This window comes from Prunus avium, chromosome 2 (genome assembly GCF_965620075.1).
Source record: "Prunus avium chromosome 2, drPruAviu1.hap1.1, whole genome shotgun sequence".
NCBI classification, from domain to species: domain Eukaryota; kingdom Viridiplantae; phylum Streptophyta; class Magnoliopsida; order Rosales; family Rosaceae; genus Prunus; species Prunus avium.
The window spans coordinates 7,208,336-7,280,424 of record NC_142285.1 but is presented as its reverse complement, the minus strand read 5'-3'; the positions used below and the strand labels follow the sequence as shown (position 1 = coordinate 7,280,424).

Below are 72,089 nucleotides of genomic sequence, written 5' to 3'. Positions count from 1 at the left end.
AGACGTGATGCGGAGTCCACAGGAATTCAAACCTAATGCTTTTCATTCAATAATTTAACTTCGCTCATCTTAACCTCATCCACAATCAAACCCTCATCTCTAAATTCTTATCCATGAGACAATTTCCCCGTTTCTTCCTACTTCTCTGCCCAGTTCACCTTCTCCAATTCTCGACATTAAATGTCTCACGTTATAATTCCTCTTACTATCATTACCCACGACCAGTTCCACTTGAAGAAGTGGTCAACCCCGAGGTAGTAGTCGTACCAATTCTCAGATACAACTACTTGCCTTGCAACCACGAGTGCAACGGATCGAACCATTATTATTGTTGCATCAGCTTCATGCAACATGACAACCAATCTAAACCAACCTCCACACAACCCGTCTCTCTATCATGATCCCCTCAAGTTCTCGAGTGAAATCCAGATACCCATCATACTCACTACTACTCAGCCGAACCTTATTTAAAGGTTCATCCCAACTTTCCTACGAGAAACATTTTGGGTCACACCAACAAACCCAACAGGCTTTTGTCAAAACCGTTTCGAGATTACAAGAGTTACCTCGTGATCTCATTAGGACAATAAACAGAATTTTGTACCACCAAAGTGTTACTCCTTGAAAGAATTAGTCAACTCTCACTTTCAACTCAACAACCTTACCAATCGGAAGTCAAAATTCACTGAGGAACAACGGGAACAATTTGCAAGACGTACCTGAAACGTCTAATGAAGTCATCTCCGTCGAGAAATATCTCACCTCGCGACGGAACACACTACATTACCCACAACTCAAGGATGCACATACGGTGCGGGGTCCACAAGAAATTGAACCTAAAGCTCTGATACCAAGTTGACAGGACCCGCCCCGAATTTCTCGAAATCCGAGACGAATCCTGTGGAAATTTAGACATCACACCGATGCCGGGCCCACTAACTAAAAATTTAGTCTCTTTTCCAAATTAAGGGAAAAGAGCACGAGACTTTCTACCGAAATTTCGGCAGAGTCTCCCCTATAAATTGGACATTTCCCAAAAATTCCAACCTGCATAAAACACATTTAACAATGCCAACCGGCAGCATGCACAATATAATCTCATGCAAATCAAATAATAGGCCTTCAGCCTTCGGATAGTTCGAAGCAGAACCAACAATGTTCTCAAATCAATTAATACATAAACCATGTAATTAATAACCTCAAACAACCTTACAAACATCACAGAAAACGTTAAACCGGATTCAAATCCAACAATCACATCGCAAAATCGATCAACACTTTTAAACACCATAATATTTCGCGGCTGCGCCTGATGAGACCCCAGGCTGCCTACGTACCCTTGGACAAGGGATCAAGCCACACGTAGTTCTCATCTCAACGGTCACAGTTCCGAAAATAAACAATCATTCACAACATAACCAACTACACATTTCGGATCCATCACAATTTCAAATTCGACAAAAACACAATGAACACATTCTCAAACTCTTCCTTTGTATCAGTTCAAATTCGTAACCATACCCTATTCAAGGCGTATGTACATTAAACACATTATCCAATTATTCCCCTTTTAACAGTTCAATCCCGCAACCATACCCTATCCAAGGCGTATGGCGCCAAACAACACTGCCCAAATCCAGGGCTTATACGTTCATACATGTGCAGGCTCACAAATCTCAAACCAGAATCAAAACCACATATACATATATGTAATATGTATAACAAGAAAAGAATAATTATATATATACATAAACACACCCACCTCTCACCATCATCATGTACCAGGGGAAAACAATCCAACAGGGGATTGTTGACTAGCTCACAATTATCAGCCCTCAAACGGACTATGTGGCTAGGGACGAGCTGTCCAACTGGGGGACTAACTCTCAGCCAGCACGTACGGACGAAGAATCAAGACCCGTACGCCTGTAAACAGTCCTACGCGCGCAGACTACCCAATTAAGGGTTCCATCATATCCAGACCACATTCACAATTTCCATGTATCAGTATCCAAGGGGAGGTACATGTGATGTTGCACATCATGTACTGGGGAGAACAATCCAATAGGGGATTGTTGACTAGCTCACAATTATCAGCCCTCAAACGGACTATGTGGCTAGGGACGAGCCGTCCAACTGGGGGACTAACTCTCAGCCAGCACGTACGGACGAAGAATCAAGACCCGTACGCCTGTAAACAGTCCTACGCGCGCAGACTACCCAATTAAGGGTTCCATCATATCCAAACCATATCCACAATTTTTCCGGCATCCCAAAATTCCAGGATCTATGACCAATAAAGCCCACACGCCCAAAACCCGGCACGTGTGAATAGTATATCCAAAACATATCCATTTCCATGTATCCCAGTGTCCATATCCACTGTTTCCAAATATCATCATCCAAGGGGGAGGTACGTATGATGGTGGAGTTCGTAATCCTTATATAAATATTATATAAATAATATTCTCATCCTTAGTTCAATTTCCCCAAAACAAAATACATATTCATAGTAGACAAATAACTCTCAAACATAAAACCCATAACCGGGGAAGTACCTAAGATAGTGTTTTCTCAAATATTATACATATAAACTCCAAGACCCTCGAACATATCAAATCCACAAATATATCACAAATACTTTACAAAATAATAATCTCGACTATTAAATATAAAGTGCATTACAATAAACCATTTAATTCATATGCATAACATTTCCATCTTAAAACCATGCCATTTATTTGAAACAATACCCATTCTTTTCCTAATAATCATAACCGAGTCCCAAGACTCACTTTCACAACTCTACGAATCGAGTATCCCATAATTATTCATTTCATAATTTCAATTATCAAATATTATCTAAGAATCCCATAGGATATTATAAACAAGCTCATACTCCCAATATAATCCAAATAACTCAAATAACAATTAACACTCGTTTACAAGGTCATCCTAATACTTTTCGAAGTATGAAACTACCTCGGAAGACTCACGGTCAACCGAGAGTCAAACTTTCTAAATTTGGTCAACCGGGCCCGCGGGCCCCACGACCTCCATATTTCGATCCGAACATCCCTAAGGGTTCCACAAGGTTTAATAAACCTATCCTTCAAGTTTGGTCCGAATCCGACGGTCGGATCACTCACGATCGCACGATCAGACGATTATCGTAAAAAATACAAACTTTAACTTATTGAATCGGAACATCCGGGGCTCCGATTCACGATCCGTGAAATCCTACACAATCCTAGGAATACCTAGATTAACATATATTAATTTGGAAGCGATCCAACGGTTCTAACATATCGAACCCGGAATTCACACAATATGTAAAATCCGTTCGGGGTTCAAACGTTATCCGAATTGAGTTCCGTAAATTCCTACGCGCTCGTGACAACCAGGAGATCATTTTAGGATAAAAATGTCTCTCTGCTACAGTGCCACACCACACGCGCCGACAGCACGTGGGTGTCCAAAGCGATAACCACTCGCCGGAAAAACTTAATATCTTGACTCCAAACTCCTACCTTAGCTAATACACATAATTTGGAGTCACTTTTGTTCTTGAGCTATGGCCAAAAAGTGGCCGGAAGTGGCCGGAAATTCTAACTGAAAACCGGCAGAATTTAAATTCACAAAACGGACTACAAACTCTCAAAATTTCTGGAATCCTATCCCATAGGCAGCTAGAGCACGAAAATTAGTCCAAAAACCATACCTCACTCGTCCAATTTGGTGGAGAATTGAGGGAGAACGAGCGACCCAAAGTTTCTGAAATTTCCGGCCGTTTTTCTGCGTTTTCTGGCGGGATTCATCGGCTCCGAGGGCTGTGCTGGCCGGGGAAGAGAGAGAAGGAGGTGGCGGTTCGATTGGGACCGGTCTCGTGGCCGGTGGTCCGGTGTGGCGGCGGCGGTGGCTCTTGGAAGCCACCGGCTGTTTCAAAAAATAAAAAGGGGGGGGGCTGCTGTCGTGAAAACCAGAGGGAGAGAGAGAGAGGGAGAGAAATTCTGGTTTTAAAACCAGTTTTTCCAAATTACAAATTTGCCCCTCCAAGTATTTAGATCGTACTTTCCTCGTTATAACTCCGATCTGAGCCCACTACGTGTCTACGGACTCGTTTCGACGTGCTCTTCGCACCGGTACAATCGAAATTCCCAAATTCCTTCCCGAACTTAAAATGACCTTTTTGACCCTTTTTAAATTAAATAATATTTTAAATTTTCAAAAACCTTAATTAATTCAAAACATTTTATTTTACTTCTTTTTTAGGACCGGGATGTTACAAAATGACTTTTATTTTCAAAATTTATATCTTTAAATGGGTTGGAGGGCCTTTTTTGATGCCTTTTTTGATGCCCTTGTTTCTATTTGTCAATTACCTATTTCATGTCTACTAATTGGATATTTGTAAATCCAACTACGTTTCAAGTTTGCATAATATGCATCATTTTGTTTTTATGTTCCATTAATCCAGTTGTGTGCTAAGTAAATTCTTGCCCATTTGATTGATTGTTGAGAGTATGTTTAGTTTTCTCAATTTGTTTTTGTGAATTCCACTGATACAATTGGATTTCACATATTCAATTACCTGCTTCCTGTCTGTCAATTTGATTTTTGTAAATACAATTGCTTTTCAATTACCTTGTGTCCAACAATGTTTGTTATTTACTTGTCACTAAGTTATTAACACTTGCAATGAAAGTAAAAGTTAATTGATATGCTAAATTCTATTGTTTTTACTTTTAGGTACTTAAATCATGGAAGAGAAGCTAAATTAAATGACAGTGGTCGTTTGGCAATTACCACTTAGACGACCGGCTTCCGCAAATTAGAATGGCACTTACATATTCATTTTTTTTTAAAGGAAAGAACATAATGGCAATTACATAGTGCATGTTTGTCAATTGCCAACATGATGTGGCTGTGCTGTAGCAAAATAAAGGAATTTTGTATGAGCTTGGTGACGTAAGGCATGGGCTAAATTGAAGATGAGAGTGATGTGGTTAAGTCCCAGTCCTTTTTAATGTGGTGGAATGTAGTTAAATTTTTTTTCTTTCTATTTCTATTGTTATTTAGGTTTCGGTCTACTAAATAATTGATATATGCTACCAAAGTCCTTCCCTTCGTTGGCACTAGAAACAAGCTTTCGGTTTTATTACTTTGATCTTGATTTTCTTTTCCTTGATACGCACTTAGATTTTAGTTTGAAGTTGTCATGGTCCATAGGACTTATATTTTGGCTGTTTAGTTGTTTTCTTTTTCCTGGAATCATAAACTTTCATGTAGTGATGATGTTTTGGGGGCTTGAGTTGTTTCTGTTATTCTCTGCAAGCTTGTGACAACTTCTACTGGGATCCTATTTTAATTTCACTTGTTGGCAAAGATAACAGTTATTGGGCTAGTAACAGAATGCTTATCAGAATCCCATCTCAAATATCCCTAAGCAAATGTTACACCATCCTTCCCATTACCTAACTCTGATTTCACTTTTAAATACAATCTAAGGGAAAAGACAAAAAGAACTAGCAAGAACAAACAAAGCAGAGACAGTAAAATAGCGAAAAAGCCCAAGTCTTTATGTTATTGGCAGCTTTTTCAATTTTGAGAATGGAAATACATTATGTGATTTGTCAATGCAACTGACAAATAGGTAGTGTCATTTGCATTCGTGTCTTGCAAATGACAAACAAAGCAGTCTCATTTACATTCCAATTGCGCAATTACAAGCTATAATGGATAGACATAAATAAAGTTAAGCGCTTTTTCTTCTTAAAACTTTTTTTTTTTTGGTTAAAACTATTCGGATTTATATAAAGATACCCAAGTTTTATTGTTTTGAATATGGATATGTTGTAGCAAAATAAGGAAATTTATACGAGATTGCAAGTTGGTGTGATGGCTTTTCCAAGTGGCTTTAGGCTTTAGGATCCATAACCTTGTAAAATGGTGATTTACAACATTATGGGGATGCATGAGGAATATATATATATATATATATATATATATATATATATATATATATATTCATTTTGGTGTATTGTTCTATCTCAATGGGTTCAATTAGTTAATTCCAAAGGAAGTAACCATAAGATGGAAAGGGCACTGATAGATTGCCTCACCTAAGATGAAAAGGTAATAATGTAATTGACAAACAGTTAGATCGAAAATGCAAAGGAATAATGCAATTGACAAACAGTTAGTTGGAAATTGCAAACGAATAATACAATTGACAAACAATTCGTTGTAAATTGTTCCATAGAATTGTAAAACCCATCCGTAATCTTGTAATATTGTAATTTACAAGGATAAAGACATCTAGTACAATATTAAGGTAACTAGGGACATTAGGACAGTAAATTGAGTCCTTATACGTGTAAACACAAACGTTTACTATATTAAGGTCTTGTTTTACTCGGTTTTGGACAGTTATGTTCCATATGATTGTAAAATGCGTCCTTAATCTTGAAATATCGTAATTTACAAAGATAAAGACATGTAGTACAATATTAGGGTAAATGGGAACATTCGGAAGGTAAATTGGGTCCTTAGTATTGTAAACATGGATGTTTACAATATTAAGGTCTCGTATTACTCTATTTAGGATAGTTATGTTCCAGGAGATTGTAAAACTCATCCTTATTATGGTAATTTCGTAATTTACAAAGAGATGGACATGTATTACAATATTAAGGTAACTAGGGACATTGAGAAAGTAAATTGGGTCCTTATACGTGTAAACACAAACGTTTACTATATTAAGGTCTTGTTTTACTCCGTTTTGGACAGGTATGTTCCATATGATTGTAAAATGCATCATTAATCTTGTAATATCGTACTTTACAAATATAAAGACATGTAGTACAACATTAGGGTCAAGGGGAACATTCGGAAGGTAAATTGGGTCCTTAGTATTATAAACATGAATGTTTACAATATTAAGGTCCCGTATTACTCTATTTAGGATAGTTATGTTCCAAGAGATGGTAAAACCCATCCTTATTATGGTAATTTCGTAATTTACAAAGAGATGGACATGTATTACAATATTAAGGTAACTAGGGACATTGAGAAAGTAAATTGGGTCCTTATACGTGTAAACACAAACGTTTACTATATTAAGGTCTTGTTTTACTCCGTTTTGGACAGGTATGTTCCATATGATTGTAAAATGCATCATTAATCTTGTAATATCGTACTTTACAAATATAAAGACATGTAGTACAACATTAGGGTCAAGGGGAACATTCGGAAGGTAAATTGGGTCCTTAGTATTATAAACATGAATGTTTACAATATTAAGGTCCCGTATTACTCTATTTAGGATAGTTATGTTCCAAGAGATGGTAAAACCCATCCTTATTATGGTAATTTCGTAATTTACAAAGAGATGGACATGTATTACAATATTAAGGTAACTAGGGACATTGAGAAAGTAAATTGGGTCCTTATACGTGTAAACACAAACGTTTACTATATTAAGGTCTTGTTTTACTCCGTTTTGGACAGGTATGTTCCATATGATTGTAAAATGCATCATTAATCTTGTAATATCGTACTTTACAAATATAAAGACATGTAGTACAACATTAGGGTCAAGGGGAACATTCGGAAGGTAAATTGGGTCCTTAGTATTGTAAACATGAATGTTTACAATATTAAGGTCTCGTATTACTCTATTTAGGATAGTTATGTTCTAGGATATTGTAAAACCCATCCTTATTATGGTAATTTCGTAATTTACAAAGAGATGGACATGTATTACAATATTAAGGTAACTAGGGACATTGAGAAAGTAAATTGGGTCCTTATACGTGTAAACACAAACGTTTACTATATTAAGGTCTTGTTTTACTCGGTTTTGGACAGTTATGTTCCATGTGATTGTAAAATGCATCCTTAATCTTGTAATATCGAAATTTACAAAAATAAAGACATGTAGTACAATATTAGGGTAAATGGGAACATTCGGATGGTAAATTGGGTCCTTATACTTGTAAACTCGGATGTTTACAATATTAAGGTCTTGTATTACTCTTTTATGGATAGTTATGTTCCAGAACATTGTAAAACCCATCCTTAATCTTGTAATATCGTAATTTACAAAGAGAATGACGTTTAGTACAATATTAAGGTAACTAGGGACATTAGGAAAGTAAATTAAGTCCTTATATGTGTAAACACAAACTTTTACTATATTAAGGTCTTGTTTTACTCGGTTTTGGATAGTTATGTTCCATTTGATTGTAAAATGCATCCTTAATCTTGTAATATAGTAATTTACAAAGATAAAGACATGTAGTACAATATTAGGGTAAATGGGAACATTCAGATGGTAAATTGGGTCCTTATACTTGTAAACTCGGATGTTTACAATACTAAGGTCTTTTATTACTCTTTTATGGATAGTTATATTCCAGAACATTGTAAAACCCATCCTTAATCTTGTAACATCGTAATTTACAAAGATAAAGACATGTAGTACAATATTAGGGTAAATAGGAACATTCGGATGGTAAATTGGGTCCTTATACTTGTAAACTGGGATGTTTACAATACTATGAATTAGGTGAACCCTAATGTTGTATATATATATCTACCTATTTTATGGTACTCTCATATCCAAACTACTGTAAATCACTATCCAATCATATGCCAATTGCCAAACAGGAAGGGCATAATTGCATGACCCTTATGCAATTACATTTTCAAAAAGTGGAAACTTGATAACTTGTATAACCGGTAACCAATTTTTAAAAAAATCTGGGAGCATCATAAAGGACAAATGGTGCATGGGTGCACCTGGTGCACTGTAGAAGGTGCCTCAGCAAGACACCTCAATATCCCACTCCAATCATATGATGTCAGCTGTGCATTATTTTGACTTCCTTTTTTACTCTCCTCTCTCTCTCTCTCTCTCCTTCTTTCTCTCTTTCCTTCTGTATTTTCTCCCTCTCATGCAAGTGCTGCTACAACCCTCCTTTTTTTTTTTTTCTTTTTTCTGGTCTTAACCTTCAGTCAGTCCTTCCACCTCTCAATCTCAGTGTTAATTAGTTTCTCTTCAAAATCACAGAATTGATAAACTTTTATCTAATTTCAGTGTCTGGTAAATTTTCAAGCAATTGAGATAGGGGAACGAAAATGAAACCAAGCCCAAAAATGAATCATTACCCATCAAAATGCACAAGAAAAAAGAGTTAAGAAATCTGAGAATGAGAACTGTGATTTAGGAGGAAGAGTTGCATGAATTACACGGTTTAACAAACAGGGAGGACAATGTTCATTTATTTATTAAAGCATGGTTTTTTTAGGGGTTACAAAAAAGCTTGAACTTTAAAATCCAAATTTATCTTCCATAACAATTTCACAAATCTTGGATAAACATTTGTGAGAGCATTTGGAAGAGGTGTGGGAAAGAGTTGTTGTTCAGGAGGGAGAAAAGTTTGATTTGAATCGGAGGAGAGAGAGTGACTTAAAAGGGGGAGAATTGGTTCAGCCTTAAAAAAAAGAGGCGAAACGTGTGGATCCCAGGCAAGAGGGAACGGAAAGGAAGAGAAAAGAGAAGTGAAAATTAGAAGAGAAAAAAGGTTGCAGTGCAACAGCGCACTTTCAGGCGATAAAGAAAAAACAGAAGGAAAGAGATAACGAAGGAGAGAGATGAAAGGAAAAAGGGAAGTCAAAATAATGGACAGCTGGCATTATATGATTGGAGTGGGATACTAAGGTGTCTTGCTGACCCTAGCATCCCTGTGCAGGGAAGTTTTTCTCCTGATATGGGTTCATTTCAAGTTGGTAAACGAATAAACTAGGGTTAACTCGTGATTTGCCCCTTGAATTTATACATAACTTTCGATTTACCTCATATATATATATATTAGAAATTTAAGGATATGAATTTGTTTTCGTCAATTTCCCTCCTGCTGTCTAAATCTGCAACATTTCATCTAATTTGTCGTTAAATATGAGGGCAAAATGGTCAATTTGTACATAAAAAATAAATAAAATCTGAAAAATAAAATAAAAAACATTAAATTGAAATAATAGTCTCTCATAAAATAAAAAACTGCAAATTGAAATAATATTCTCTCTCTCTGTCTCTCTGTCTCTCTCTCTGTGCAGCTGGGTTGCGACCTAAGTTTTTTGGGTGGGGGATGGGAGCAGGGATATGTTGCTGCCACCTGGGGGGAGAGGAGAGGGATGAGTCTGGGTCTTGGCAGGGCAAGGGTTGGGGTGGGGTGGTTTGGGGGTGTATCTCCCGTGGGGATGGGGCTGGGGTGGGTCTCGGCTGGGGAGAGAGAGAGAGAGAGATCTGAGAGTGGTGACAAAGAAATCAGAGGGGGAGGTTGGGGGAGATGAAAGGGGAAAAGGAGGAGGAGGAGGGGGGGGGGGGGGGGGGATGGGGGAGGAGGAAAGGGAAAGAGGATTGAGGGGACAAGGGTTTGGCGCTAGGTTTGGTTCAGTGGGTCCTAAGAAATTTATTTACTCTTTTTCTTCAATTTTTTTCAAAATGATTTAACAAAAAATTGGATAAAATGTTGAGGATTTAGACGGTAGGGAGGAAATTGGCGAAAAAAAGAAGTTCATATCCTTAATTTTCTAAAAAAATAAATGGGGGTAAAACAAAAATTAGGTACAACAATTGGGCCCAAACAAGTTTGTCTCTTTAGGGAGAGAAACCCTCATACAACAGGGATAATACTTTTTACTAGCTCAGTGAATAACTAGGGACTATAGCCCAGGCAACTATGTTTTTTTAGTCTAAAATAGCAAACCCAACACACCTGAGTTCACTCCCTCAAGATCTAATCAACCCATGTAAATGGACCCTAGCTAACAGTTTTAGTGCATTTGACTTGCTGGAGTTGCGTATCACCTCCCTTTTTTAGGTCTCGTTTGTGATTGCTTTTTTTCACTAAAAACCCGCTTCACTTTAAAGTTAAGCAATTTAAGGTATTTGGTAAAAATAAAATATCTCAATTATTTTAAAAGTAGTGGCCTTTTGACAGCAACTTTTAAAAGCATGCTCTAGGTTGCTTTTCAAAACCGCTTTCAAAAGAAGTAGAGATAAGCCTTTAGTGAATTTTTTAAATTCCTAAAATACCATCATTCATTTAAAAATGACACCACCACCACCACCACCACCACCTCCACCACTAACACCACCTCCACCTCCACCTCCACAACCGCCATCCCCACACCACCACCACCACAACCATCCACTTCCACCTTCATCACCACCACTACTACCTTCACCACCTCCACCTCCACCTCCACAACCGCGATCCCGACCACCACCACAACCACCACCTCCACCTTCATCACCACCACTACCACCACTACCACCTTCACCACCTCCACCACCTCCACCACCTCCACCACCACCGCCACCACCATCACCACCACATCCTCCTCTACCACCACCACCTCCTCCTCCTCTATCTCCACCACCTCCACCTCCACCTCCACCACCACCTCCACATTCACAACCACCATCCTTATCACCACAACCTCCACCACCTCCACCTTCACAACCGCCATCCTCACCACCACCTCCACCACCACCTCTTTCACGACTATCTTCACCTCCATCTCTTTTACCACCTCCGCTACCACCACATAATTAGAGCATAACACTTTCAACATCATATCTATTTGAGTCATTATTCACAATTACAACAATTTTATATTAAAATTTACCAAACAGTTTTGACATTGCTTTTTCTACTAACAACACTTTAAAAGAATTATTTATCAAACATGTAGTTGTTTTACTTTGCAGCTAATTATTTTCAAAGCACAGCAAAAACAACTTTTTTTTTAAAGTAATAGCAACCCCAAACTAGCTCTTAGTCCACCCCATATTCCACCATACTTCCCCAACTTTATTAACATTTAACTCTTCAAATAAATAAAAAACAAAAACAAAAACAAAATCTTCACATATAGAAAAAATTAATATTAAAAACCACACTTTCCCGTTAATTATTTTTTTTAAATTAAAACCACACCCTGTCCCTCAGCTTTAATATTGTAATAAATTTTTTTAATATTATAAAATGGCTTTTTATCGCTAATGGTCATTCACGTTTATGAAATTATCACGAATGGTCCTTGAGGTTTGTGACACTAATAGTCCTTAACATTTGGGCTTTTTATCACAAATGGTCCCTGCCGTTATAAATTCTGTTAAGTGTGACGTGGAAGATAAGTGGAGCCCACATGTCCAATCACATTGTGACATGTGGATAAGAAATAATTAAATAATTTTTTTAATGAAAATTCCATTTTTTTTTCCTGCAACTTTTCATCCCCTTCCTTACTTCGTCTCTCTCCCCCTCTGCCCTCGCTCTCCACCCTTTGCTCTCCATCTCTTCTACCTGTCCTTTCCTTCTCCCTCTGTTTTTTTCTTTCCCATTGCCACTTCAAGGTCTCTCAATGTAAACCAGTGGCCCCAACCCAAGTGAGAGAATTTAGGCAGGCCAACTAGAGGAGATGGGGCAGTTATTGGATACGATGAAGAAGCCTTGTACACTGTAACAGTGCTGGAACTCCCTTCTTCTCCAGATTGGTACAGGCCACACATAGCAAAATCTCACATTAAGATTGCTTCTGATTCATCATTTATATCACTATCAAAATCTTTTCTTTCAAATCCATTTGCATCAACTAGAGATGATAAAATTACAACCCGGTACTTTTTTACCAATTCCCCACAAAAATAAAAACTTGAAATAAATAAAAAATTATTTAATTATTTTTTATCCACATGTCACAATGTGATTGGACATGTGGGCTCCATTTATCTTCCACGTCACACTTAACAGAATTTATAACGGCAAGGACGATTTGTGATAAAAATCCCAAACGTTAAGGACTATTAGTGTCACAAAAAAACCTGAAGGATCATTCGTGATAATTTCGTAAACGTGAAGGACCATTTGTGATAAAAAGCCTTGTAAAATAACATAAAAAAAGAATTTTGAAAAATTATTTAAGTCTGGGATATACATGAATTATAGATGGACTTGGTAGATCTATACGCAAGGTAAATTTTGCACACCCTATTTTGAAATTCTAGATTTGTCCATGTCAATAACGCAATGACACGTAGAATAACTTTTATACGTGTTACTGTGTTATTGGCCGAGATAGCAAAATAGTTTTATCTGTGTTACAAATAAGATTTTTTCCTCTCGGGACCGAAATAGATACATCCCATTTCGTAACTACACTACACGTGGCGCCACTCAAACAGTTACCGGACACGCATTCTCATTTATATTTCATTTCTATCCCGTTTGACATTTTCAAAGGCTCTCAAACTTTCTGGCTTTTTCTGCAGCTCAAATCCAACGGCCCAAATTCGTCCTCCCAACCCTTTACTTCCTCAAACCCCAAAATTAAAAACAAACCGCCACCTCTATCTTCTGACAAAAAAAAAAAAATCTCCCGCCCCCATCCTCGCCACCGTCCTTCGTCTCCAAACCGCACGACAGCGAGGCTCTCCTCCCTATTGCCGACCTTCCGAGCCCTCTTCTCGTGCGGTTCCTTTTTCTACGCTTCCATCCAGTTCCGTTTCAGGTTGGGTTCTCTTGTCCAGGTACCGTTAAGATTCGCACCCTTTTGCTTTTTGCCTTTGGCTTTTCTGAGAAGAATAGTTTTGATTCTTCGGAATAAACTGCATGCAGAAACTAATCGTTTATTTTCTTGTAATATATTCTTCAGAATATCCAACCAAAAATTATATATTCTTCAGAATAAATTGCATGCAAAATAAAAAAATAAAATAAAGAGAACCGCCTTATTTTCCCTTAATCTAGAGAATTGGTTTTGGATTCACTTTCTCACCGATTCGTGTGATTGTTTTGTGTTTGGAAACCATGAAATGGTGGGAAAGAGACTGAATTGTTCAATTGCGGTCGATGATTGTTCAGAAATGAATTAGGGAGTGGCTTTCGTTCAGCGCTCACATGGTTTGCATCTTGCATGCTGTGAAAATGGAATTATTTAATGTTTGTTTCTTAGAGGAAATGGAATTTGACCCCTTGATTATATCATAATCATTCTGCATGTTGTAGATCATTGGGAGCAGTTCATGTGGTTCATGGTGAGTTCTTAAAATATCTGGGACAGCTTGGAATATCTTCTTTTCTTTAATTGTTTAATTATGGAATTGAAATCTTTGGAATTCATATACTGGGTGCGGTTTGACTCTTTTTTGTACAACTTAGGCTTTCTATTGCTTTGAATGACTTACCAGCGAGAGTCTGTGAGATAGACAAATTGTTGTGTAACATGATGCTCGTTTTCTGATAAATTCTTCACACCATCTTGCTTAGTGAAGATTATGTGAACGTTTAGTTGCTGAGCTTTCTGACTTCAAGATGGTTTAGCCATATTCGGGTGTGCTCTGAATTTAGCATTTGTACAGCAAATTCGCATATGTTTTCAGTTTGTTGGCTTTATGTCATGTTAGACAGTTAGATGATAAAGTTTTAGGAAGTCAAAAAATCATATTAATTCCTGTTATTTTGTTCTTGGATTAGACATTGATATTAGGTTGCTTGGGTAGTTCTCGTCATCGTGGTGTGGAAGTGCAGTCTGATCATTTGTAATGGGTGCCGTGGAAAATGTCATAGAAAACAGAGAAGATCGTTTACCAGCAGAAGCTAGGCAGATTCTTCAATCATTGGCTTCCGAATGGGAAGATGTGGTTGATTCAAAGGCACTCCAGATGATCCCTCTCAAGGGTGCAATGACTAATGAGGTTTTCCAAATAAAGTGGCCAGCAAAGAAAGGGGAGCTCTCACACAAAGTTGTGGTTAGGATTTATGGTGAGGGTGTCGATGTGTTCTTTGACAGGGATAATGAGATCCGAACATTTGAGTACATGTCAAAGAATGGTCAGGGACCTCGCTTGCTTGGGCGTTTTCCAAATGGCCGAATTGAAGAGTTCATCCATGCACGGGTACTTTCATGTTAACTTATCTTACTGTCATTCTTTATCAAACTCATAATAATGTGGCGTGTTTAACAAAAAGAAAAAAGTTGTTTTCTAATTTTCTCTCTATATTGTAAGTGGATGTCACAATCAATTGTTACATTAGTATTGGTTTAAAATTTTGAGGAACTTCAGGGAGTTCAATAATAATATTGACAGAAACATTTTCATGTTTGTGATTAAAATTTATGATGCTTCTCTGGATCCTTACTGTTTCAACTTTAAGACCGCACAAATTTGTTCTGCCATTTCTACTTCAGTTGAGAAGTATATTATATGCCTAGGTTCTTTTTGCTATCAAGCTTAGAATATATTTCTGGTACATGAGATTAAATTTGTGGTCCAAATTGTCAACTCGTAGTGTCAAGTTTTCAATTTGTATGACTACCTTCTATAGCTCTTTGGTATATAATAATTATTTTCTTAGGGAATTCTTAATCCTACTAGAGGTGCTATATTTCTTGTTATTGGAGTTCATATAAGCAAGAAAAATGCATATCTATTTCATTTCTTGAGTTACATGGATAAATTGAATAGAGAAGTCAACTACAGACTTATATAGCTCTTCGTAAAATATGAAAGCACTTTGTTCCTTTACTTTTAAAGTAACATTATATCTCTCTCTTTCACTTGTGAACTTTCAGACACTCTCAGCATCTGATCTACGTGATCCAGATATATCTGCTCTTATAGCTGCTAAATTAAAGGAGTTCCATGAACTTAATATGCCTGGCCCAAAGGATGTCACCCTGTGGGATAGATTGCGGTACATTTCTTTGTTTCGGCCTTTCTTTGCGATAATACTATGTCTCAGAATAAAATGAGATTAAATTGTCACCGACATAATTGTTTCTACTGTTATTATAGCTTCAATGAATTCTTTGTAAATGTTCCAGAAATTGGCTCAGTACGGCTAAGAGATTGTCTACCCCAGAAGAAGCTAATGCCTTTCAGTTAGATTCCATTGAAAAGGAAATCTCTTTATTGGAGAAGGAACTCTCAGGACCTTGTCAAAGTATGGGTTTTTGCCACAATGATTTACAGTACGGTAACATCATGCTCGAGGAAGAGAGTAAATCAATAACCATAATTGTAAGTCTCTCATTATACCTTTCATTTTCGTTCAGATTTATTTATTTTTCATTTACATGTAACAATGGAATACCTAGTTATAAGACAGTCATTTAATTAGCAGATGTCTAATCATAGTATGGTAAATGTCACTGATAGAAAGAATAAAAAGTATTTCAAATAGCTTTAAGCATAAGAAATTTACAATATAATTCCTACTGATGAACAATACCCAGAAGAAAAGAAAACAAATTTAAGACTGAGGTCATCATTAATCATTTGGGGATGGTATTTCAGTTCCTAATATACCTATGTATATAGGCTTTTCCTTCATCCTATCTGAAGTTCCGATGGAAAGATTCCTTTACTAAGATAGTTTGAGTTCAACTGTGCTTCTAGGAAGAAGGTTTTGTTCTTTTCAACCTTTTGATTTTTGATTTATTTGTTTTTTGAATTTATGATAGGTTTATAAAGTAGCCTTTAGGTTTAGGGTTTAAATTTAAGCTTATACTAGTTTTGATGCCTGACTTTGCTTAATTTCTGACTTAAGGCCAATTATTTGGTTCATTATCTGGGAAGTTAATTCAGCACCATGTTTATTGCATGCATAGAATATCAAATTCTGTCTTCTTCAATGTGCACATGATAGGCCATGAACAGCATGGATGAAATTCTTTGGTTTGGCCTTCTGACATTATTATTTTTCCAGAATATTCAAAAGTTTTGATGTTGTGTTAACCTTTCTTGCCAGGACTATGAGTATGCAAGTTATAATGCTGTTGCATTTGACATATCAAATCATTTCTGTGAGATGGCGGCTGACTATCACACCGATACACCTCATATTTTGGACTACAGCAAATATCCTGGTTTGTCATCTGTTGTGACATTCTTTGATGTCTATCTTTTTCTTATTTCCTTCTGTTGCCATGCTATATTCTGACCCCCCTCTCACTACAGGTTTGGAGGAGCGCCAGCGGTTTGTTCGTTTGTACCTGAGTTCTTCAGGTAATATCTTATGCTTGATTATGTTCAAATATGAACTATCTCTTTTAGGAAGTTGGAATGATTTATTGCTTTTCTCTCAATTATGGGATCTGTACGCAGGCAATCAACCTACTGAGAATGAAGTGGAGCAGCTTGTTCAAGACATTGAGAACTATACTCTTGCAAGCCATCTGTTTTGGGGCTTATGGGGAATAATATCGGTACTCATCATTTGAATGTTGTTTTCATGGCTTTTACCTACCTCTTACATGATTAAAATATTGGGTAGCAGTACTTTTCTGTGGCAAGATTTAGGATACGTGGTAAAGAATTGGTAGGAAATAGTAATCATACTTTGTTTTTCTTGGACTCTACTAATTTTGTATCCACTATATTTTCTTTTTCAATTTTTCAGGAACATGTGAATGATATTGACTTTGACTACATGGAATATGCAAGGCAAAGGTTTCAACAGTACTGGAAAACCAAGCCTAAGCTGTTGGGTTCTGTTGGATCGTCACCAGATGTTGCAACTGATGGTAACTGTACTGTTTAGTTCTTGAGTTCAATTCACACTTTTGTAGTCCTTTGATCGCATTATATTACAGGCTAGCAAGTGAATTTTGTTATCTTATAATGACTTTTTAGGAAAAAGCCTCGTGTGTTTTGGAAAAATCCTCCCTACATCCGCAGAGAGTTTTCACCTTAACTATATATGAGAAAACAAAACAAAGTACAAGAATAGCATCTCAAGATTTAATCCCAAACTCAAGCACGTATCCAATAGGATGCCCCTTGTACACCCTCTCTTAAACCCATGAAGATTACTCTCAACCTTTTGGCTCTCACTCTCAACTCCCTTGGGTGTTAAAAAACACCCACCCCGGAGTTGAATTTATACGCACCCTCAAACACTCCTAGTTCCACTGGACAAGTCACCCTAGTCCTATTTGAATAAGCAAAACCAAAACCTCCTATGATTGAGAAACCAATTTTAACAAGGATACCCAAAAGAAAACCACCTGCACTAAGGATAACAAATCCAACACTTTACTGTTTCAATGATTTGATGAGTGGTGATATGAAAGTGAGTTTCGGTTTGCAGGCGAACAAAAGGGCACTAAGAAAACAATATCTACACGGCCAAGTATGTTCAAGAAGCTTCAGAAATATTTCAGCTTGACAAAGACAAAAACTTAGTTTTGGAAATTTTCGCCAACTAAGGGTGACCTCAGTGTAAGAGGGGAAAAAAAATCATCTGAGTGTGCATTGCACAATTGGGATGAAGTGGTGTAACATAAAACTGGTGTGGCGACTACAGAGAAATGGCAAATATGGTTATAAAAAAAAAAATATTAAAAGGCTCGGACAGATTGATCCATCATATCGCATATATAGGCGTTCATCACGGTGTGGATGCATCATTGGAGCCTCTGCAGTTGTTTGGGTGGCCCCTTTAGTAACAAGTGCGTTAAGGTTTAACACATTGGAGTCTTGTCTTCTTGATGGAATGCAATGGTTTGTTTTGCATTTTCTGTTTGTGTTATATAAGTTTTGTGGATGATTTTCTTTTTTGCTACTTTCCCTTCTCTATTGTTAACCAAAATGAAAACGAAAAAACGAAATTTTTATTACCCATCTCTCACTCTCTCTCTCTCTCTCTCTGTCTCTCTCTCTCTCTCTCTCTTCCCCTGTAGCTTCGAACACACGCTAGGTAAGCTTCGAACACACGCGTGGGCTCGAAAGCCATGAATTAAAGACTTAAAGCTGAAGAAAAAAACTTAATTTTTACGAATGGAACATCAAGTCCTAGCTTTGGAGTCTTTCATCAATTTTTATGATTTTTATATTGATCAGTCTACCAATGTTTTGGATACGCCACAATATTCAGGCCTCGTTTAGAGGGTAGGATAAGTAGTAGGATTGGATTAGCTTAATCCAATACCTTGGTGCTAAAAAATGAGTGTGAATAGGATAAAGGATAATTCCACTATAATCTTATTTTGTGTACTTTTATAAGATAATTTATCCTATTAAAAACGGAGGAATATATAATTCCACTATTCCATATGCTTTGACCTTGGACCAAAATCCGGGAGTTGCGACACAAACCTGGGACATTAGTGCCAATAAATGATATTTATCCTTTTCAATGCAATCCAATTTTATCTCGTAATTTAATTCAGTCCTAGTCATCAAACATGGCTTTGTGGGTTTCAGTGGAGTGTCACTGGATATTGAAAATTATTTTAGCAAAAACCAAGCGAATATTAGGGAAAAAAAAAAACCTCACCAAATATGATTTGGGTACTCATTGATATATTCGGTAGCCAATATTAGAAAAAATGAATTTAAGGTAATCTCCAGTAATGGAGGGCTAAACATAGCACCATCCATCAAATTTAGCAATGCAAGACTAAATCATAAACCCCTCATTTTTTGATTAGTTTTTAGTATATTCTTTATATAAATTGGTTAGTTTTTTTATGTAGAAAGATGAATTTTGATTAGTTTTTAGTATATTCTTTATATAAATTGGTTAGTTTTTTTATGTAGAAAGATGAAAAGAGTAAGGATAGTATGTAAAAGGAAGGATGAAACGAATGTGGAAAATGAGATAGAAGGATGAAACTAATGTGGGAAATTATGTAGAAATGAGGTTGGTTTTTTTAAATTTAAAAAAAAAAAAACCAATTTTTAGGATTTGTTGGAAAAATAATAATAATAATAATAACGGCTAGCTAACGTCGGCATGCTTGAAATAGCCCACCTATGAATCGGCCAATTTTGGCCCAGCAGTTGGCCTCTTTGGCCTGTTGACTAGGTTTGGCTCAGTGACATGACAAGTTTAGCCCACTTGCTGAAGATTGCTTTTGGGTTTGAAAGGCTAAATTTGTGGGTTCAATACGGGAGTTTCTTGGTACTCCTAAGTATATTTGGTAGCCTCTAGTTGAATACGGGAGTTTCTTGTTTTCCTTCACTAATAGATTGGGAGGACGCAACAAAATTTCCCTTTTATTTTTCAAAATGTAATAGTGGACAATTATCCCTAATTTTTCAAAATCTAGTATTAACAGTAGCTAAAAAGAGAAATATCGAAGAAAAACACTCAAGGATTTTGTCAACATCAAATGTGATTTGTATATTAATAATATGTATTTATGTATATATATCACAACATATGTTAGTTAGGTCACTTGATCAAAGTAGTGCGCCAATCCTCTTGTACCCAAACTCGACCCCTTCCCCGTAATTAGAATATCATTTGTAAAAAATATATAATAAAAAAGGAGTGCGATACCTCATCACCGTACTCAAAGTTGTATACTTTTTTTTATGTGACCAAGCCCGATGACGTAACTCATCAACTATACAAAGAGCTACAATAGTTAATGTTGTAACTTTCAAAAGAAGAAGATTTCAAAGTTACAATTCTTTTTCTTCTTTTATTTATTTAGAAATTATGGGATTTTAAAGTTTGAGGAACCTCCTGATTTTATTTATGATGTCTTATTTGAGGATTGTAACAAGTTGTTTTTACGGGCATGTTTTTAGGGGGACCACTGGGGGGTTTACTCTATCAGTGGCAAGGTTCCTGCTCCCGCTTGCGGTTGAGCGAGTAAGGCTACCCAGTTAGATCAATGACTGAGCCCCCAATGTGTAGAGAAACTTGCCAAATTCCTGACGACATAGCTCAGTTTTTGTGCTAATTGCTTGTCCACCTATTAATAAAATACTATCTCCATTCTCTATAAAAAATAAAAAATCATGGCTCTTACTGTAATGTATTGGCCAGAACATCAACATATATCTAGTGTGTTATATCATTAAGGAAAACATGTATACTATTACAATATAATGTATTGTACACATTATATAAGTAGTAGTAGGATAGTCGTGATTGTTTTGGCTTCTAGTGCGGAATCAGTTGGTGACAAGCGAATCTACAATGGTGTTCCTAAACCGCAGACATTTCTCAAGACTTTCCTATACGTATTTTCGTCAGCACTCCCCATCTTCACAACCACCCGCATCTGCACAGTTTAACCAAAAGGAAATGTAATGGTACAGAGGCATATTTGCATAGTCTTGACAAGATTGTCAAGATGAAACTATTTTTTTTTAAAATAAAGCATTTTAAAGTTGGAAAAACACCTTAGCTGCTAAGCCATATTTTTTAGAAGTTGTGACTCTGCTTTCATCATTCAGGGGTTTCAAATAATATGGAGAGCCAAATCTTGGAAATTCAGACCTTGATGTCACCAAAATCTTGTGGTTTGTGTTTTTCAGTTCATCAAGTTTTTCAAGAAGGGACTCTGATCCAGACCAGACATCATCCAGGACCAATAGTGAAGGATGTTGTCCTGTTTCATTCAGAAAATGTTGCAGCCAGTCAACTGCAGTTGCTTCGCCTTGCAACAGAGGTGTCTGGGAACCCTTGCGCTGATACATTTTTTGTACAATAAGGTCCAAATTGGGCTCTTTCGAAACAGGGACAAAGAAGATATTGCTCTTGAATTTATCTTTGACCTCCTCGTCTTGAAAAACTGTTTGGCTCATGTGGTTTTTCCGCAACCTTCAGGACCCGTTATCACAAGCACTGGCACCTCATCCATGAGAAACTTTCTCTTCAATTCCATTAAAGGCACATCCAATCCAACTGAAAATGACGGAAGTTCACTTTGACCAGCTTCAGCTTCTAATTCAACCACCCTGTCCCCTCAGTTTGCTTGTCTGCCACCTCCCCTACGGAAACCAAGGTCTCCTTCTCATCTCTTGTTCCCTGCATATTCATTACATCCAATCCAACTGTAGGCGATGAAGGTTCAGTTACTGCGATATTAATTTGATTTTGTACAACACCACTCCCTTCAACTAGCTTGACCCCTGCATCCGTACTCTTTGCCAAATCCAACGTCTCTTTCACATTCATTGTTTCCCGCAAATTTTATTGAGAATAAAATGACTTGATTGTAGGGATTACATTTTCCTTATTTGTATTGGACTTCACATATTGTGGGTCAACCTCAATCATAGCCTCAATTACTTAATAGCCTAGAATAGCTTCCTAGAATAGTTCCTTGTATCACCCATATATGCATACATCCTGTACAAACGTTGATATTGAAGAAATATACAGAAACTTCATCACATTTGATTTTTTATTTATTATGGTATCAGAGCTCCTTTGTGGTGGCTCTTGATTTTCATTTTTTTCATGTGTTGTTGAAGCTTTCAAGAGACATTTTTTTTTCTCTTGCCTTCGATTACACTTTCATCATGGGAAAGGAAGAAGAATCAAACATCAACTCCAATTTTTTTCTCCAATCAACAGGCACACCTCTTCAATTTGCTTTCCGCGCTCACACCAGATCAATGTCAACAACTTATAGCAGCTATATATCCATGGTAAAATTACAACAATCAGATAATTGCAATGGATTTGCAAGTGCGGCAGGTCGATTTTTTTGTGAGTTTCCATCAATTAATTCTGTATCTTCTCATACATGGATTTTGGATAGTGGTGCAACGGATCACATCACATCCGACTCTTCTCTTTTCACTCAAACACATAGTTCTTCCATGCCTTCAGTTCATTTACCCACTGGTTCCTCTTCTCCTATTTATTCAGTTGGCTCAATTAATACTCTTTGACAAAAATATCACTTTGGATAATGTTCTTTGTGTTCCTTCATTCCGCCTTAATTTGATGTTTGCCAGCAAAATAACCAAATCATCCAATTGTTGTGTCATTCTTTTTCCTAACTTTTGTGTGTTTCAGGACTTGGCTACGGGAAGGACGATTGGCTTGGGTAAACAGCGAGGAGGCCTTTACTATATGTCGCCGCTAAACACAGCCTCACTTTCCTGCCATGTTTCCCACACATCCAGTCTATGGCACCAGCGTCTTGGTCATCCCTCACCTGCTCGACTCAAATTACTTTCCAATGTGCTTCCTTCTGGTACTGTTTCTTTTGAGAATAATTGTGATATTTGTCCCATGGCGAAACAAACAAGATTACCTTTTCCGTTAAGTTCCATCTCTTCTAATGTGCCTCTTGCCTTGTTACATTGTGATATTTGGGGTCCCCACAAAATTAAATCTCATTCTAGGGCACGTTACTTTCTCACCATTGTTGATGATTACACTAGGTGCACTTGGCTATTTTTGATGACTCATAAATCCGAAACACAATCCCTCCTAAAATCATTTTTCACCTTTGTTCATACTCAATTTTGTACCACCATCAAAGCAATAAGGGCCGATAATGGAACCGAATTTCTCTCATTGCGAGATTTTTTTATTCATAATGGGGTTGAATTTCAACGTTCATGTGTTTACACTCCACAACAAAATGGAGTAGTTGAACGCAAGCATCGTCACATTCTCAGTGTGGCTCGTGCTTTGCTTTTCCAAGCCAATTTGCCATTAATTTTTTGGGGGGAATTTGTTCTCACTGCCGTTTATCTTATGAATAGGCTACCCACTCCATTATTATCCAACAAATCACCCTATGAGAGACTGTACAATCGACCCCCCACACTTGCTCACCTTAAGGTATTTGGGTGTCTTTGCTATGCCACTGTTGTTCAACCATTACAAAAATTTGATTCACGTGCCCGTCGCTGTATTTTTGTTGGCTATCCAACAGGTCAAAAGGGCTATAGGCTTTATGATTTGGCTACAAAACAATTTATTGTTAGCAAGGATGTCAAATTCCATGAACATATTTTTCCTTATTCATCTGCACCCCGAGATGACCATCAACAAAACTCACAAAGTGTTTTGCCCCTCTTTTTGCCCACTCCTCACACAGATACAGGCACTCCAGACCCACCTATAGTCCCCATTATTTCCTCACCTTCCGCTGATATACCACCTGCTTTATCTCAAGAGTCGCCAACACCAATATCTCTACCTCATTTGTCCCATGATGCCACCCAAGAGGTCCCCACCCAACCTTCCACTACTTTTCCTACCTCTCTCAATGAATCGGCCATCAATGCCTCTCCAGATGACAATACTTCGGACCCCACCTCATCACCTCTTCCTATCCCTACTAATCCCAGACAGTCTACTCGACTCCGCCAACCACCATCATGGCATAAAGACTACCACATGTCCAACTCTATGTTTACCCAAGTGCAATTATCTGACTCTACGCCAACTCCTGTTAAAGGTACAAAATATCCATTATCCAATTTTCTTTCATATTCGAAATTGTCTACACCACACCGTGCTTTTTTAGCTGCTGTTTCAGGTCATAGAGAGCCCACCTCATATGCCCAGGCTGCTCAGGATCCTCTTTGGCAGCAAGCAATGAAAGTTGAATTAGATGCTTTGCAACACAACAAAACTTGGAGTCTTGTTCCCTTGCCTGCCGGTCAGAAACCCATTGGATGTAAATGGGTTTACAAAATTAAGTATCACTCTGATGGGACCATCGAAAGATACAAAGCTCGCCTTGTTGCGAAAGGGTACACTCAAGTGGCTGGTGTTGACTATTTTGAGACCTTCTCACCCACTGCTAAACTCACCACTGTCCGTTGCCTCTTATCCGTAGCAGCCTCTCGCAATTGGTTTATTCATCAACTTGATGTTCAAAACACCTTTCTTCATGGTGATTTGGAGGAAGAGGTGTACATGGTTCCTCCTCCTGGACTTTGCCGACAGGGGGAGAACTTAGTGTGTCGGCTCAATAAATCTTTGTACGGTTTGAAACAAGCCTCTCGACAATGGTTTTCTAAATTTTCAAGTGCAATACAAAAGGCTGGGTTTCACCAATCACAAGCAGACTATTCTCTTTTTACAAAGGTTCATGATAATTCCTTCACTGCAGTTCTGATTTATGTGGATGACATACTTCTTACAGGCAATGATCCACAAGAGATGCAACTTCTGAAAGCATTTCTACTCAAGCATTTTCGTATCAAAGATCTTGGTGACTTAAAATATTTTCTGGGCATAGAAGTGTCAAGATCACAAAAGGGCATTTTTATTTCACAACGGAAATATGCACTCGATGTTATACAGGATGCAGGTCTTTTAGGGGCACGCCCTGATAAATTCCCTATGGAGCAACACTTGAAACTCACTCCCACAAATGGTGATTTATTAGATGATCCCACAAGGTATAGGAGATTAGTGGGCAAATTAATCTACCTTACTGTGACGAGACCGGATATTCTATACTCAGTACAGACCTTGAGTCAGTTCATGCACCAGCCAAGAAAACCTCACTTAGAAGCAGCTCTTCGTGTTCTGAAGTTCATTAAAGGCACTCCAGGTCAGGGATTATTTTTCCCAACTAATAATAATCTCACATTGAAGGCTTATTGTGACTCAGATTGGGCAAGTTGTCCTACCACAAGAAAATCAATTTCAGGCTATTGTGTCTTCCTTGGAGACTCTCTTATTTCTTGGAAATCAAAGAAGCAATCAAATGTTGCCCGTTCATCTGCAGAAGCAGAATATCGAGCCATGGCAGCCACTTGTTTGGAATTAACTTGGTTGCGTTATATATTGCAAGATTTGGGGGTAAAACAAGATAAGCCAATTCCGTTACATTGTGACAATCAAGCTGCTCTCCATATAGCTGCAAATCCCGTTTTCCACGAACGCACTAAGCATATTGAAATAGATTGCCACAAAGTGCGAGAAAAATTGTTGTCTAGTATGATATCCACCTTTTACGTCCCTTCTCGACTACAATTAGCAGATATATTTACCAAGGCTTTGGGAAGGGAATTTTTTAGTTCGTTGAGCAACAAGTTGGGACTTCACAACATTCACTCTCCAACTTGAGGGGGAGTGTTGAGAATAAAATGACTTGATTGTAGGGATTACATTTTCCTTATTTGTATTGGACTTCACATATTGTGGGTCAACCTCAATCATAGCCTCAATTACTTAATAGCCTAGAATAGCTTCCTAGAATTGTTTCTTGTATCACCCATATATGTATACATCCTGTACAAACGTTGATATTGAAGAAATATACAGAAACTTCATCACATTTGATTTTTATTAAATTTAGTACCTCCAATGCAATTGCAGGCGATGGAGGTTCAACCATTTCACATGAACCTTTAATTTCAATTTGAGCAATTTGGTAATTGTACCACTACTCCCTTCAACTAGCTTGACCCCTTCCTCCATGTTCTTTGTCGAAACCAAGGTCTCCGTGATCACATCATGTGTTCCCTGCACATTCAATACATCCAATCCAACTGTAGCCAATGTAGGTTCAAGCACTTGACAACAACCTTTACTTTCAATTTGATCATTTTGTACCATATCACTTCCTTCAATTTGCTTGATCTCAGCCTCTGTATTACTTACGAAAACTAAGCTCTCTCTCGCATCTCTTGCTAACTGCACTCTTAGCATACTTAATAATCCTTGAAGAGATTCATCCAATCTAAGAAGTTTGTTGGTATATTCATATTTTTTGTAGTTAGCCCACTTATGAACCTTAGAGCACTTGTGAATGAGCTCTACCCCCGTCTCCATTTGTATGGTGAAATTCTCTAGTTCCTCCACTACTACAAAAAGGGCAAAAGACGACCAGTAAACAACGACGGTAGATCAAAAAACCGTCGTTGTTTTTTAAAAGACGACGGTAATAGAAACCCGTCGTAGAAACATACTTTAAACACCTAAAAAACGGCACACGTATAGATATTTTGAAACCACGACGCACCAAATTAAAAAAGCGTCGTCTTATTACAAAGGTATTTTCAGAGTTAAAATCTGAACCTAAAAACAACGACTGCATCTATGAAATCACCGCCGTAGAAAGTAAAGACGACGATATAAAAATAAGACGCCGTGTTAATTAATTAATAAACACGACCCAATTTTCTTAGTCAGCGACGCATAAATTCAAAGGAATCTACGACGGTTAATTACAAAAAAAATCGCCCCTTTAAATTAAGTTACCACGACTGTAAATATAAATTTATCGACTTTTTAATTATAATATACTACGACGGTATCCATAACTCTACTGTCGCATAATTGTACTAACCACGACGGTTTGTTAAATTAACGACGTACAAATTTTATGCAATTATTCGTCGATCATTACCAGAATGAACTCTGTTCCTCATCATAATCGAACCAGAATGAACAAAGGCAATGTTTTAGAAGTGGATGATGTGCCAATTACTCTCACAAGGAGTTTGAGGGCAAGAAGCTTGTCTCAGCCGCCAAGGAAGGTCTCAAGCTTGATGAGAGTGAAGACGAGGCAAAGAAGAAGGAAGAGTTGAAGGAGAAGTTTGAGGGACTCTGCAAGGTTGTGAAGGATGTTTTGGGTGACAGAGTGGAGAAGGTTGTGGTGTCTGACCGTCTGACCGTGCTGGACTGCCAACATGGAAAGAATCATGAAGGCTCAGGCCTTGAGGGATAACAGAGCGGCTGGGTACATGTCGAGCAAGAAGACCATGGAGATCAACCCAGAGAACCCCATCATGGAGGAGCTGAGAAAGAGGGCTGATGCAGACCTTGTTCTCCTTCTGTGCAGAAAGACAATATTTAGATGATGTGTGCGTGTTTGTGTCTTTCAGATACACAAACGCGCCCACACATCAACATCCAAACTGAAAAATGAAAGCGAGATGAGACAGAGAGGTGATGTGCCTCCAGAGAATTGAGAAAAAGTTGAAACCCTAATTGAAAAATGAAGACGACAGAAAGACAGAAAACCCATTATTTATAAACAAATCTTATATACCACGTCGGTGTTTTAAAATATAGACGTTTATATATAACATACACGTCCTTTAAATTTAAAATAAGGTCGTATAAATTATTTAACAACGACGCTATATAAAAACGACGTTGTAATTTTTTGGAAAATTAATTTATTGTGTAATTAAAAAAATTACACGTCGGTATGAGTAATTAAAACGACGTGGTATTAATTTTTAACGTCGTTATTATTGAATATAAGGTCGTTTGGTAAATTGGAAAATGACGATTCATCTTTTTTGAAGAAACATGCGTCGTGTAATTCGATTTCAAAACGTCGTTTCATTAAAACATACCGTCGTTGAAAGTAATATTATAGGGCAGTGTTAACAATAGAGCCGTATAATGTATCATACTAGGGCGCATACTATTAATAGCGTCGTTGTTATGAAAATGTTTTTTTTTATTATTTTAAACTTTTCGCCTTCCTGACCCATACTTGCATTGGTTCCAAACCCGAGAAAAACTTTCAAGCTTTTCTCATTTTTCATTCTCCAAGAACTGTTTCAAACTTTCAAGCTTATCTCCTCTTCGTCTTCATCTCTGAACTGAAACACCAAACTCCAGAAGAAAGCTTTCATCGCAAGCAAAGGGTAAGCATTTCTGGAAGGATTTTTGTTCCTGTTTTGCATGCGCATATCATTTTCTTTTTTTTAAATCTTTTTACATTTTTTCTTTCCAAGTTTGATAAAATTTGCAGACAAAGACGAAAAGTTTCCAAGTTTGAACACTACTCTGGTTCTTTTACTTCAACTAAATAAGACGACGGTGGCTTATTATTTACGTGGTTAGATTTATAGACCACGACGGTTCGTCAGTCACCCTAGCGTCGTGTGAAAGTGTTCGTCGTTGTTTTTTAAAATGATATCCTTTTTTTGTTTTTGATTTTTAAGGATATCATTTTAAGTTTCCAAGCTTTCATCGCATGTTTGATTTCTCTGAACAATGGTTTTTGTTTCGAAAATCTTTTTAATTATTTTTCTGCTGAAAATATTTTACGTTGTTCCTAATTTGTTTTTGTGGTATAGACGACGGTATATTAATATTTACGTCGTTTTATTTTCAATACCACGGCGAATGTTTATTATTAACGTCGTTGTAATATTTAATACTCTGTTTTTATTATATCATAAGACGTCGGTTGTTTATTATTGACGTCGTTGTAATATTTTATCACGTCGGTGATTAATTACCGTCGTGTAAAATTATTATTACGTCGTTTGTTTTGTTCTTACGTCGTTTGAAATATTATAATACGTCGTAGTTTATAAATAATCGTCGTGGTTTTTCTTAATTTCACTGATATATTTTCACTTGCAGGTTTAATTTGTCTGTAACCATGGTTTCTCAATCCCAAAGTAAGGAGTCTGGTTTGAAAAAAAATGAATCCTCGAAGAAGGAGCTTAGAGTTGTAAATCCTCAAACCAAGGCCTCGAAGAAGATGAAGCTTGTTTCATCTTCTGAGACAGAACCAGCCAGCACGGCAACTATTTCTGAGGAGGCAAAGTCAGGTCGGGGTATGAGCACAATGCCCCGTGTTGTGCAGAGAAAAATTCAGAAAATCAAGCCTGTTGTTGAGTACAATGAAGAAGGGAAACCTTATGGCCGTGCACATAATGAGATGCAGTCCTACATTGGTGTGTTGGCACGCTCCAGAGTCCCACTTGTGGACAAGAAATGGGTTCAAATATCCAAGGATATAAAAGAGCAGATTTGGGAAGCCGTTGACATGGCTTTTGTGGTTGGTAAAGGGGGCAAGCAAATGGTGCTATCTTCTGCCGCCAAGAAATGGAAAGATTTCAAGTCCACACTAACGAGGTTTCATATCCTTCCATTCATCAAGGAGCAGGATAGATTAAGGCAGCCCCCTGAAACATATAAATTCATAGAGAAAGCTCAATGGGATGCCTTTGTAGCTTCAAGGTTATCTAAAGAATTTGAGGCTGTGCATTAAGAACAATCACAGAGGAGGGAGAAACTCGAGTACAATCATCGATTGTCTCGAAAAGGATATGTTGGTTTTAAGGAGGACTTGAAGGAAATCATGCCTGGGGTAGATATTGATCGATCTACCTTATGGAAAAAAGCAAGAGAAGACAAACATGGTAACATCCCGGATCCAAAGACTGCAGAGAAAGCAAAATTAATTGTAAGCCTACTCACTCTGTTTTAAAAATTTTATTACGTCTGCTGTTATATTTTTCCGTCGTGTGAAAAGTTTTACTACGTCGAAATATTTTAAAAGGCGACGTTAAAGGTCTGAATCTGGAATCCATGCTCTGTTTTTTGTAATTATAACATAAGACGTCGGTGTATTATTATTGACGTCGTGTTAATATATTAATAACGTCGGTATTTAGTTAGCGTCGTCTTAAATATTATATTACGTCGATTGTTATGTTATTGAGTCGTGTGAAATATTATATTACGTCTATTTTTTATAAATAACCGTCGTTTGTTTCCTTATTCTGACTTTTTATTATGTCTTTTTGTTAGGATGATTTGCAAAAGCAAGTCTCTGAAGGCACAATTTCTCTGTCAGGATCCAATGATGTTTTGACAATGGCTTTGGGTCCCGAGCATCCAGGAAGAGTTAGAGGTGTAGGGGCTGGGGTTTCCCCTAAGCAATACTTCAACTTACCTAGACAACAGAAGGTTAGGTTTGCTGATCAATTGAAGGAAAGTGTAAGACTTGTCCTTCAAGAAGAGACTTTGAAAATGGAGGCTAGATCAAGGGAAGAGAGTTTAAAGATGGAGGCTAGGACGAAGCAATTGGTAGAAGCTGAGAGGGAAAATTTGCTGAGTCAGCTTTCAAAAATCATCCCCAATTTTGATCCAAGCCTGCTGAAACTGAATACATTGTCCCAAATCCAAGGGCAAAGTCCCAAAAATCCAATGTCTGACAAAGCAAGCTGTTCTGGGGCACTTGATGTTAGAGCCCTACAATTTGAGGAGGATACTGCCAAGAATGGGGAACAGCAGGAGGAAATGGTAACGTCTTTGAACTTTGAATTTTCTGTTTCTCTGTTTATATTTACCGTCGTCTGTTAATGTTTACCACGACGGTTTATTTATTTGTTTTAATTTTTCTACAATTTCATTTATATATTTCTTTATTTCTTATAACAGAAATCAGGGGAAGTTGAAAAGAGAGTAGAAGGAAAGATACTTGAGATAGTTGAACAGGTAAATTCTCATAACTTTGCTTTTTTCAATTTTTTTTTTCAATAAAGGAATTACCACGACGTTTAATGAATGTTACACGTCTGCAATTATTTAATTGAATGTTTAAATTGTTGTACAAGCTTAGATACCGTCGTAGTATATGAAATACCACGACGTTTATTATTTACCGTCGTGTGATTAAATATACACGTCTGTAATTATTAAATACCGTCGTTTGTTATTATTACCACGACGGTTTAATTTAATTGTTTTACTTTTTTTTTTTTGCCCTTTTTGTACTATGTCTTATATATATTGAGTTTATTTCTTATAACAGAAATCTGGGGATCGTGAAAAGATTGAAGAAAAGAAAGATGAAAAGGTAAATTCTCTTAACTTTGCCTTTTTCATTTCTTTTTCAAGTTTCAGACGTCTATATTTTCTTTCAACCGTCGTTTGTTTTAATTGAATGTTTAAATTATTGTACAATCTTTCTTATATATATATCTCTTTATTTATTAAAACAGCAATCCAGTGTTGGAGAAAAGAAAATTGAAAAGGTAAATTCATTAATTATGAATTTTGCATTTGAATTAGACGTCGGTTTTATTTAAACGACGTAATAAAGTATTCATTACGACGGTATTTTGTTACCGTCGTGTAACTCATTTTAAGACGACGTTTTGTTATTTAAACCGTCGTCGTTATTTATTTACCACGTCACTTATGTTGCTTTATTTGTTCAAACAGAGTACTGAAGTACCAGATTATACAAAGCTGGAGTTGCCATCTTCTTTACAATCCCTTTGTAGTTATGTTGAATCGACACTAAAGCCTCAGGAGAAGGCTATGAGCTTTATGATTGAGAAGGAGGTGTTTGGCATAGATCGTAACACCTTCGTCTTGCATGAAGATATTACCCAATTTGTTGGCATGGAAGAAATTGGGGCTACTGTCGTTGCAATATATATGAGGTTTGTCCTTATCAAATATTCATTTGACACTCTCCTTTTGTTTAAAAAAAAAAACACTCATGGTTCCAATTCATATATTTAGGTGCCTGTTTGATCATCTGAAAGCTGCAAATATGGTGAATATGGTTGGCTTTATAGACCCTGCTCTAGTTAGTGCTGACGCTGGTTCATTAACTGAAAGATCACGTCTCGTAGCCAATCGTCTTCAAAAAACAGATGGTGAACAGATTTTCCTGATGCCTTACAATCCAGGGTTAGTCTCCAAAACAAAAAACAGGATTTTGTTTGTATGATGCTCTGCATATAACACTATTTAACCTTTATATTTATTTTGTGCAGCCGTCATTGGGTCTTGATCATTGTAAGAGCAAAGAAGGAAACCGTATATTTTCTGGATCCACTGCCTGGAAATCGGTTTGTGGATGAGGACGGGAAAAACATTGTGAACTCTGCTCTAAAAATGTATAATACACACATAGGCAGAGTAGGCCGTAAAACACCTCTCTGGAAAACTCTGCCCGGCACTCCAAAGCAACCAAGCAGTGTAGAATGCGGGTATTATGTCATGCGCTTTATGAGAGACATCATAAAGGATACTTCCCTGGAATTTGAGAAGATGGTAAGAAGAAAATTTTCAGATTTATTTTTATGTGGGTTTTTATATTATCAACGACGGTAAATTAAAAATACCGTCGTTGAATATATATACTATGTCGGTGAATGAATAATAGCGTCGTCTGTGAGATTAATCTTTGTTTATGGACTGCAGTTTGCCAAAGGAAAGGATCAAGCGCCATACCCCCAAGCTGCCATTGAAGAAGTTAGGAAAGAATGGGCAGAGTTTGTGTGTGTTCATATGGAGTAGAGGAATTTTAGCATACTTAAACATTTTTATAAAATGTACAAATTTTGTTAGAATTAGACAAGTTTTTGTACAAAATTGGTTAGAATTCCCAAGTTTTTGTTGAAATCAACGTCCCTGTAAATTTGTTGAGGTTTTCATGTTGTGAAAAACCGTAGTTTGTTCAAAAAGACATTGTATACACATAACAACGTCACAGTTTTTAAAAAAGCGACGTAAGAGGTTTTTCAAACGACGCTCTTGGTTCTATAGACGACGTTGTTTTTTTGATATTAAACGGCGAGAAGTTAAGAGTTGTGGTCGTGGAAAATATTTTGTACGTCGTTTTATGTGCAAAAATGGTCATGGTTTAGAATTTAAACGACGTTTTGTTTTAAAATTAAGTCGTTTATAATAATTTAAAACGTCGTTAATTTATTAACGCCGACGTGGTTTGTGGGTTTTATTCATAATATTTTATTCCATTTCATTCAAATATTCATAATAAATTGAAAATAAATCCAAAAAATGCAACGTCAACTCCTATGAAGTCATTGAGATATTTTCTTCCCCCTTAAGCTTTAAAAAATTAAGTTTGAGTTATACAAATTTAAAATTACCACCAAAAAGAAAAATGTTTTCACGAGTCACAACATCACTTATACTTTAATGGTTTAGGGTTTAGGGTTTAGGGTCTAGGGTTTAGGGTTTAGGGGGATGAAGGTTTATTTTTGGGGTTTAGGGTTTATGGTTAATATATATTAGGCCCTAAAACCATAAATCCTTTTCTATAATTATTTAAAAATATATATATAATTTATGGTTTATATTTTATGGTTTAGGGTTTAGGGTTTAGGGTTTAGGGTATAGATGTCATATTTAACGACGGTTTTATTGTTTTCCGTCGATGATTTACGAAGAGCGCATTTCTAAACCTTGGTTTCTTTAAAATGACGTTGTACACACATAACAACGTCATAGTTTTTACCAAGCGACGTAAAAGGGTTTACAAACCGTCGTATTATAAATTTATAACGACGGTAAATAATTCATAACTGACGTAGTTATCACAACTGCCGAACGACTGTATTTTAATAAACCGACGTGGTTACTTTGGGGTTCTGAAAACGACGTCGTTCTCTTTTTAATACTCGCCAAGTGACTTTTGGATTTCCGATGTAGTTATGACGGCGCTTGTTTATCTAAACGGACGTTGATTATTAAAATATGACGTCGCTATGTATATTAGAACCGACGTTGTACTTATATAATTTGTTTAAATATGATTTTTTCACGCGTTTTTTAACTCTCAGTTTTCAATTAGGGTTGCAGAATGATTCCTCACAAGAAATTGTCTTTCTGAAAGCAAATGGGTTTGCAGAATGATTCCTCACAAGACCAAGCATGGGTTTGCTACATCCTCCTGTGTAGCAAGGGTGGAACCAGCTTTAGAACCTGCATGGGTTTGCAGACGCACAACCCACAACAGGATCTAAGGCTGGTTCCCCCCTGCTACACAGGAGGATTGAAGTTGATCACTGTGGAAAAGGGGACTACAATGTAACCAGGAATCGAGGAGTGAGCTTTTCACACTTTGTTGATTTTGATTTTCTGAAATTATTATATATTCATCTGTGGCTGTGCAGGAGCTTGAGAACAAGAGGAAGGAGAGGGCCCAGCTTGCATATGAGAGGAAGAAACAGTTGAACAAGCTGAGGGTGAAGGCAGAAAAGAAACCACGATGTATTTGCCAAATTTGTGTACATATATTGTGTAAATATTGATCAATATTTAACACGAAGAGATTTGCCTTTTAAGATGAAAATGTTGTTGAGGATTGAGAATTAAATTTTGTTTTGTGTTAAGAAAGATATTACCAAAATAAAAGAAAAATTAATTAATTTTAAAAAGCTATAAAAATAAGACGGCGGTTTACAGAGAAGGCAGACGTATAAATTGAAAAAATACGACGGTAATTTGAACTTAGGACGTGGTAAATAAACACGACAGTAGTGTTGTAGGTACCGTCGTAGTATGCTCCAAAATAATAAGTCGATAAATTAATCTCTCGCGTCATGGTATATTATTTAACACGTCGTTTTTTGTAATATACCGACGTGTATTAATTACATATACACGTTTAGGTTGTGGAAAATGGTTTGTACGTCGTTTTCTGTGTAAAAATGGCCATGGTTTTAACTTTAAACGACGTTTGTTTAAAAATTACGTCGTTTATTATAATTTAAAACGTCGTTAATTTATTAACGCCGACGTGGTTTGTGGGTTTTATTAATAATATTTTATTCTATTTAATTCAAAATAATTATAATAAATTGAAAATAAATCCAAAAAATGCAACGTCAACTCCTATGAAGTCATTGAGATATTTTCTTCCCCCTTAAGCTTTAAAAAATTAAGTTTGAGTTATACAAATTTAAAATTAAAACCAAAAAGAGAAATGTTTTCATGAGTCACAACATCACTTATACTTTCATGGTTTAGGGTTTATATAAATTTAGAAAAGGGATTAGGGTTTAGGGTTTTATGGACGAGATATTTTAGGACATAAAACCCTAATCCCTTTGGAGAAATTATTTTTTTTAAAAAAAATATATATATATATATATAATTGTTGTTTTATTTATTAGGGTTTAGGGTTTAGGTTATATTTGTCTATTAGGGTTTAACGACGGTAGTTTGGTTTTGCGTCGTAAGGATATTTACAACGACGTCATTTTTAAAATAAGCGTCATGTTTAGGTTGAACTTTTAACGACGATTGTGTTTTTGTTTCCGTCGATGTTTTTAAAAAAGCGTGCTTTCTAAAAATTTCACCTCGACCTAAAATTTTCAGATTTCGCTCTAACTCTTATACAAGTTGCCAAAATTTCTGTGTCCTAAAACATTTCGCTCCGCTCTCTCACTTCAACTCTAATTCAAAGTTGGTCTCTCCGTCGAATCCAAGTTGGCCAAGTTTACAACTCCGTCGAATCCAAGTTGGTCATAAGCTGTGAGCTCTGCCTACCTGTAAGTGCAAACCCTAATCTCATGCTTGTAAATTCATTGAATGATATTCAGTTCTGTGGTAAAGGGTTTTGTGATGTTTTAATGTTGTCGACGGTATGGGTTAATGGATTTAATGTTTATTGTTTTCATGAATCGGGTTTAGGGTTTAATGTTGTCGGATCTTTTAATACTCTCTGTTATTATGAATCGGGAATGGATTTAATGTTTTCATGCTTAGTATATGTTGGTTTCGTGCTTAGTATTAATGTATATGTTGTGTTCTGAATATATTCTGGGTTCTTGAAAATAAACTGGGATTTCGAAATCTTTTTTATGCATACGACGACGCTTGTTTTAACAAACCGTCGTCTATAAAAATATACCACGACGCTTGTTTTAACTACCGTCGTGGTTCAAGTTCGCGGGCGTCTGTTTCTTGCTAGCATTAGACGACGTTTTTTTAAAACCCGTCGTCTATATATGTGTAAAACGTCTGTTGTTGTTAAAAAACCGTCGTCTGTTTACTATATTATTTGCTATTAAAACCTTATATAATCTGCTATAGTGATAGTCATTGCTTGTCTTTTCACCTTATATATGTTGTGTTTTGAATATATTTTGGGTTCTTGAAAATAAACTGGGATTTCGATATCTTTTTATGCATACGACGACGGTTTTTTTAACAAACCGTCGTTTGTAAATATATACCACGACGCAGTTTTTAACTACCGTCGTGGTTCAAGTTCGCTGGCGTCGTTTCTTGCTAGCATTAGACGACGTTTCTTTTCAAAACTGTCGTCTATATATGTGTAATACGTCTGTTGTTGTTTAAAAACCGTCGTCTGTTTACTCTATTATTTGCTATTAAAACCTTATATAATCTGCTATAAGTGATAGTCATTGCTTGTCTTTTCACCTTATTATAGATAATAGGATATAGTGTCGGAGATGGATAAGTCATGGATGCACTCGGATAGAAGATCGAAGGCATATGAGTTAGGGGTGGAAGCATTTTTGCAATTTTCTGTAGAAAATCTTCTAACTACAACGCATATCCGTTGTCCATGTGTTAAATGTGCGAATTTGAAATTGTTTGGGGTTGGAATTATAAGGGATCACTTATACTTTAATGGAGTTGACCAAAGCTATAAGAATTGGACATTTCATGGAGAACCTTGGGAACCAATTGCAACTAGTAATGCTAGTAGAAATGTTGAAGAAGATGATGACCATAGTAGGTACAGTTTTGTGTCTGAAGAAATAGAGATGGATGATAATGATTTTGGTGATTTTGGATCCGATCCTTATGAGTTTGCTAATGGGATTGGGGATGGAGATCAACCATTGTACCCTGGTTGTAGAAAGTACACCAAGTTATCGGCATTAGTGAAGTTGTATAATTTGAAGGCAAAACATGGGATGAGTGATGTATGTTTTACAAAATTATTGGTACTTCAGGGCGAGTTGCTTCCAGAAGGAAATACAATACCGGCCTCTTTGTATGAGGCAAAAAAGACTTTGTGTGCATTGGGGCTGAGTTATGAGAAAATCCACGCATGCCCCAATGATTGCATCTTGTATAGGAAGGAGTATGAAGATTCAACTAATTGTCCTACTTGTGGTATCTCAAGGTGGAAGGAAACCAAAGATGGATTCTTGAAAGAGGGTGTGGCAACGAAGATGTTGTGGTATTTTCCTCCAATTCCAAGGTTTAAAAGGATGTTTCAATCACATGAGACAGCTGCGAATTTGACTTGGCATGCTGCTAGAAAATCAATTGACGGTCAGATGTCTCATCCGGCGGATTCCCCGTCTTGGAAACTTGTTGATGATAAATGGCCCGAGTTTGGTAATGAGCCGAGAAACTTGAGATTGGCTCTTTCATCTGATGGATTCAATCCCCACAGTTCTCTAAGTAGCAGATATAGTTGCTGGCCAGTTATCTTAGTTACATATAATCTCCCACCATGGCTGTGCATGAAACGAAAGTTCATGATGTTGACTTTATTGATTTCCGGTCCTAAACAACCCGGAAATGATATAGACGTCTACTTGGAGCCTTTGATTGATGATTTAAAATCTTTGTGGGATGGGATTAGAGGAGTGTATGATGCACACATAGGAGAATATTTTACACTCAGAGCTGCATTACTGTGGACCATTAATGATTTTCCCGCCTATGGAAACTTATCTGGTTGTGTTGTTAAAGGATATAAAGCTTGTCCAATATGCGGCGATGATACACCTAGTCATAGGTTGAAAAATGGCCACAAAATTTGTTACATTGGGCATAGAAAATGGTTACCAATTAATCATCCATATAGAAGGCAACGTGCAGCTTTTAATGGGAAACCTGAATATGGCACGCCTTTGGAGCCATTAAGGGGAGAAGAAGTGCTGCATATGGTTGAAGATATTAATTACATATGGGGATCGAAAAAAGGGGGAGGTGGAGGTGAAAATGATGGTGACAGAATTTGTTGGAAGAAGAAGTCAAAATTCTTTGATCTTGAGTATTGGAAATACCTTCCAGTGAGGCATGTCCTCGATGTTATGCACATTGAGAAGAATGTTTGTGATAGTATCATTGGTACATTGCTGGAGATCCCTGGAAAAAATAAAGATGGGATTGCTGCTCGGTTAGATTTATTGAACATGGGGGTCAAAACTGATTTGCAACCCGAGTATGGAGAAAGAAGTACTCGTTTGCCTCCAGGGCCTTGGAATTTGTCAAGAGCAGAGAAGAGAGCGGTTTGCAATTCTTTCTATGGTATGAAGGTCCCTGAAGGTTATTCTTCAAATATAAAAAATCTTGTATCTTTACAAGATTCAAGACTTCTTGGCCTTAAATCACATGATTGTCATACCTTAATGCAGCAATTGCTCCCTGTGGCAATTCGTTCTGTTTTGGAGAAGCCTGCAAGGTATGCAATAACTCGTTTGTGCTTCTTCTTCAATGCTATATGTGCAAAGATGGTTGATGTTTCCAAGCTAGATAAGTTGGAAGAAGATGTAGTAGTTACTTTGTGTTTGCTTGAAAAATACTTTCCACCTTCATTCTTCGATATCATGGTTCATCTAGTAGTACATCTTGTTAGAGAAGTTCGTCTATGTGGGCCAGTTTATTTTAGATGGATGTATCCGTTCGAAAGATATATGAAAGTTCTAAAGGGGTATGTTCAGAACCGTACTCATCCCGAAGGTTGCATTGCGGAGCGTTATATAGCTGAAGAAGCTGTAGAATATTGCACTGAACATTTATCTGATATTAGTACAATTGGAGTGCCATCAAGTCAGAAGATAGGAGTTTTAAAGCCATTATCAGGTTGCACAGTGAGCTTAGTTGATCGGGACCTGTTGAACCAAGCACATCTATATGTCTTGGAGAATACGGAGGAAGTTCTACCTTATATCGAGTATGAGTTTTATTCCTTAAGTTTCCATTTTAAATTATTCCTTATGTTTATCTTATATGTTTGGGACCGTAATGCTTGAATTTTTCGTGTCATGTAGGGAACATATGATCCACATCAAGGCCGCTTATCCAAAATTTAGAAAGAGAACAAAGTGGCTGCAAGATAAGCACAATAGCACTTTCATTCAATGGCTACACTTCAAGGTATATGTTATTCAATAACATATTGGACTTTTAATTTTCTTCTTTCTATGTTAGATTGAATTAAGATATGATTAATTTGCAGGTTCAAAGTGAACTTGATGAGGGAGGCAATCATGGGGTATCAGAAAATTTAAGGTGGCTAGCAGCTGGTCCAAACATGGCAGTGCCATTATATAGGAGCTATCTTATTAAAGGTGTTAAATTTAACATCAAGGCACAAGATGATGTGCGGACAGTTCAAAATAGTGGAGTTTATTTACTTGCACATACCATGCAAGTTGCTAGTGCCAAGGATAAAAACCCAATTCTCTCAAATATGGGTTTTTATGGTGTCATTCAAGAAATTTGGGACCTTGACTACCAAAAGTTTACAATCCCAGTCTTTAGGTGCGATTGGATAGATAGTACTTCCGGCCTTGTAGTCGACGAACTTGGATTTACCCTTGTAGATTTGAGTAAAATTGGACATAGGAATGACCAATTTGTTTTGGCTTCTCAAGTCAAACAAGTATTTTTTGTTGACGACCCGATGCATCATGGTTGGTCGGTAGTGTTATCAGCGCCTAATAGAGAATATAATGATGATGTTATTGGTGATGATGTCTTAGGTGATGTGAGAATTGAGTGTGAGCCATTTACTAGAGGGATGCCAAATGTTGACACATTTGATGAACTAGTGGGTGAGTTTGGGAGTCAAAATATTCGAGATGGGTGTGAAGATATATGGATTGAATGATGCTCTTGTAATTTATGAAATTATTTATGCCCTAAACAGCACTACTGTATGACATTAATTTTGCAATAAATTGTAATGTGTTTTCTTCACTTTCATTATGCAGGTTTTGGACACAAAACAATCAGTATATAAAATACTGGTTCAGTATTATAAAACGACGGTCCTTATAAAACTGTGAAAAACAGACGTCTGTTGCCATAAAATTGTCAATCAAAAATGACGTTTTGGAGCATTCAACGACGGCATTGAATTAACCGACGTCTAAAAGCGAACTAAAAGTGAAAAAAGACGACGTTATTGTGAAACAGTTATTAACGATATCACGTCGGAGAATGATAAAGAGCTGACATGTAATTACAAATAACATGACTTCAGTACAATAATACCGACGTCTAAAAGGACAGATATCGAACCTGAACGTTACAAAATACGACGTCTTGGATGGATTAGACGACTATTATTTTACTAAAGACGACGTATAAATAGAGAAACACGGCTGTCTTTTACATGATCACGATGTTGTATATCACATACTACGTCGTTTATAGAAATAAATATGTCGTAAGTCATGAGCCTAACATATTTTCCACGTCGGTTATGTAAATATATAAGACGTAGTAAATATTAATAACGTCGTATTTTATTTATTTAAAGACGTAGTATATACATACACACGACTGCGTTTGTATAAAATAGGTCGTCTATTCTTCTAAATGAAAATTTTTTGGTTCATTTTTCAGTATACAGACGTCGGTTGTTTTTGTAAATGACGTTGTTTATTATAACAACGACGGTGATTTACCTTAACCGCTATTTCCACGTCAATATTAATGGAAAAAGTGAAGTAACAATACTATTTCACGACGGTTATATAAATATATTCGACGTCGTATGATTTAATAACGTCATATTTTATTTATTTAAAGACGTAGTGTTTTCTTTTACACGACGAATGTTGTATAAAATAAGTCGTCTATTCTTCTCCATGACAATTTTTTGGTTCATTTTTCAGTGTACAGACGTCGGTTTTTTTTTGTAAATGACGTTATTTGTTATAACAACGACGGTGATTTACCCTAACCGCTATTTCCACGTCAATATTAATGTAAAAAACGAAGTGGCATTACTATTGCACGACGGTTATATAAATACATTGGACGTCGTATGATTTAATAACGTCATATTTTATTTATTTAAAGACGTATTGTATTCTTTTACACGACGGAGGTTGTATAAAATAGGTCGTCTATTCTTCTCCAGGACAATTTTTTGGTTTATTTTTCAGTATACAGACGTCGGTTGTTTGGTTGTTAATGACGTTGTTTGTTATAACAACGACGGTGATTTCGCGTCGTGGTTTTACTTTGCAAAAGACGTCGATCGATTTTACGACGGTGAATTCCCGTCGTCTTTTGCCTTTTTTGTAGTAGTGCTCCTTGGGGAGATGCAGTACCTTGTTATATTCTGTTATCTCTTCTATTAGTGGTTTTAAGGAGTCTAATGTGGATTCGAGATATCCAAGGATGCGCTTAAACATCTTAGTCTTGTCCTTCACTTGTATAACAGCACCAAAGAGCACCCCAAACACTGCTCCTAGAGCAGTTCTTTGCACACCATTCCCTTCAATTCGTTTTTGCCCTGTAATCTGTGAATTATTGCTTCTTGAAAATTCCCGCCCATTCCATTCCTCATGCGTTCTCAACCCGGCTTCTTGCTGCACTTTTAGTAAATCAGATAGTTTCTTGTCCAATTCATCTTGTTTGTCATGAATTTGCCTTGCCAAAAGCAGTGCCTCCTTCACATCCCTCGCTTCCTGCAGCTTCAATATTTCCAATAGTATTATAAGAGATCTGTCCAATTCCACAAGTTCGTCTGTATAACTAGGCTCTGTGCAGTTGCAACAATTACACCAGATGCTGCAGTTCCACATACTAAGTTTTGATAACCTGACAACGAGTTTTACACCCTCCTCCATTTGTTGTTGAAGGCTGTCTATTTCTTCACTTGGGAGACCTAATGCCAAGCTATGTTCTCCTATTTGTTGGATGATCCGTGGTTTTAGCGAGTCTAGACTGAACTTGAGATCTCCAAGGAGGGGTTTGAACTGCATAACAGTCCTGCCCAAGGCTACCTTAACAACAACATACAGGGCAGCAAAAACTGTTCCTAGAGCAGCCCCTCCAACTAACTCAAGTGCCATGATTGTGTTCACAACAAAACTACCAACAACAACCAACAATACAAAATTCCGAAAACTTGTATTCGTTTCAATCAATCTAAACTTTACCAACCTGATTAGTGATCAATGAGATTCAGATGAGTTAGACTCAAACCAGGTGGCAGCTGGTGACTGATCATTAAGCAAATATGAGTGTTCTTGGGTCCATAGACCGCCAGCCTCCCTGGATCACATCTTCTTTTTGTTGATGGCTCCCTTTCCCTCTCGTCCACAAGAAGCTCTGGTATTCAGTTGAGGCAGAAATGACCAGATGATGACTAGCTAAACAGTCAGTCAACTGGACTCCGCTTTCTAGACTCGTAATTGTAAATTTCTCTACCTAATAACACTCATGGGAGCAAAGAAAAGTAGTTGGTGAGAAGGGTTTTCTCTCTCCCCCTTTCGAAGTGAGAGCTTGTGTACCTGGTGGCTGCTAGGTTTTGAGTTTTTCCCTTGTGTTTCTTCACAAGATCTGGTCTTCTCTTGTGTTTTTCATAAACCTAAAATAAATACTACTTCAAACCCTAGAATTACTAGGAATCCAAATCTAAAAATGAAAAAACAAATCCTAGCATCAATAGGAGGAAATTAAACGTTAGGAACCCAAGAATTACTAGGAATCCTAGTCTAAAAACAAAAATAACAAACTCCAGCATCACTAGGATGACTAGGAATCTTTAGTTGAAGTCTAAAAAGGGGAAAGAAAAAAAAAAAAAAACGAATTGACCACCTCCGCGGCCACTTCATACCCTACCTTACTCAATTCATTCACCACCTCCGCTGTATCTCTCTGTCCGCCCACCGCAAGTATTTTGTTCTTTGGATCCCAAGTTAGTGAATTCACCCCCCTTTTTTTTCTTTTTTTTTTCTCTTATCAAAATCAAACAAAAAATGAACACACACAGGTAAAAAAACACAAGAATCATATGAATGTTAACAGGGAAAAGAAAAAAAGCCGAAAAATTAAATCAAATAATTTAATTTAGTATTAGTTACAAATTTGGGGATAGTAGATGAGCTACAAATTATGAACCGCATTTTTTAGGTAATAAATTATAGAGCACATTTACCGACATGTTTTTGTTATATTCTTACAGCCGAGCAGAGTTTTAAATGAATGGACATTATTTCATTTGATCTCATGGGTCCATGCCTTCAAATTTTATCAGATGGACAGACAAATCAATAAATAGTGTTTTAACATTGCGCACCAGTACAAAAGAGAAAAAGAAAAGAACACAATGAATACATTTTTCGATTTAGATAGAATCATTGGATTATTATATGTATTTACATATAAACTTTTAATTGCTTAAGTATTTGAGGGCGGATGATTTTATTTTCTTTCTTGTTGGAATGAGAAATTATCAGAGACCATTCCTTGCTGGTTGTCTTTGGAATCAATCATCCAATATAAGAGCTTCAATTGGACATTTGCAGCTTGGATTTCGACGACCCCTATGCCCTTAATTTGTTTGTCTGCCACCTCCCTTAGTGAAACCAAGCTCTCATTCTCATCCTTGGTTCCCTGCATGTTCATTGCATCCAATCCAACTATAGGTGGTGCAGGTTCAGTTATTGCAACATCAATTTGTTTTTGTACCAAACCACTCCCTTTGATTTGCATGTCCACTGCCTTCATATTCATTGTTGAATCAAATGTCTCCTTCCCATTCCTTGTTCCCTGCACATTTAGAACATCAAATGCAACTGCAGGCGGTGGAGCTTCAACCACTTCATATGAACCTTTAATTTCAATTTGATCAGTTGGTAATTGTACCACACCACTCCCTTCAACTAGCTTGACCGTTTTCTCTATTTTACTTGATGAACCAAACGTCTCAAGGATCACATCTTGTGTTCCCTGTGCATTCAATACATCCAATGCAACTGTAGCTGATGGAGGTTCAGGCACTGCACAACAACCTACACTTACAATTTGATCATTTTGTATCAAATCACTTCCTTCCATTCGCTTGATCACAGCCTCTGTATTACTTAAGGAAATTAAGCTCTCTCTCACATTCCTTACTACCCATTTCATAATTAAAGAAAAAGTTTCGATTTTTTTTTTAAAATTTTCAAATATTGGGTTTTCTCCTTCAGCTAGATTCATTGTTAATTACTGGGTTTTAGCTATATGTTGTCCCTGATCTTTTGTGAATTTTGAAGTGGGTTTCTTTGTTAGCTTTTTACTTTTCTCACAGCAATTCTGTCTTTACCAATTGCCATTTACTTCTTTTTGGGCCTCATTGATGGCTTGATTGATCACCATTACTGCTCTTTATCATTGGTTTCAGTTGTTTGATCCTTTACGTAATCACTGCCCTGTTTTGTCAACAGGAATTGCGTCCAAGACTAGTTGATAGCCAATTTTATAGTGGACCAATATCTGGTGAGGAAAAGGTGAGCTTCTTGTTGCTCTTGAATTTTTGTATTTACATATGCGTCTTTTAGATTTTCAATTTTGATTGTACTAAAAAGGGATGCTGATTGCTGCTGTATCTTCAAATGTTTGGATGCCCTGTAGCAGAGGGTCTTGAATTTTGTATAGTGGCTCAGGGGTCTGTGCTTTGTGTCAAATTAGGAAGAGATATTGAAGGTTGAGTAGAGATAATGGAGAGTGTAGAGAATTTGGGAGCTATGCATATTTTCTGATTTCAACTTATGTTCATTCAATTACACATCAAAACATATATACATGTAATAACCCTAAAAACATTCCATGAAACATTCCCTAAAACATTCCATGAAACATTCCATAAAACAAGGATTACATTGCTCAAGAAAAGTATTCCCTAAAACAAGGAATGAGACAAGTGCCATGAGACAAGGGGTGTCTTGTGTTTCATGTCTTTGTGTTCCACAAAGGACAATCACACAAGAAACCACTATTGCTAACACTCCCCCTCAAGTTGGTGCATAGATATCACCAATGCCCAACTTGACCAGTGAGTTGTGGAATACCCTGCTAGAAACTGCTTTTGTCAAAATATCGGCCAGCTGGTCTTCTGACCTGACAAACGGAAGCTGAATTTCTTTATTGTCAAGTTTTTCTTTAATGAAGTGTCGATCCACTTCAACATGTTTTGTACGATCATGTTGGACTGGATTGTGTGCAATGGATATTGAAGCCTTGTTATCACACTGTAGATGCATTCCTAATGTAGGTGCATATCCAATCTCTGTAAGCAATTTCTTTAACCAAAGGAGTTCGCAAATTCCTTTAGTCATGCCTCTGAATTCGGCTTCTGCACTAGACAAAGCAACAACATTCTGTTTCTTGCTTCTCCAAGTAACCAAGTTACCACCAACAAATGTGAAGTACCCTGATGTTGATCGTCTATCAGTGACATTCCCTGCCCAATCTGCATCTGTATAGCCACTGATATTTAGATGACCATTTTTAGAGAACATAAGTCCTTTACCCGGTGCAGACTTCAAATATTTAAGAATTCGAAGAACCGCATCCATATGATCTTCACTCGGACAATGCATAAACTGACTAGCAACACTTACAGCATACGCAATGTCGGGTCGGGTATGGGATAGGTAGATCAGTCGTCCCACCAATCTCTGATATCTTTCTTTGTTAGTGGGTACTTGATTGGGATATTCCCCAAGGCGGTGATTCTGAACGATTGGAGTGTCCACAGGTTTGCAATCCAACAGTCCCGTTTCTGCCAATAAATCTAGAACATACTTCCTTTGTGAGAGAAAAATGCCTTGCTTTGATCGAGCAACTTCAATGCCCAAGAAGTACTTGAGTCCACCAAGATTTTTCATTTCAAACTCCTTTGCTAAACATTGTTGGAGTTGAGAAATTTCCTGCTTATCATTCCCAGTAATAATCATATCATCAACATAAATGATAAGAGCTGTTACCTTTCCTCCCTTGTGTTTTAAGAACAGAGTATGGTCAGAATTACTTTGCTTAAAACCATAATTCTTCATTGCCAAGGTAAAACGCCCAAACCATGCCCGGGGAGACTGTTTCAATCCATATAATGCCTTCCGTAATCTGCACACCACATTAGCAGGAGTAGATGTAACATATCCTGGGGGGATATCCATGTAGACTTCTTCTGTGAGTTCTCCATGGAGAAAGGCATTCTTCACATCAAATTGGTGGAGAGGCCAATCAAGATTTGTTGCAAGGGACAATAGCACTCGAACAGTGTTAAGTTTTGCAACCGGGGCAAAGGTTTCTTCATAGTCAATACCATATGTTTGCGTGTAACCCTTTGCCACAAGTCGTGCTTTGTAGCGTTCAATTGACCCATCAGCATTGTATTTCAAGGTGTAAACCCATCTGCATCCGACAGTCCTTTTTCCCCGAGGTAAACTCTCCAGTGTCCATGTGTGATTTTTCTCCAGAGCATGCATCTCTTCCTTCATTGCGTGAACCCATTTTGGATCCTTCAATGCCTCACTCACTTTGGTTGGAATATAAATCGCAGATAATTGGTGTACAAAGCCTTGGAGAGGTGCAGATAATTTTTCAGCCGAAACATAGTTTGCAATTGGATACTTCGATGCTTTGCCATTATCCGGTGAATACCGAATTGGTGGTTTTCCACGGTTCTGTCTATTGGGTAATTGATATCTAACAGTTTCATCAACTAAAACATTAGATGTAGTAGAATCACGTACCTCAGGAGTATTCTCAGGAGATTGATCAGCTGGTACTGAGATGTGAGGGGGGTCTTCATCATTATCGTCGGCGAAGTAGGAAAAAAGATTGTGCTCTCTGCTGTGGAGCGACCGGTCGCTGGGATCCTGGCGACCGGTCGTTTCTGGACAGGTTCGAATTTCAGCTTCAGCGCTTGGAAGCGACCGGTCGCTGGGCTCCTGGCGACCGGTCGTTTTAGTACAGGTTCGAATTTCAGCTTCAGCGCTTGGAAGCGACCGGTCGCTGGGCTCCTGGCGACCGGTCGTTTTAGTACAGGTTCGAATTTCAGCTTCAGCGCTTGGAAGCGACCGGTCGCTGGGCTTCTGGCGACCGGTCGTTTTAGTACAGGTTCGTTTTTCACCTTCAGAACTTCTATGCGACCGGTCGCTAGGCTCCTGACGACCGGTCGCTTTTTGGCAGGTTACACTTTCTTCTGGACTTTTGGGATCCGTTTTGCTCCAATCTTCAAGTTCTTGAATTTCCAGGGCCTCATTGCCCAGTGATTCTCTTTGTATGTCTCTGTGAGGCGGAGAGTTGGACATCGGATCATGGAAAAACATTTCCGATTCCATAAAAGTGACATCCAAAGTGACATATGTACGACGACTGGAGGGGTGATAGCATCGATATCCCTTCTGATGGGCAGCATAGCCTACAAAAATACATCTGATAGCACATGGATCAAGCTTGCCACGTTGATTCTTATGGAGGTGTACGAATGCCACACAACCAAAGACTCGGGGCGGAAGCATCTGAACAGAGGGCAAGGGCCCATGTTGGGCAAGTGCTTGTAATGGAGTCCGGAAGTCTAAAACTTTGGAAGGCATTCGGTTGATGAGGTAGACTGCAGTGACTATAGCATCATCCCAATGATGGCGAGGAACATGAGCTCCAATCAAAAGAGCTCGTGCTGTTTCAAGGAGGTGTCGATTTTTTCTTTCCGCAACACCATTCTGTTGAGGAGTTTGAGGACAAGTGGTCTCATGAATGATGCCATGCATTTGGAAGTAGGTCTGAAAATCATGGTTGATATATTCACCTCCATTGTCAAAACGGAGGACTTGAATCTTGGTAGAGAATTGAGTGTCAATTTGCTTATGAAATGACTGAAATATAGGGAACACATCAGTTTTATTTTTCATCATGAAGAGCCAAGTCATGCGGGTACAATCATCCACAAAGGTAATAAACCATCGAAAGCCAGAAGTTGTGGAGATAGGTGAAGGACCCCAAACATCAGAATGTATCAAAGCAAATGGAGCAACACTTTTATTTGTACTTAATGGATAAGAGGCTCTGTGGCTCTTGGCCAAGATACAAGTATCACATTGGAAATCAGTGGTACAGGAATTTGAAAACAAATCTGGAAATAGATGTCTCATATAGCCAAAAGACGGATGCCCCAAACGTCGGTGCCATAGCCAAAGTTATCGATCCTTCCAAGTCGATGAGTGCTTCACACTATGTGCCTTTCCCATACTGAAATCATCCACATAGTACAACCCCCCCTCTTAGTACCACGACCAATGATCTCCTTCGTGAGAATATCCTAAAATAGACAGAAATCGGGATACATGAGTACACAACAATTTAGTTGCTCAGTAGCTTGGCCAACAGACATCAATTTATTAGACAACGATGGGACAAGCAAAGTATTTTGAAGAGTAAGGGACGGAGAGAGGCCAATGGTTCCAGCACCGACCACGGGAGAGGTAACACCATTTGCGTTGGCAATACTTGTTCGTTGTGGTGTAGTTGTACTTAGAAAATCAGTTGGATCGAACGTCATATGATCTGTGGCTCCTGAATCAATAATCCAACATGTGGAGTCACTTGTATATGATGTATGAAATACGTATCCACAGTTACCTGAGTCACTAAAAGATGGAGAGTTCTTTTCTGGTGCTGAGGTAGATTCTTCATGAGGAATTAATGTTACCGGAGAGCCCATGGTGACAAGGGCAGCACGACCCGTTCCTCCAGTAGCAAGTTTACGAGCCTTGAGACCCTCCCACCACTCTGGATAGCCATGTAGTTTAAAACAGGTTTCTCGAGTGTGTTTTGGATTCCCGCAGTGAGTGCAACCATTCCCATTTGTGGGAGCCTTGGGTCGAGAAGATGGTGGAGTAATCGTCTTGTTGGTAGTGGTCTGTAGTTGGAGAGAAGCAGCAACTGGGGTTGAAGTTGGGCGAGAGGGTCGGTATGTTCCTTTTGTTGCCAATCCTACTCCGGTTGGTGTTGGAGCTCCTAACATCACAGCTTGTCGAATATCTTCTCGTCGGACATGAGCATAGGCTTGCTCTACTGTAGGGAATGGGCTCATTTGGAGCACATCACTTCGGGCTTTGTCAAGTCGGTCATCCAAACCATCCAAGAAAATATAAACTCGATCTTCTTGGATGATATCATAGTATTTCTTGATATCCAGCTCACACTTCATTTCATTTGGACGACGAAAATCGATTTCTCTCCATAAGCCTTGGAGATCATTGTAGTAGGTTTCAATCGAACCTCCCCCTTGTCGCATACGGGAGATTCGCCTTTTAAGATCATACACCTGGGAGGTGTCAGTGCCATCAAAGTAAGTTGTGGCAATTGCATCCCAAACTCCTTTGGCCGTCGGGAATCTAATGAAGTTGCCAATCAACCTTGGCTCCATGGAGTTGATTAGCCACCCTTTCACAATTGCATTTTCTGTCCGCCATCGGTTGAATGTAGAGTCTGTCTGAGGAGGTGCTGGGAGCTCACCCGTGAGATATCCCAGCTTGTCTTTGCCAGCAACATACATCTCAATAACTTGAGACCATAAGGCATAGTTGGAGCCATCCAATTTAATGCCAATTTGTACAGAGGAGGTTTCGTAGGTAATTGTCGGAGTCGGAGTCGTAGTCGATGTTGATGCTTGTGTCTTCATCAACTCAGCCATTTGAGTAGCAAATTCTGTGAAGGTAGGTTGATAAGGAGTAGCCGGATCGGTGGTGCTACTTTCAGTGGGAAAGAAATCGTTTTCTCCCATGATTGCAGCAACGATTCGAGACTAGAGTCAGCAAGATCGCTGCTCTGATACCATGTCAAATTAGGAAGAGATATTGAAGGTTGAGTAGAGATAATGGAGAGTGTAGAGAATTTGGGAGCTATGCATATTTTCTGATTTCAACTTATGTTCATTCAATTACACATCAAAACATATATACATGTAATAACCCTAAAAACATTCCATGAAACATTCCCTAAAACATTCCATGAAACATTCCCTAAAACAAGGATTACATTGCTCAAGAAAAGTATTCCCTAAAACAAGGAATGAGACAAGTGCCATGAGACAAGGGGTGTCTTGTGTTTCATGTCTTTGTGTTCCACAAAGGACAATCACACAAGAAACCACTATTGCTAACACTTTGTTCGTCGTAATCTCGATTTCTGATGGCGGAATTTGTTGGGCCGAGGTTGTATAGTTGCTGTAATTGCAGAAACCATGTTGCCCTTCATGATGATGTCATTTCTAAAGCCTTTCAGGTGAAGAACTTTGCTTTGCTTTGATTAAGCTGTTGTGCTTCTTTTGATTGGCTGTCATTAAGAAAGAGACCTGCTTTGATATGCTAATGAGAATCTGTTCTTTAAAATGAAATGAATAGACGTTTACTTGTCACTAGATTTTGGATGAAATGAGGAATAAAAGTTTAGCCTTCGTGTAAGTTGAAATGAAGACTCAATTCAAACTTGATTAGCCAAGGGAAGGAGGCAAGTAGTTGTTTTCTGTTTGGTTGAGGGTTTTTATGTTCTGCATTGTATTGATTTGGTTAATGTGTATATTAGATAGTCTTGTTCTGGATGTGACTATGATGAGAGGATTTGCAAGAACATTACTTGATTCGGCTATTTCTTTTCCTAAATCATAGGGTAGAAATGGTCGAGCCTTTCTGTTTTCACATGCAATGAACATTACAGTCGGGCCAAAAGAAAACAGACAACTCATGACTGGTCTGCACACTGTTGCTGATGCCTCCTGCTGCGACTGCCATGAGGTGCTGGGTTCGAAGTACGAATGAGCCTATGAGGAAATGCAGAAGTACAAGGAAGGGAAATTCATACTTGAGAAATCAAAAATCGTCAAGGAAAACTGGTAGTATGTGTGGAGGCTTTTAGTTCATCTGTCTGCATGTTAAATGCAAGTGTATGGGATGCTCATGCTTCTATTCATCTTGTTCAAGAAATCTCATCAATTGAAAATATCAATTATTGTTCCTTGTTGTGCATTCATTTCGTGTTCCTCGTGTGAATATTGTATTGGGGATGATTGATTTTGTTAATAAATTGTGAATAACTCTTTCAGTTTAGCTGATGGAATTAAATTTGAAATTCTGCATACAATTTTCTGTATACTATATACTCAGTTTCAATCTAGAGCTTACTCGTAATCATTGTTAGTGATTAAAATTGCGCTAAAGTTGAAATAAATACTACTTCAAACCCTAGAATTACTAGGAATCCTAATCTAAAAACGAAAAAACAATTTCAGCATCACTAGGAGGAAATTAAACTCTAGGAACCCTAGAATTACTAGGAATCCTAGTCTAAAAACAAAAATAACAAACCCCAGCATCACTAGGATGACTAGGAATATTTAATTGAAGTCTAAAAAGGAAAAATAAAAATAAAAATTCTGAAAGGACTTGATCCACTCCGGAGCTTTTAATCCTAACTCTCCCACTATACATTGTGTGGCCGTGATTTGCTCTAGTCTCTTTTCTAAAAAAGTAACCTATTATACGACGTCGTTATGCATAAAAATCCTACACTGAGGCTCAATCTACAAGAATCAAATGAAGCAGCATCCACCAAGGCATTTGAAATGACTCTGCATAGCATCTACCTTCGTTTCTTCTTTTTTCCCTTTGATTTGCTTGCCCGCTGCCTTCATATTCATTGTTGAATCAAATGTCTCCTTCCCATTCCTTGTTCCCTGCACATTTAGAACATCAACTGCAACTACAGGCGGTGGAGGTTCAACCACTTCACATGAACCTTTAATTTCAATTTGATCATTTGGTAACTGTACAACACCACTCCCTTCAACTAGCTTGACCCCTTCCTCTATTTTCCCTTCAACTAGCTTGATCGCAGCCTCTAAATTACTTAAGGAAATTGAGCTCTCTCTCACATTCCTTACTAGTTGCACTATTAGCATACTTAAGAGTACTTGAAGAGATTCATCTAATCTAAGAAGTTTATTGGTATATTCATACTTCTTGTTGTAGCTAGCCCACTTACGAATCTTAGAGCACTTGTGAACGAGCTCTGCACCCTTCTTCATTTGTATTATAAAATTCTCTAGTTCCTCTTTTGAGAGATGCAAAACCTTGTTATATTCTGCTATCTCTTCTATAAGTGGTTTTAGAGAATCTATCGTGGATTTGAGATCCCCGAGGATGTGTTTAAACATCCTTGTCTTGTCCTCCGCTTGTATAACAGCACCAAGGAGCACCCCAAACGATGTTCCTAGAGTAGCCCTTTGCACATCATTCCCTTCACATTGGCCATGACCCATCGTCTGTGTATTATTGCTTCTTGAAAACTCCCTCATATTTGTTTCTTGATGCACTTTCACTAAATTGGACAGAAGGGCTGCAATTTGGGCAGAACAGATCGGAAACGAAAATATTCAGAATTAAAAACCAATTCCGATGCTGATGTGTTCGGCAATTTCGGAAACCTAGAAAATACGGAAAAGTAGGGAATTCATAAAAATTAGAAATTCCAGACGTATCGAAACTAATGAAATTTAATTCAAAATTTATAATCCAGCCGGCCAAAAGCCCAAATGCACGGAGATATTTGAAGCCCAAATATAGTAAACGGCTTGACTTGAATTCTATGATAACATCGCTTGCCTAGAATGAAGCTTTTATATTAAAAAAAACAGATGAGGTTTATGTAAGCAGCTGATGTGGGATTGCAACCACTTCATAAAAACATAAAAACGATATGGGATTGCAACCATTCCCTTGTCCACCGGAAAACTAATCGTCTCTGAAGTAGAGAGAGACATCTGATATGCATCTTTAAATCTCTCTCTCTCTCTCTCTCTCTCTCTCTCTCTCTCTCCCCACCTTGGTCAATCTCAGATAATTAAATCCTCTATCAGTTTGTTGAGCATGGTAGCAAGTTCTAATCCGTAATTAACTTAATAACATCAAGCATTAAAGGGATATTTACTCATGAATTCGTCTTTTATCTTCTTATCAGTCTTATTTTCAATCCAAGTGATACGTGCGATCTGGAATTCTACCTTCCTCTCTCAGTTGCTCCCTCTAAACTTTTTCTCAGATTTCTTCTTCACGTTTCCTTGCTTTTTCATTCTGGTTTTGATGAGAGTATTTATTATAGAGCATAGTTCTTGTATGGGTTGAAGGGCTGTAGTTTTTTTTTTTTTTTTTTTTTTTCTCTTTTCATTGGAACCATTACGTCAAGAACCCTCTATCTCACTTGGGATTAATATATTTTAATTGTATGGATGAGATACTTTTAACGTTAGAATTTTATTGTATTTTTGTAATGGATGAGATTTTTTTTTTCCCTTTTTTGTTGCACTTCTCATTCAAAACAGTAAACTCTGTTTCAATTTAGAGCTAATATCTAATCCAATGCAAGAAAAAAAATTAGAAAACTATAAACTCTGTTTCAATTTAGAGCTTACTCGTAAACATTGTTAGTGATTAAAATTGCGCTAAAGTTGATATAAATACTACTTCAAATTCTAGGGGGTCGTTTGTTACACAAGATTGGCTTGGACTAATTTTAGTCTCATGTTTGTTTCATTTAATCCTAGTCTTAAATGGGATTATTAATACCGGGCCCACCAAAAACACCTCCTTAGGAGGGGACTAATAAACCCATATGGAAGGAAGCATTAAGTAGTCCTATGCTCACCAATGTATAACATACATATATTATATTGTAATAATAACAACATATATTATTATTATTATAATATACCCATATATTTTGTATTATAATATATATATATATATATATATATATATATATATATATATGTATATAGTATATTATTATTGTTATTATTATAATATACATATATACATATATACACATATACTATAATATACATATATATACACGTATATACACATATATTATACATATTACATATATTATATAATATTTCACATATATAATATACATATGTATATACACATATATTATTATTATTATTATACATATACCCATATGTATTATATATTATAATATACATATACACATGTACGTATGCATATGTACTGATCACCTTCAAAACCACCTCCTGCTGCTACACAACACAAGTTTAAACAAAACAGATGAACAATTGTCAAGATGAAACTAAATTATTGAACAAAAAGATAGCTTGTTGGTAAAGTCAGAAAAAAGCACCCCAGCCATTTGGAAGAATGTAAGAACACAATTACACAAATGACTAGGAATCTTTAGGGCAAGTGAGTGAATCAAAATAGAAAATCAATTGGAAGTTCAACTGAAGAAACATGGCAACATAAAAATCAAACTGCTGAGGTGCAGTTTGTCTTAACTTGAATTAAAAGTTTTTGGTTTTATTGTCTTCAAGTTTTCAGCTTTGTATTTGTAGCGTAATATAAAATAGTAATCTGAGAGTAAATTTTCTCTACATCTCCAACAGAAGAAAAAAAGTAAAAGATTACAAGAATCAAATGAAGCAGCATCCACCAAGGCATTTGGAAGAATGTAAGAACACCAATTACACAAATGAACAAGGAAACACCAATGAACAAGGTTTATTTATTAATCGAATAATTAAAGTATATATACTTTGTGTTAGTCATTTTAATATCAAATAATTCTCATTCTTTGGATGAATTAAAAAAAAAATAGAAATTGTATTTGTCACCATTTTTGTTGTCAATCGATTTCTCAATGAAAATCTTTCACAATCTTCCTCTTAGGTATTTGGAAGGAATCAAAATTTGAATTTTCCTCCATCAATTAAAATTAAATAATTCCTCTCCTGATCAATAAAAAAATATATGAAACACAATTTTTTTTTGGTAAGAAATTATTGACCACATTGACCGACATGTTTTTGTTATTCTTACAGCCGACTATAGTTTTAACGAAAATTCTGTGGTGCATCGGCTGTACCAGCACAGCCAGTTATCCAAGGGCTGATTTTGCATGTTAAAAATGGATGGCTGAGATTCAATGACTTAGTAACCTGTTGAGCCCTTTATTATTCAACATGTGCATCGCATGTGACTGTCAGAAAAGCAGGTTTAGAGGATGAAGACCACGCGCACTCTCCTATCTTGTTGCCCAAATTGAAAATCCTAACAGCCTCCACGAACTCCTCTCTAATTGCCCAAATCCAATCGTTTGCACCTCCAGGAAATCTTCTCTCTGCTTGCCCAATCTCTGTGCTTGCCGACGAAGTCTTCTCTCTACTTCTCCAGGAACTATTATATCTCACTTGCCCAAATCCATCCTAAGCGTGTCCAACGCTTGTTTGTGCTTGGTTTAGGGTTTAGGCAAGAAGCTAATGGTGACAGAATTGAGATCGTCCACGAGAAAACCCAAGCCGACCCTGGCGACTCTGCCTAAGCGACTTCCTCAACTCTCCTCTCAGCTTTCCCAAAACTGATCAGCAGATACCAAATTGACGGTGGATCCAACCTCCATGATGTAATGGTCACGAAATCGGAGGTATTTAATTTAGTTTGTTTTGTTGGAATTGTCTGATACATAACTTCAATGTCGCACATTGAAGGGTGTCACCGGCCTGATATGAGATCGCCCATTTCTTGATGTGTTTAGGAGCTTTGAAGCCCATTCCAGCGTGTACCACATTCAATCGATATACGAGGTTGGTGGGAGTTTGAAGAACCCTTGGAAACATCAAGTAAGAGTTCGAAGAACCCTGTTTTTCTGGTTTAGGAGTAGAATGTATTTTGGGTAATGAGTTGAGTTGATGCAATTGCATGTTTTTGGTTGCGAAATATTTATACATAGTGCAATTATTGACCTGATTATGTGCAATTGCATGAGATTTTCCAATTGTGTGTTTTGAAGAGAAAGTATGTTAGCACATAGATTATAATGTAATTTTAGTTTGAATTTATGTTTCTCAGGCTTGAAGGGGTCTGCTAAGATGGACATGGGTGTAGAGACTTCAAAGGGTGGTTGTAGTGATTCAGGGTATTTGGGTGGTTGTGAAAGGTCGAGTCATGGGGCATCGGCAACAGAGAGTGTGCATATGTCTGTCGAACATCCGGTTAGTCAAAGTAGTGATGATAATGGTGTAGACATTATTGTACCGAGCAAAGAAGATGTTATGGGGAAAGAGTTTAAAACGATAGAATTAGCGGAAGAATATTATATGAGTTATGCAAAGGGTATTGGATTTAGCGTGAGGAAAGACAAATTGATTCGTAATTTGGAAGGGAAAGTATGTAGGAGACGGTGGTGTTGTTCTAAAGAAGGTTTGAGAAATGAGAAGTTTAATGATCGATCGGATAGGATTCGGCAACCCAAGCCAATTACAAGAGAGAATTGTCCTGCCCATTTTTGGGTGGGTTATGAGAAGAAACGTGATACTTACGTCGTTACAAAATTTGAACCACATCACAATCATGAACTAGTTACTCCACTTGAATCGCCATATCTCCGAATGTAACCGTGTTGTTCGAAATTTGGATTTAGCACAAGCAATGGGAATGCGAAGAGCATTGGTTAGAATATGTCATACGTATGAGTATATGGTCGACCAATGTGGTGGGTATTTAAATGTTGGTTTTCAAATAAAAGATCTGTACAATAAGTTGGATGCATCACGCAGGGAAATTTTGCTCGACGGTGACACAGAAGCCGCACTCTCTTACTTGAAAGTGAAAGGAGCTATGGATCCAGAATTCTTTTGTAAGTTTAGTGTTGACGAGGAAAATAGGCTTGGTAATTTGTTTTGGAGGGACTCCACTTCACTTTTGGATTACATTGCCTATGGCGACGTCCTTATATTCGACAGCACATACAAAACAAATATTTATGACAAGCCCCTAGTGTTGTTTGTCGGTTCGAACAAATACCGTTCTACTGTAATGTTTGGTTGCGCATTATTGCATGACGAGACATTTGAAACTTACAAGTGGTTATTGGAAACATTCATGGCATCCATGAAAGATAAGAAGCCAATATCAATATTGACGGATGGCGATGAGGCGATGCGTAAAGCCATTGATGATGTGTTTCCCATGTCTAACCATCGGTTGTGCTCATGGCATGTGTCAAGGAATGCACAGAATAACTTGAAGGACGATGAATTGCTAAGAAATTTTCAGGCATGTCTTTGGGAACCATTTGCGTTGGTCGAGTTTGAGAAGAAATGGGAGGTTTTGAAGGAACAAGCGAGTACTCCAAAACAAAAAGAATGGTTAGAAATGATGTATGCAAAAAGAGACTCATGGGCTGAATCATGTCTTAGAGGAAAGTTTTTCGGTGGTATGTGCACCACTCAACGCGTGGAGTCCATGAACAAGTATGTCAAAGATTACTTGAGGAAAGGCGTGAAGTTGTTTGAATGTATTCCAGCAATTGATAGGGCTATGTTACGTCTTAGGAATACCACGGCGAATGATGGTTTCAACGCAAAGTACTCAACACCAGTCCTTAAAACCGCATTGACAAAACTAGAGCAACAAGCTTCTCTGATTTACACGCATAGGTTCTTTGTATTGGTACGTGAAGAGGTCGAATCTTGTTCAGCACTCACTCATGATAAGGTGATGTATAATTTTGGAGGTCGTGTATACGTATTGTCAAAATATGGTGAACCGCATAATAATTGGACTTGTGTTTACCATGGTGGGGAAAATATGCGGATAGAGTGTGGATGCCGGAAATATGAAAGTGAAGGGATCCCGTGTTGCCACCTGTTTTATGTAATGAAGTGCGAGCACCTTACGAAAATTCCTCCAACACTTATAATGAAGAGATGGACAAAGAGTGCCCAAAGCGATACATGCACAGAATGTTTCGACAAAGGCAAAGACACTACCAACGAAGGTGTAGAAATGGCGAGGTATGGAAGTTTAAGTGCTATGTCAAACAAAGTATGTTTTTATGCATCGAAGAGTGCAGATAGTTATGCCATGTTGAGAAATGAGTTTAGTAGATGGGAGGGAATTTGTGAAGGCTTACGGGAAAAGGAAGAAGAGACAAGTCTGAAATTGGGTAGTTCTGGGCAATGTCCTCAAAATATTGTGAAAGATCCAAAGATCGTTAAGACAAAAGGCACTCAAGCAAGCTAGGGTGGAAGGCGCAAGCGTCGACAATGTCTTTTGAGTCGCGGATATGGACATACAAAGCGTACTTGCTCTCAAAGAAACTTGCATCCAAGTAGAATTGCAGGTGTGAATATCCGTTCAGGTAGTGAAAACTATCAGTATAGTACTGAGAAAGGGCCGTCCCCGGACATTAGCTACAGTTATGCTAGTGAAATGGGTTCTCAATGCAGAGGCAACTATGTGGTTGATTTGTCCGTTCTGATAGTTTTTCTACTGCAGACGGAACGGGTTCTACCCCCAACACTGACGATGGTTTCTCATTCGACAATGGTTAACCTATTTCCCTATCTACTGGTTCTACCCAAAACAATTGTAGTTTTGGAACTTGGTTTACATGTAACAATTAACATTAAATGTAGATTTAGTGATGGACAAGATGCTTTCATATGATTGATATATTATTGTTTTATGTATGTATTGTTGAGAAACTGTGTTATGACTTGTATAGGGTGCTTGGATGGAAGTTTTATGTAGGCGGCGGTGATCCGAAATACATAGCATCAGAAAGGGTAAGGGGCAATTATTTTTTCAATATTAGAATCGGTAAAGACCAATTATCTGAAAATACTTGGTATTAGAAAATTGTTGGGCCGAAAAGTGCGAATTACATTCCAAAATATACCCAATTTCGTAAACCATAATTGGTTATTCTTATTTTGAATCATATCCATAGGGTTATAATGAAATTGTTACTTGCTTTTGTTTGTGTTGGCTATATACCTTCATTAGCTTTGTATTTACAGTGTTAAAGGTTTTGCACACAGCCAGTCCGAATTTGCATTGAAAATATGCAATTGCATGACAGTGACGCAATGCACGAGTGACTGTGCGCAAACGGAAATAAGAAATTTGTGTTGGCCTTGTGTTTACAGTCTTAAAGGTTTTGCACACAGCCGGTCCGAATTTGCATTGAAAAAATGCAATTGCATGACAGTGACGCAATGCACGAGTGACTGTGCGCAAACGGAAATAAGAAATTTGTGTTGGCTTTGTGTTTACAGTCTTAAAGGTTTTGCACATAGCCGGTCCGAATTTGCATTGAAAACATGCAATTGCATGATAGTGCCGCAATGCACGAGTGACTGTGCGCAAACGGAAATAAGAAATTTGTGTTGGCTTTGTGTTTACAGTCTTAAAGGTTTTGTACACAGCTGGTCTGAATTTGCATTGAAAACATGCAATTGCATGACAGTGACGCAATGCACAAGTGACTGTACATGTGCGCAAACGGAAATAAGAAATATTGATCCGATTTTGTTGTACAGGCAACATTATACATATTTTTTTGACTATAAATAAGGTAGGGCGAAATGAACGGAAATACAGAGCATGACAAACGGTTAGGGGCAATAATCCAAACATATTATATTGCAAAACGACCAATTATCGAAATTACCTAGTAATAGAAACTGTCATGTAGCGCGAATCAAATTCCAAAATATCCCGAATTTCGTAAACGAAAATGTGATTAACCCTAATATTTAATAATAGACATAGGGTCATAATAAAGTATTTACTTGCTTTTGTTTGTCTGTGCGCTATACATTAATTTGGTTTGCGTTTTTAAGCTATATTTAGTTTGCCACAGCCGGTCTCCATTTGCATTGCAAACATGCAATTGCATGACAGTGCTGCAATGCAAGAGTGACTGTGCACAAACCTCTAATAACGAAAATTGGATCATATTTTATTGTACATGCATAATTAGACCTAATTTTTTTTACTATAAATCGAAGGCTGAAATGAACCGAAATACAGAGCATGAGAAACCGTAAGGGGCTATTTCCAAACATATTATATTACAAAACTAGCAAGTATCGAAATTACCTTGTAATAGCCATTGTCCCATAGCTCAAGAGGCTCATATTACAAAAAAACCTGAATTTCGTTAACCAAATTGTGAATAACCCTAATATTTAATAATTGACATAGGGTCATAATAAAGTATTTACTTGCTTTTCTTTGTGTTTGCGCTATACATTATTTAGGTTTGCGTTTTTAAGCTATGTTTAGTTTGCCCACAGACGGTCTGCAGTTGCATTGCAAACATGCAATTGCATGACGGTCATACAATGCAATAGTGACTGTGCACAAACCCCTAATAACAAAAATTAGATAATATGTTGTTGTACAGGCATAATTAGACCTATTTTTTAACTATAAATCGAAGGGCGAAAGGAACCGAAATACAGAGTATGAGAAACGGTAAGGGGCAATAAAGTGAACATATTATATTACAAAATGGACCAATGATCCCAAAAATTTAATCGTATCCATAATTTACATGGTTTTCTTTATCTTTCGGGTATGTGAATAAACATTTTTATCACCTTTGCGTTTTTGGATTGTGGGGTGTTGTTCTGCATCCGGATTACCTAGCTGCGACCCCGTCCTCATCCTCATCCTCATCCTCATTCTCATCTTCTTTCTCTTCGACCCAAGCTTCGTCTTCATTCTCCTCTTCATCTTCCTCTTCTTCTCCATCTTCCTCTTCATCTTCTTCTTCCTCTTCTTCTTCCTCTTCTTCCTGTGCTTCTTCATCTTCCTCTTCCTCTTCTTCTTCCGATTCTTCCTCTTCCTCATCTTCTTCATGCTCTTTTGGTACCACAATTTTGGTCTCTCCTTTTCTAACTATGTCATGTTTACATTTTCTGCGATACTCCTATATACAGCGAAACAACATTGACATATATAAATAATAAATTTTGTTCAATTTTGTTGTGCACACGAGTGATGATGGTTTGCATTGCAGAATGTAACATATGACTGAAGACTTAGTTTGCATAGGTTTCTTTATGCTGTTTCGTGGCCGGGAACCTCGATGACATGCTTCAACTATGTCGGACTTGTTCTTGGTCCTCATTGTCGCTCGGGTCATCGTCCTTGAACCTATATACAGTAACAATATTAGAGATTTATAGTCCTAAAAGGGTTGTATGCTCCACATTCAGACTTTCTGAAGCTAATTACATTTGCAGGAACTATGGACAAGACATCACATCTCATTGACATATATAACACACAATGACAATCTAGTACAAATAAAATCGTTCTATCAATTTTTCAATCATACGTATAATTCTCATCCTTGTATACAGTCGATGAGAACTGTGTGTAGTGTTTAAAGCATTCAAGGAAACAAAATATCTGGTACATCTTGTTTTATTGCAAAGAGACACACACACACACATATATAGAACCTTTCGTTTCAGTAAGTAACAATATCTACAGCTAATGATTCTTGCAGCTGTTGTAGCAGGCTCCAAAGTAGCTTTCCACTTGAGCCATACGTGTCACATAAAGAATAACAATGATTAAATTTGAATCAATTTTACGTCTAGCTTAGATCGTACACTTTTGATTATGGGTTCTTGCATCTTTCCGTATTGTAGATAATTAAGTTTATATCAATCCCATGATATACATTTTCATATTTGTGTAAGGAATCTCAGTGAGGTTCACATGTTTAAAGTCATTATTGTTATATGTTATTTCAGACATGAATACAATCCTTATGTAACTTGCAAGGTTGGGCGCGGTGCGGTTTGGTTTCATTTAGGACTCAAACCGTAAACTGAATCATTGTAACATAACGGTTTGGATTAGTTTGGAGCAGGGTTCAAAATAGTAGCATAACCAAACTAGTCCATTTAGTGACTAGTTGAGTCAGTCATTACCCTTGCAACTAAGCAAATATTCTATCTTCTTTTACTTATATCAAAGGGAACTCAATTGAACTAGAGTTGAGAAAACTTTTTATCATAGAAGACAGAGAAATTTTGAAAGATGTCTAGAGAAAGAGGCCTAGGGAAGCTTACCAGTTGCAAACTGGGTGCTCAAGGACTTTGTACAACCAAATGTACAACTGTAGACACCATCCACTAGAGTTCTAATGCAGGGCTCCATACATGTAGTTTCTTTAATCATTTTGTAACAGATGATTAAAACAAAGGGATTTAGAGAAGTGGGGATTGCAGAGAAGGGGGGAAAATAAGATTAAAGAAAACCCAAGAACACAAACGCTCTAATCTGAACTCCCACACTGTTTTTTTGCTTTTTATTTTTGCTGTGAATATATCCAAACATATGCAGAAATCAAAACATAAATACCCAAACAAATGCAAAACCCTATAACAGAATCGAAGAGGAACTGAGAAAGAGAGAGAGAAACATAGTACCAGAGAGAGAGACCAAGAGAGGCTGAGAGAAGATCGGCGGCAGGAGGCGCGACGTGATGGCATTGCTCGAGATCGGCGGCAGAACGCGCGAGACAAAGAGACTGCAGCAGTTCGAATTGAAGATTTTGAAAAAAATGTCTCTTTCTGAATTGAACGGTTCGTGGCCTCTAAGGAGGAGTAATAGTATAGAGCCCCACAGTACTGTGTTTGGTCTTGGGTGAAAAATCAATTGGGTTTGGGCTTGCGCGATAGTGTGGTGTGAAGAGAGGGTTTAGGGGTGATGTACCCAATAATGTGAAACTCACTAGACGTGGTTCATTTAGTGGTGCGAACAACGCCATTAAACAAGCCTTTGGAAGTGAACAAGTGAAGGAGTCGATTCCCGTCGTGCGTTCTGTGCCAGAAATAATGGCACGATTATGTCCTCCGACGGAAAATAGTCCGCCACTTGCTCATCCAGTCGACCCACCTCCGCCAATTATTGAGCCCTACTTGTACTCAACTGTGTCGGAGTATGAGGACCGGGAACCCCTTACGTGTATGATGAGTCCATAGTGGTCATATAAGTTAGTATCTTACTGTATTTGTTGTTGGTTGCTGTGCAATTTCCTACACTTGTATTGTCATATGTTTTCACCTTATGTTCATACCTACATTTGCCTTTATTCTAAATGCAAACAATGTTTTTTGCATGCAAACACATACAATTGCATGTGAGACAGACAACCAGCATATAATAATATGCAATTGCAGTAATCAGATGCAGTTGAGAGGTACCTGTGCGCAATTCCAAAATTCGTAAAACAGGTGGTTATAATTTGCACTTTCAACGTACAAAGTTCGGCCAACTTGTTAAGTTCTTCGTCAACTACTCTTCGAGCGGACTCGGTTACTTCCTTTAAACGCCTATTTTTTGGGTTCTTCACCAATGATAGTGCAACACGAACCCGCTCACTTGCATGTTGAAACTGCAAATAAAAAACAACCCGTCACAGAAATGATTAACAAAAATATTTGACATAGAACACAAAACTATGAAACGATATATAGGCTGACTCACTTCATTTGAACCGTGTGATGTGCATTCAATGTCTTCTAGCCAATTCATGACAAAGATACCACAATCACATCCATTCAGTTGTTTACGGGCCTTGTCAGTTCGCACAATGTTGAATTTTGCAAACAACCAGCCCTTTTCAAAATCTTTGACAATCTCATCATTGTAAATATGGTCCAAAACTTTCATCTACAACACAATCAACTCAAATCAATTCTTAGTCGGGATGTTAGGAGAATAAAAATACTAACCAAAATTAGGTCAATTAAACTTACAATTCGTTCTGCTTGTTGATAACGAGCTGCGTTATATTTAGGACCGGGGAGACTATCCCATATTTCAACCTTTTTTTCACCAATAAGCACGACTAGCAAATACCAATGACTCCCGATTCGATCCATAACGGGGATGAACATCTAGGAGCACAATGACTTGATTAGAAAAACATGCGTATACAAAAGCTAGCTCAAGATTTTGCAAAAAACAACTTAAATTCATACCTTCTCGCACTTCTTAAGGCCTACGGTGAACCGGTTTGAGTTTTCCCTTCTCAGTTTGACACCCAATTCAAAAAGTTTACCATCACTTGTATCATTAACTTTATCCTACATTGACATATAATGTAAGCTTAAATTCATTTACTAAATCACAACCTATAACACTTTCAAAAATATGAATGCATACCGATACATATGTGGGGAAGTACCAATTCCTTGAGCCCTTTTCTTGTAGATAATACACTTGTGCGTTCATTACTCCATCATTAATCCACATTTCGGGCCTCAAGCACATTAACTCACCTCTGGTGACATGATGTTCGTTTTCAATTTGAATTATAACTTCCCCACTACAACGGAAGAAGAAATCAATTGTTATAATTCAATTCACGTACGCGACAACATATAAGGAATTTGGTCGATTTAATAATTCAACACTTGTTTGTTACCTTGAAAGGTCGTTAGACCTAAACATATAACTAAACAACTCCAAATCGGAGTCTGCTAAGTCCCCAGGTTTTAATTTGAAAGGCCCAATTTTAATCTTTGACGCCGTCTTCTGCACTGCCTTTCCTTTTGCATTTGACGGGTCAATCCATGGCTCTCTACAATAATGCCCTGGACACCTTTCTGTCGTACGGCGTGTCTTAATTCCACCTATATCACCATGAGCATATTTTGTGAACTTCCTCTTTTCCACGTCAATTTTCAATTGTGGAAAAGAGAATTCAAATATTACATTTAGGAAAAAAAAATTAAGTATTTTACAACTATGTAAATAAATGCATACTTAATAAATGTAAAAGATAACAAGAAACTCGATCTTCAAACTCCTAATCGCTCATCATACCTCGGGTTCAATGAAACCCTGTCCATCCGGTAATGGCGTCCAAGGATTGTTCACATCAACTGCACCTTTCTCCTTTAATTTGCTACATTTTTCACCCTTCTTCGTCACAACATTCTCACCACCATCATCGGATATTTTCAGTGCACCATCCTCCTTAGTTTGATTTACATCTCCATGTCCCGGATGAAGAGGTCCTCTTGTGTCCTTCATGCAGTTGCATTGACTCATTACCTTGTCAGTGATTTCCAACACTGAGCGCTGGACCTCGGCTAGTATTATTGGCCCCAACGTGATAGCAAGTCCTTCAACTGAGCGCTTCACCTCGGCCTGTATTACTGGCGCCAAACTAATAGCAACTTCTTGAACAATTCTGTCAACGTTTACTCCGGACACTTCATTCGTTGAACGGTGCTTTGAAACAACCCGAACGGTAGGACTATCAAACCCACCTTGCTTTCTAACCCATTTAATCAATTTCCACACTGAGTTATTGTCCCAAGACACAATGGGATCCAAAGATTTATCAACATATACTCCACCATGGACAATTGAATAGAAATAAAATAGTTGGAGAAAAAGCAGTGACCCATTTACATATGCAACTTTCTTCGCTTTGAACGACCTAACACCTTCACGTAAGAAGTTGAATCCATGGTCGGCCCAGTTCTTGCTATCTATCTTTCCTGGGATCGTCAATAAAGTTAAATAGTTCCCAGTCACTGATGGTGAAGATGTGGGGCAAAGTACAATGCCAAGTGTAAACATCACAAATCGAACTTTAAAGTCCTCATTCGCATTTTCGCACTTTTCCAACTGTTCAGCTAAACCCCTTACTAATACTCTTTTACCATTTCCACCGAAACTTTCACTAACTGTTTCACCTTTTCATCTTTTACCGGACACCCGAGTTCAACATTCTCACCGGTGTTCTTAAGACCCATAACACGCCCGAAGTCATAGGCACTTATTCCAAACACATTGCCGTGCAGTTCTATAGAAGACGTATCAGAATTGAACCTTTGAATCAAAAATTGGCATAGTTAGCGGTGTAAACGAGTGCAGGACAAAGTTGACACGTTACCGAACCCAATACTATTAATTGCTAACCGCTTTTCATTCGACAATTTTCCCACCGTTCGATGGAATCGGTTCGGGCTGCATCTAGTGATCAAACCCATCTCATTCACTGAGTCGTTTACTTGCCCACTCGAACCTTCAACTTGCCCACTCAAACTTTCGAAGGCAAAACCATATGTTGCCTTCTCTTTAGGGTTCAATTTCCTCCACTTATTAACAATATCTTCTTCTACTTGAAAAAATAAATTCTCATTAAAAGAGCATTTTTCATACAATAATTAATAAACTGACCCAATCCATTGCCATCTCTCACCTTACTATCCAACTTTGCATTGCGCACTTTCCCCATTTCATGTCGTTCTTTTTTTCTGTAAATCATTTATTTTTAATCAAAAAATCATCATAATATTAACCAACCACATTTCCAATTTTTAGATGTACGTATAACTTACATGAAATTAAAAAATGCATCTCGGCCAACTCTTGAATGTTGTACATTACTCTCGACCTTGCGCTTTCCTTTCGCTTCTCCCCTTTTTGGAGCTTCCATAACCTGCATAAATCAAGTACACAACACTATCATGCGATTCTTTCTAGCGACGAGAATCTGACTACTTATCCAAAGCCGAATACACCCTAAACCCCCTAAACACCACAACATCACATTGGTGACCTGGATTTGCACACAGTCTCTTAGTAATCGCATATACTGATATGCAATTGCACAAGTCTCTTAGTAATTGCATATACTGATATGCAATTGCACAACACTACTTGCAAGTGCATCAGCCCTCCATTATAACATTGCACAAATAATGCACACAACCCACCCATGAATTTCTCTCTTGGGCCGGGATTCTCAATCCTTTCAAATCCCAATCCAAATCTTAACCAATCCTAACATTACACTTTCGGAACACTTTACGCTCCAGAACACAATATTCAAAAACACAGTCAAACCTACCTACCTACCTACCACGAAATCACCTCACTTGCATATTTTAAAAACAAAACTATATATTGTAATTGCATTCAATGACTTGGATTTGCATACAGGTGATTAGTAATTGCATATAGACATATGCAATTGCATGACAGTATTTAAAATTGCATGAACATTACAACCAACAATGTACGATACCCACTTCACGTCACCACACTTTCACAATCAGAAACCCACTTCATCTCATGAATGTCAACAACCTACTTCCCCTCTTGCCCCAAGTTATCACCACAAAATTTCAATTAACAATAACATAAAACAAAGTGTTAACTTACTTTCACAATGAGCTAATACCAAATGCTTTCACAAGGGATCGATTACAGATGAGAGGAGTGCCAACAACCCACCAATGACTGGAAAAACTCAATTCCAATTCCTATTATCAACCCGAAATGCTAACCCCTAAAATTATCACCAAAATCCAAACCCTAAAATAAGGGGGTTTTGATAATGATGACAAAGAAGAGAGATGTTGCAGAGAGGAGGAAGACCACGAAGAGGATGACTTTGAAGACCACGAATAGGAGTTTAAGAAGAGGAGTTCAAGAAGATGAGTTCAAGAAGATGACTTTGAAGACCACGAAGAAATCAGTTTGAAGTTCAACCAGATGTTGCAGAGAGGAGGAACATCATGAAGAGGATGCCTTTGAAGACCACGAAGAGAAGTTGAAGAAGATGACTTTGAAGACCACGAAGAAATTAGTTTGAACTTCAGCCAGATGAGCTTAGGGAAGAAGACGATGTTGATGCGCGCGTGAAATCTTTCACCTGTTGACCTGCTGCTAAGGTTTCCCTTGTTTTTAAAAACAAGCACGTGACTGCCATGTGACTGGCTGTACCGATACGCCCGATGCACCATAGAAGTACTCTAGTTTTAAATGAATAGACATTATTTCATTTGATCTCATGTCATGGGATGCCTTCCAATTTGTACATGTTGGCCCAAAAGTCCATGTCCGTCAATAGGAAGATCTCAGGGAAGAAATCAAAGGCTTAATTCATTGAATTTAATTTTATCCGATGGGATTGACAAATCGCTAAATACTGTTACATTTAAGCTCTTTATTTTTCTGAACTTTGTTTTTGTATTGAAAATAGTGTTGGCGAGTATAGCCCTATTCTATTAGGTTTTATTTATCTTTTTCTTTTGTATAGATATTATGTAATTATGATTCCACTTATTTCCTAATTAAACCCTACTAGGGTTTTTAACCTTGTATTATAAATACCTCCTTTCGGAGAATGAAATAGATCTGAAAATATTCTACCCATATTGTTTGACTTGGAATCAGAGCCGACTTTCTGGTGACCTGTGTGTGTTGTGCCCACCCGTGTTCTACTCTGTGCCCCAATTTCTTTTAGGGTTCTTGTGCCCGTGCCTGTGCTGTGTTTATCGTATCTGCTCCGTGTTGTGTTTGTTTCCGCTACTATCATGGGTGATGATTCCAAGGTTGTGATTGGTACTAGTGCGTCTACATCGACGGAGGCACGTCCCTCGCGTGATTACTCTACCCCGATTACGTCTGACAAATTGGATGGCTCCAATTATGCCTCTTGGTCTCGTGGTGCGCGTATTACGATTACTAGTCGTCGTATGGCTAGTTGGATCAACGGGAAGAAGCCTGCTCCGTCTTAAGATTCCGTTGCCTATGCTGAATGGGAGGAAGATAATTGTCTGGTGCAGTCATGGCTTCTCAATTCCATGACTAAACCAGTTCGTGCCTTGTTCGAACATGGTGATATTGCTTTTGATATATGGGAGGCTGCTCGGAAGACCTATACTGTGACTCAGAATAGTTCTCGTTTGTTTCAACTCCAACGGCAATCCATACTTATAGGTCAGAATGGTGAATCCGTGAAAGTGTTCTATGAAAAACTTCATGCTATCTGGCAAGAGATTGATTGTCTGCGTCCGCATGAGTTTAGTTGTTTTACTGATGGGGCTCATCGTCTGAAAGAAATTGAAACCGATCGAGTTTATGATTTTCTTGGCAGACTTGATCCACCGTATGATGGTGTTCGTAGCCGTATTCTTGCTCTTAGTCCTGTTCCACCTCCTCTCGAAGCCTATGCTATGGTCATGGAGGAAGATACTCGTCAGTCCGCTATGCTTGGAGGAGGATCGCTGGCTCTCAAGGTTGACCCAGCACGTCAGCGACCGGTCGCCCTGCACGACGCGACCAGTCGCTCTCTGTCTAGAAAGTTTGGATCTTCTGCTGGATCTTGTCCTTCTACCTCTACCTCTACCTCTCTTGAAGGTCCGCCTAGTGCCGCCATTGTAATGAGAATCATTACTCTGAGAAGTGTTTTAAGGAGCATGGTTACCTTGATTGGATTGCTGACTACAAAGCTCGTATGTATGGCCCCAAGACCACTTACACTGTGACTCCTGATGAGGCCCGTCCTCCGGCTCCATCTGCAAATCTGTGTGCTTCCGATACTATGCTAGGTATGGGTTCTACTAGATGGATAATTGACACTGGTGCTTCTGATCATATGACTTATAATGATAATATGTTTGATGAGTTGTCGCATAACCCTCGTGACCCCTATATTACTAGTGCTAATGGTTTACCTTCCCCAGTTACCGGTGAAGGTACCATCCATCTCACTCCTTCTTTACCTCTGTCTCATGCACTCTTGGTTCCCAATATTCATTGCAATTTGTAATCTGTTGAGCGTTTACTTGATACACTTAACGCTTCTGCTACCTTCTATTCTACCCATTGTTTTTTCCAAGATCTCAGGACTCACGAGAAGATTGGGCATGGTAAACGTATAGGGGGGTTATCTTACTTACAGTTGCCAGCTGCAGCAGTTCGTGGTTGTGTCGCTAATAAAGCTCTGAGTGGCAGTGTCAAAGACAAGCAACAACTTTGGTTATGGCATCGTCGCTTAGGACATCCGTCGTTTGGTTATCTTAGACATTTGTTTCCTTCGTTATGTAGTTCGGGTGATGAGTCTAGTTTCAAATGTGAGACTTGTGTAATGGCCAAGAGCCACCGTACTGTTTTTCCCTTAAGTAATAATAAAGCTGCTTTGCCTTTTGAGTTAGTACATTCTGATGTCTGGGGTCCTGCTCGTGTGACTTCTCATGGTTTCCGTTGGTTTGTTACGTTTGTTGATGACTGCACTCGCTTAACATGGGTGTATTTGATGAAGAATAAACATGATGTTGCCTCTATTCTTCCTGACTTTTGTGTCATGGTGTCTACTCAGTTCCATGCTCGTGTTAAAGTATTTCGGACGAATAATGGCCGTGAATATGTGAATCATACCTTGACCCAGTTCTTTCGTGATCAAGGTATCATTCATCAAACTACCACTCCATTCACACCTCAACAGAATGATGTGTCTGAAAGGAAGAATCGTCAGTTACTTGAAGTTGCTCGCTCTCTGATGTTGGATATGTCTGTTCCCCATCATCTTTGGGGACATGGTGTCTTGGCCGCCGCCTACTTGATTAACCGTACTCCTAGTCGGGTTCTTGATTTCAAGACCCCACTTGATGTGTTGTGCGCTCTTACTCCTCCGGTTTCGGTCTCTAAGTTACCTCCGAAGGTGTTTGGGTGCGTTGTGTATGCTCATGTCTACTCCCATCAACGGAGTAAACTTGATCCTTATGCTCTCCGCTGCGTCTTCATTGGTTATTCTACTACTCAGAAGGGTTATAAGTGTTATCACCCGCCTACTCAGAAGGTACATGTCACTTTGGATGTCACCTTTCATGAAGAAGTACCCTATTATGTTTCTCCCTCCTCTTCAATTCAGGGGGAGAGGGGGAGTGAATTGAAGAGTTTCGGAGTAGAAGATATGGAAGATCTTGGAGCTGAAGAAGGAATTTCTGGCGAACAGGAAGTGACCGGTCGTAGGGAGGATGCGACCGGTCGCCAACGAATCTGTGCTGCAAACGACCGGTCGCACATAGGAAGCGACCGGTCGCCTGCCTCGACGAACGACAACAGTACCGATACAAGCGAAGCGACCGGTCGCAGTGAGGAAATGACCAATCGCGAACGAATCTGTCCTGGAAACGACCGGTCGCACGTAGGAAGCGACCGGTCGCCTTCCTCGACGAGCGACAACAATACCGATACAAGTGACGTGACCGGTCGCGAGGAATGTCACGACCGGTCGCCAGACGATATTTTTGGTGTTTTCGAGCCTCTCTCAGAAGGACATAATAGTGATATTGGCGACTCTCGTTCAGATGAAATTGATACTAGACCCCCCTCTGCCCTGCCATTGCCTCAATTAAGTTGTGATAATGAGGAAACCTAAAGTGCAATATTCTCCTGATATACATGCCAAGTCTAAATATCCCATTAACCATTATATGTCAACTCATCGTTTATCTAAGTCATATGCATCATATTTGTGTCATTATCTAGTGTATGTGTGTCAACTAAGTTGCAGGATGCTCTATCTGATCAAAACTGGGTAGATGCAATGCATGTTGAGATGGAAGCCTTGAACAAGAATGCTACTTGGGAGTTAGTTCCTTTACCAAAAGGAAAAAAGGCAGTTGGGTGCAGATGGATGTTTACTTTGAAGTACAAGGCTGATGGTTCCATTGACCGTTACAAGGCAAGATTGGTAGCAAAAGGGTATACTCAGACATATGGAGTGGATTACACAGAGACTTTTGCTCTAGTAGCTAAGCTCAACACTGTACGCATACTCTTATCCTTAGCTGCTAATCATGACTGGCCGCTGTTACAATTTGATGTCAAGAATGCTTTCCTCCATGGTGACCTCAAAGAAGAAATATACATGGATCCTCCACCGGGTATCCTCGTGACCTCTAAGGAGGGTATGGTGTGCAAGCTACGGAAATCATTGTATGGATTAAAGCAGTCTCCAAGAGCTTGGTTCGGGAGGTTTGCTGCATTTATGAGAAAGTCTGGGTATGTACAAAGTAACGCGGATCATACTTTGTTTCTGAAACGACGCAGAGGTAAATTGACAGCTTTAATAATTTATGTTGATGATATGATTGTAACTGGAGATGATCAGGTAGAA

General features: G+C 37.9%; 2 protein-coding genes and 2 pseudogenes across 8 annotated transcripts; 3 read left to right on the top strand and 1 right to left on the bottom strand.

The window, feature by feature from the left end:
* Nucleotides 1–13,342: 13,342 nt before the first annotated feature.
* Nucleotides 13,343–18,693, top strand: LOC110771199 (putative choline kinase 2). 6 transcript variants are annotated; one of them, XM_088249482.1, is made up of 11 exons: nucleotides 13,653–13,973; nucleotides 14,079–14,107; nucleotides 14,345–14,403; nucleotides 14,547–14,968; nucleotides 15,646–15,767; nucleotides 15,898–16,093; nucleotides 16,824–16,941; nucleotides 17,033–17,080; nucleotides 17,180–17,280; nucleotides 17,475–17,598; nucleotides 18,165–18,693. In XM_088249482.1, exons 4-11 carry the CDS (start codon nucleotides 14,615–14,617, stop codon nucleotides 18,257–18,259), a joined length of 1,158 nt encoding a protein of 385 aa, XP_088105608.1. In that variant the 5' UTR covers nucleotides 13,653–13,973; nucleotides 14,079–14,107; nucleotides 14,345–14,403; nucleotides 14,547–14,614; the 3' UTR covers nucleotides 18,260–18,693. The 6 variants fall into 6 exon arrangements, with proteins under 6 accessions (XP_021831146.2, XP_021831147.2, XP_021831148.2 ...); XM_021975454.2 differs by lacking the exons at nucleotides 13,653–13,973; nucleotides 14,079–14,107 and adding an exon at nucleotides 13,343–13,600; XM_021975455.2 differs by lacking the exons at nucleotides 13,653–13,973; nucleotides 14,345–14,403 and adding an exon at nucleotides 13,343–13,600.
* Nucleotides 18,694–21,003: 2,310 nt separating this feature from the next.
* LOC148296375 (uncharacterized) lies at nucleotides 21,004–42,352 on the bottom strand (annotated as a pseudogene).
* Nucleotides 42,353–50,419: 8,067 nt separating this feature from the next.
* On the top strand, nucleotides 50,420–51,380 carry LOC110774094 (protein yippee-like At4g27745; annotated as a pseudogene). Its single transcript, XR_015833575.1, has 2 exons — nucleotides 50,420–50,558; nucleotides 50,942–51,380. The product of XR_015833575.1 is annotated as a protein yippee-like At4g27745 (transcript).
* A 6,182-nt stretch (nucleotides 51,381–57,562) lies between these two features.
* LOC110746187 (protein FAR1-RELATED SEQUENCE 5-like) lies at nucleotides 57,563–58,369 on the top strand. Its single transcript, XM_021946396.2, has one exon. The coding sequence runs from the start codon at nucleotides 57,563–57,565 to the stop codon at nucleotides 58,367–58,369; it is 807 nt and encodes a 268-aa protein (XP_021802088.2).
* The last annotated feature ends 13,720 nt before the right edge of the window (nucleotides 58,370–72,089 follow it).

Coding starts and splice junctions, on each gene's coding strand:
- LOC110771199 (XM_021975456.2), top strand. CDS start 14,615: ATGGGTGCCGTGGAAAATGTCATAGAAAACAGAGAAGATCGTTTACCA. Junction 14,969..15,645: donor AAGAGTTCATCCATGCACGG/GTACTTTCATGT, acceptor GTGAACTTTCAG/ACACTCTCAGCATCTGATCT. Junction 16,094..16,823: donor GTAAATCAATAACCATAATT/GTAAGTCTCTCA, acceptor CTTTCTTGCCAG/GACTATGAGTATGCAAGTTA.
- LOC110746187 (XM_021946396.2), top strand. CDS start 57,563: ATGTGCACCACTCAACGCGTGGAGTCCATGAACAAGTATGTCAAAGAT.